Source organism: Streptopelia decaocto (assembly GCF_964273445.1).
Source record: "Streptopelia decaocto genome assembly, contig: HAP1_SCAFFOLD_743, whole genome shotgun sequence".
Taxonomy (NCBI): Eukaryota; Metazoa; Chordata; class Aves; order Columbiformes; family Columbidae; genus Streptopelia; species Streptopelia decaocto.
In genome coordinates, this window is record NW_028116615.1 from 1 (window position 1) to 58718 (window position 58718).

At 54.8% G+C, this 58718-nt stretch overlaps 2 protein-coding genes across 3 annotated transcripts; one reads left to right on the plus strand and one right to left on the minus strand.

Moving 5' to 3' along the window:
- The first annotated feature begins 16911 nt into the window (after positions 1 to 16911).
- CALU (calumenin) lies at positions 16912 to 37123 on the plus strand. Of its 2 annotated transcripts, none has more exons than XM_082076805.1 (7): positions 16912 to 16990; positions 22530 to 22755; positions 30707 to 30900; positions 34141 to 34307; positions 34384 to 34444; positions 36463 to 36662; positions 36889 to 37123. In XM_082076805.1, exons 2-7 carry the CDS (start codon positions 22535 to 22537, stop codon positions 36991 to 36993), a joined length of 948 nt encoding a protein of 315 aa, XP_081932931.1. In that variant the 5' UTR covers positions 16912 to 16990; positions 22530 to 22534; the 3' UTR covers positions 36994 to 37123. The 2 variants fall into 2 exon arrangements, with proteins under 2 accessions (XP_081932931.1, XP_081932932.1); XM_082076806.1 differs by having other exon boundaries at positions 16924 to 16984.
- A 2879-nt stretch (positions 37124 to 40002) lies between these two features.
- On the minus strand, positions 40003 to 48231 carry OPN1SW (opsin 1, short wave sensitive; the record flags this gene model as incomplete). The annotated part of the gene is made up of 5 exons (XM_082076807.1): positions 40003 to 40125; positions 41745 to 41984; positions 43808 to 43973; positions 44861 to 45029; positions 47886 to 48231. The coding sequence occupies 5 exons, from the start codon at positions 48229 to 48231 to the stop codon at positions 40003 to 40005; spliced, it is 1044 nt and encodes a 347-aa protein (XP_081932933.1).
- Between the last annotated feature and the right edge of the window lie 10487 nt (positions 48232 to 58718).

Sequence of the window (58718 nt, forward strand, 5' to 3'; positions counted from 1 at the left end):
ATCCCATGTCCCCATCACCCCCACCTCATGCCCCGATGTCCCCCATCCCATGTCCCCATCACCCTCATCCCGTGTCCCCATGTCTCCCCCATCCCATGTCCCCATCACCCCCACCTCATGCCCCCATGTCCCCCCATCCCATGTCCCCATCACCCCCACCTCATGCCCCATGTCCCCCATCCATGTCCCCATCACCCTCATCCCATGTCCCCATGTCTCCCCCATCCCATGTCCCCATCACCCCCATCTCGTGCCCCCGTGTCCCCCATCCCATGTCCCCATCACCCCACCCCGTGTCCCCGTGTCCCCCCATCCCATGTCCCCATCACCCTCATCTCACCTCCCCATGTCCCCCCATCCCATGTCCCCATCACCCTCATCCCGTGTCCCCGTGTCCCCCCATCCCGTGTCCCCGTGTCCCCCATCCCATGTCCCCATCACCCCCACCCCGTGTCCCCGTGTCCCCCCATCCCGTGTCCCCCATCCCATGTCCCCATCACCCCCACCCCGTGTCCCCATGTCCCCCCATCCCGTGTCCCGTGTCCCGGTCACCTTGAAGATGGTGTCGTGCTCGGGGGGCCCGTGGGGGTGGCGCGTGGCGTGGCGCCAGGGGATGGCGAAGCGGCGCCGCTCGGGGTCCAGCCAGCGCAGCCCCGGGTAGCGCTGGCTGCTCACCTGGGCCACCAGCCACGGCCGCAGCCGCACGCGCCGCGGGGGGTCCATGGCTGGGGACATGGGACACGGCGTGGGGACATGGGACACGGCGTGGGGACATAGGGACATGGGGATATTGGGACATGGGGACACGGCGTGGGGACATGGGGACATAGGGACATCGGGACATGGGGATATTGGGACATGGGGACACGGCGTCGGGACATGGGGACATCGGGACATGGGGACATCGGGACATGGGGATATCGGGACATGGGGACACGGCGTCAGGACATGGGGACATCGGGACATGGGGACATGGGGACACGGCGTGGGGACATGGGACACGGCGTCGGGACATGGGGACACGGCGTGGGGACATGGGACACGGTATCGGGACATGGGGACATTGGGACATGGGGACACGGCGTGGGGACATGGGGACATCGGGACATGGGACACAGGATGGGGACACTGGAGGACACGGGATGGGGACATGGGATGGGGACACCGGGGACATTGGGATGGGGCCATAGGGACACGAGATGGGGACACCAGGGGACATGGGATGGGGACACCAGGGGACATGGCATGGGGACACAGGATGGGGACACCGGGGGACATGGGATGGGGACATGAGATGGGGACACTGGAGGACACGGGATGGGGACACCAGTGACATGGGATGGGAACACCAGGGACATTGGGATGGGGACACGGGATGGGGACACTGGGGGACATGGGATGGGGACACGGGGACACGGGATGGAGACACCAGGGGACATGGGATGGGGACACTGGGGACATGGGGTGGGGACACAGGATGGGAACACTGGGATGTGGACACTGGGGACACCGGGATGGGGACATGGGATGGGGACACCAGGGAACACTGGGATGGGGACACCAGGGGACACGGGATGGGGACACCAGGGAACACTGGGATGGGGACACCAGGGGACACGGGATGGGGACACTGGGGTCACTGGGATGGGGACACTAGGGGATATGAGATGGGGACACTGGGGACACTGGGATGGGGACATGAGATGGGGACACTGGGGGACACGGGATGGGGACACTGGGGACATCGGGATGCGGACATGGGGACATGAGATGGGGACACCAGGGGACATGGGATGGGGACACCGGGGACTCTGGGATGGGGACACGGGATGGGGACACTGGAGGACATGAGATGGAGACACCAGGGACATGGGATGGGGACATGGGGACATGAGATGGGGACACGATGATGGGGACACCAGGGGACATGGGATGGGGACACGGAGACATGGGGCTGGGGACATGGCATGGGGCCTTCGGGGACATCGGGATGGGGACACTGGGGACATCGGGATGGGGACATGAGGATATGAGATGGGGACACCAGGGGACATGGGATGGCGTCACTGGGGACATGGAATGGGGACACAGGGCTGGGGACATGGGGCTGGGGACATGGCATGGGGACACTGGGAGACACAGGCTGGGGACACGGGGATGGGGACATGGGCTGGGGACACCGGGGACATCGGGATGGGGATATGGGGGACACAGGACTGGGGATACAGGGCTGGGAACACTGGGGGACACGGGGCTGGGGGACACCAGGGGACACGGGGATGGGGACACGGGGCTTGGGATACAAGGCTGGGAACACTGTGAGATGTGGGGCTGGGGGACACGGAGCTGTGAACACTGGGGGACATAGGGCTGGGGATACGGGGTTGGGGGACACAGGGCTGGGGACACCAGGGGACTGGGGATGTGGGGCTGTGAACACCGGGGGACATGGGGCTGGGGGACACCAGGGGATACGGGCTGGGGACATCGGGGGACATGGGGCTGGGGGACACCAGGGGATACGGGCTGGGGACATTGGGGGACATGGGGCTGGGGGACACCAGGGGATACGGGCTGGGGACATCGGGGGACATGGGCTGGGGGACACTGGGGCAGCCACTGGTCCTAGGTGGGGATGAGACCTGGCCAGCTCGTGACACGTGTGACAGGCTGAGCCCCGACCAGCTCGTGACACGTGTGACAAGGGCTGAGACCCATCCAGCTCTCGTGACACGTGTGACAAGTACTGAGGCCTGTGCAGCTCGTGACATGTGTGACAAGGTTGAGACCCATCCAGCTCGTGACACGTGTGACAGGGATGAGTCCCATCCAGCTCTGGTGACATGTGTGACAAGGCTGAGTCCTGGTCAGCTCTCATGACACAGGTGACAGGCTGAGTCCTGCCCAGCTCTGGTGACACGGGTGACAGGCTGAGCCCTCCCCAGCTCTCTTGACACAGGTGACAAGGCTGAGACCCATCCAGCTCTCTTGACACGTGTGACAGGCTGAGCCCCGCCCAGTTCTCACGACATGGGTGACAGGCTGAGCTCCATCCAGCTCTCGTGACACATGTGAGTGACAAGGGCTGAGACCTGGCCAGCTCGCGACACATGTGTGACAGTCTGAGGCCCGGCCAGCTCTGGTGACACTTGTGACAGGCTGAGACCCATCCAGCTCTGGTGACACGGGTGACAGGGCTGAGCCTTGCCCAGCTCTGGTGACACGGGTGACAGGCTGAGACCCATCCAGCTCTCGTGACACGGGTGACAGGGCTGAGCCCTGCCCAGCTCTGGTGACACGGGTGACATGGCTGAGACCCATCCAGCTCTCGTGACACGGGTGACATGGCTGAGACCTGGCCAGCTCTCGTGACATGTGTGACAGGGATGAGACCCATCCAGCTCGTGACACGTGTGAGTGACAAGGACTGAGGCCTGGCCAGCTCGCGACACATGTGTGACAGTCTGAGACCCATCCAGCCCTGGTGACACGTGTGACAGGCTGAGCTCCATCCAGCTCTCGTGACACGTGTGACAGGGCTGAGTCCTGCCCAGCTCTGGTGACACGGGTGACAGGCTGAGTCCTGCCCAGCTCTGGTGACATGTGTGACAGGGATGAGACCCATCCAGCTCGTGACACGTGTGAGTGACAAGGACTGAGGCCTGGCCAGCTCGCGACACATGTGTGACAGTCTGAGACCCATCCAGCCCTGGTGACACGTGTGACAGGCTGAGACCCATCCAGCTCTCGTGACACGTGTGACAGGGCTGAGCCCTGCCCAGCTCTGGTGACACGGGTGACAGGCTGAGACCCATCCAGCTCATGACACGTGTGACAGGCTGAGACCCATCGAGCTCTCATGACACTTGTGAGTGACAAGGGCTGAGCCCTGGTCAGCTCTTGTGACACAGGTGACAGGCTGAGACCCATCCAGCTCTGGTGACACGGGTGACAGGGCTGAGTCCTGCCCAGCTCTGGTGACACGGGTGACAGGCTGAGTCCTGCCCAGCTCTCACGACACGAGTGTCCAGCTGTGACCCCCTGGCTGCCGCCTCAGCCCCGAAACAGGAACCGCGTGTCCCCAGGGTCCCCGCCCTCCCCGGGTGGCCGTGGGGGGGTCACCAGCCCCGTCCCACCCCCCGCGGGGTGCGGGGGCGTCACCCGCCCCGAAAGCAGAAGCTGCGGCGGCTTCGGGGAAATAAAACTGAAAAGAGTGGCGGGGGGGACACGGGGGACATGGGGGGCAGACACGGGGACAGGGGGACAGGGGTCACGGGGGGGCATGGGGGACACGAGGGGGACACGGGGACACGGGGGATATGGGACATGGGGGACACGGGGCAAATGGGGACATGGGGGGCTAAGGGGGGGCGACGTGGGACAACACGCAGGATAAGGGGGGGACATGAGAGGGAGACGGAGGGGCGGGACATGAGGCACAGGGAGGGACACGGGACACGCGGGGGATACGGGGTGGACACAGAGAGGTCAGGGAACACGGGGGACGCGTGGGGGCGACACAGTGCACGGAGGATACGGGGGGACACGGGGGGACAAACGGGGGGACAGAGGCCCCCACCCCACGGTCACCCATCCCCGGGGAACCCACTTTCCCCGGGTATCCCCCCCCACGGACACCCGGGACCCACCTGCGCTCCGGGGCCACCGCGCGGCGCTTCCGCACGTGGGAGGGACCGGCCCCGCCCCCCGGCCCTGGGCCCGCCCCCCGCCCCCGCCCGTGTCCCTCGTGTTCCCCCGTGTCCCACTCCACTGTCCCCCCCCGTGTTCCCCTTCCCGTGTCCCCCCTCCTGTGTCCCCCTCGTGTCCCACTCCCGTGTCCCCCATCCTGTGTCCACCCGTGTCCTCTCCCGTGTGTCCTCCCCAGGTCCCCCCGTGTCCCCCATCCCGTGTCCCACTCCAGTGTCCCCCCCCCGCCCCGTGCTTCCCTTCCCGTGTCCCCTCTCCTGGGTCCCCCTCGTGTCCCACTCCCGTGTCCCCTCCCGTGTGTCCTCCCCAAGTCCCCCCGTGTCCCCCATCCCGTGTCCGCCCGTGTCCCACCCCAGTGTCCCTCCCCACCCCGTGCTCCCCTTCCCTTGTCCCCCATCCTGTGTCCCCCCCTTCCGTGTCCCCCGCCCCCCGTGTCACAATTTCCGTGTCCCCCTCATCTCCCCCCAAAGGTGTCCCCCGTGTTCCTTCCCCCCCCCCCCCCCCCCCCTTATGAGCCCCCCTCCCGGTCACCCCGCAGACACCTCATTAACACACACTTTTACATACATTTGCATAACCCCGCCCACCCCACGTGAGAGCGCGGGGGGCTCCCCGGAGTGGGCGGGCACCCCCTTGGCACGCCCCGCCCACCGGGCTGTGATTGACTCATCTCCTTGTCACTCACCACGCTCGCCCCGCCCCGCCCCTCCTGGGGCTGTTGCCCGGCAACGGGGGGCGGAGCGAAGGGGGTGAGGGGGCGTGGCCTGGGGCGGGGCCCGATCCCCAGCTTTGGGGCGGAATCGCGTTTCTGAACGGCCAAATTTGGGGGGTTTGTCGGGAAGGCCGGTCCCGGAGCTGCCCGAGTCAGGCCCGGGTCTATGGTTTTGGGGTTTTCGCCCCAGTTTTCAGCCCGGGTTCGCCCCACAGATCCCGGGGATCCACGTTCCTGCTCCCGGATCGGGCCCGGCCCTGCCGCTTCCCAAAAACACACCCAAATCTGCCCATTTATGGGGTATTTCCTCAAGAATCGCGTTCAGTTCCCGCTCCAGCCCTGCGGGGGGATTCCTGCAGAAATCGGGGTGATTTGGGGCGGATTTCGAGCATTTCTGTCCCCACCAGGGGGATTTGGGGCAGATTTGGGTGGTTCTGTCCTCAAGGGGGGGATTTGGGGCAGATTCGGGGGAAAAGGGACGCTCGGGGATTTCCCTCCGTTCACATCTCCCTCCTGCTCCGGGAACCTCAGCGAACCGCTTTCGTCTTTTATTTGCATTTTTAATTTTCATCTTTTATTTTCGTGGGGGTTTTTTTAATTTAATTTTTTATTTTATTTTTATTTTAACTTTTATTTTAATTTTAATTTTTAATTTTAATTTTAATTTTAATTTTTTATTTTCATTTTTATGTTATATTTTTATTTTATTTTTATGTTAATTTTTTATTTTATTTATTTTTATTTTTATTTCATTTTTATTTCAATTTTAAAAAATTTATTTTTATTTTAATTTTTTATTTTCATCTTTAATTTTATTTTTTATTTTATTTTTATTTTATTTTTATTTTGATTTTTTATTTTAAATTTTTATTTAATTTTTTATTTTCATTTTTAATTTTCATTTTTAATTTTATTTTAATTTTATATTTAATTTTATGTTTAATTTTATTTTTTATTTTGATTTTTTATTTTAATTTTTCATTTTCATTTTTCATTTTCATTTCTTATTTTAATTTTATATTTTATTTTAGTTTTTTATTTTTTATTTTGATTTTTTTAATTTTCATTTTTTATTTTCATTTTTTATTTTAATTTTTCATTCTCATTCCCCCCCCCGATTTGCCGCCCAGCCCCGGGCTCCCTCCCCCCGCGACACTTGTCCCCGTGTCCCCGTGTCCCCAGCTCCACTCCCCAGTCCAGCACAGGCTGATCCCCCGTCATTTCGGGGTTACCACAACCCAAATCGCAGAGCTGGGGACGTTCCCTTTCCCTTCTTCACCGAAACCATAAACCATTTCCAGCCCAGCGCCGGGTGCGACAACTCGGGGACACACCCACGCGTGTCCCGCGGCCGCTGTCCCACCGATGGCCCCTCCGGGTGCCCCTCGCCCCTTCATTTTCCCCATTTCTGGTTCGAGTGGCCGCTGCCGTGAGGGGGCGCCCGTGGCTCGGCCCACGCGGGTCGGGACGGGATTCCCGGAGCCTCGGTCACCGCGGTGGTTTTGGGCTCATTCCGCCGGGTTTTGGCCAAAAAACCGGCCCGAAACCACCGCGGGGAGCGATCCCGCTGCCCAATCTGCCTCAAATCACGTTGATTTACTCATTAGTTAATTAGCGTCGGGCGGCAAGACACCCCTTTTGCTCTTTTTCTTCCATAGTTTTGTGGTCTCCTCCTCCCGGGAAATGGGGGAAAAACCCCGATTCTGCCCCATTTTTCCCATTTTCCCACCGCCGAACCCAACTCCCGATGTCCACAAGCTCCGAAATTATTCGCCCTGTGGGTTTTTAATCCCATTTCGACGTCTCCTTTTCTTTCCGTGGCGGCTTCTTTGCCCCAAAGCGCTCGGGTTTGGTAAAGCTCAGTCCTATCTCAGCGCTGGACGTGGCTGTGGGGACAACGGGCTTATTCTCCAAAATAAAACAACCCCCCGATATTTGGGACGGTGGAGGTTGGGTGGGATGAAAAATGGGATCATTTGATACTTTGTTCTCCAAAAAATGGTGGTTACACCCCAAATAAACCACCAACAACCTTCCTGGCGCCTGTTCTGGGGTCAAGGCAACAGGAATTATCGGAGACGATGTGACACATTGACAATGCAGAGTATAAACCCCATCCTTGGGGTAGTTTCACCTCAAAATACCACAGTTTTGGGAGGAGAAACTCCACGTTCTCCGTTATCCCCATCGCCTCCTCCCATAGTGACATTTTTGCGCATCAGCCACATTTTTGGTGTTTTTAAGAAGAATTGGGAGTTCCTTGTGAGTTACTTGCTCCCCACAGGGTGCCTCGTGCTGGCAAATATTCATTGAAAACTAGTATTTTGACCCAAATTGGCCTTCCCCTCCAGGTGCTGGGAGATCCTCTTGCCGTGGGCCCCCAGGGTTCTGATTTTGGGGTGATTTGGTGTCAGGAGCCCCATTTCCTTGACCCTCCGTGTGCCCCGTGGCGCGGGATAAGCCTGGAATTTGGGGACAATCTGAAAAATAAGCGAATGCCACCAGTTCTGGGATTAAAGCTGGGATTAAAGTTGGATTTTGGGGCCCAGGGCTGGGACTAAAGACGGGTTTTGGAGGTGGGATTAAAGCTGGGTTTTGGAGCTCAGGGCTGGGATTAAAGATGGGGTTTGGAGCTCAGGGCTGGAACTAAAGCTGGGTTTCGGGGCTTGGGGCTGGGATTAAAGCTGGGTTTTGGGGTTCAGGGTTGGGATTAAAGCTGAGTTTTGGGGCTTGGGGCTGGAACTATTGTCGGATTTGGGGGCTCAGGGCTGGGATTAAAGCCAGGTTTCGGGGCCCGGGGCTGGGATTAAAGATGGGTTTTGGGGCCCAAGGCTGGGACTAAAGCTGGGTTTTGGGGCTTGGGGCTGGGGTTAAACCTGTTTTTTGGGGCTCAGGGCTGGGACTAAAGCCAGGTTTTGGGGCTCAGGGCTGGGATTAAAGCTGGGTTCTGGGGCTCGGGGCTGGAACTAATGTCAGATGTGGGGGCTCAGGGCTGGAATTAAAGCTGGGTTTTGGGGCTCGGGGCTGGGATTAAAGCTGGGTTCTGGGGCTCAGAGCTGGGACTAAAACCAGGTTTTGGGGCTCACGGCAGGGACTAAAGTTGGGTTCTGGGGCTCAGGGCTGGAACTAAAGCTGGGTTTTGGGGCTCAGGGCTGGGATTAAAGCTGGGTTCTGGGGCTCAAAGCTGGGACTAAAGCCAGGTTTTGGGGCTCAGGGCTGGGATTAAAGGTGGGTTTTGGGGTTCAGAGCTGGGACTAAAACCAGGTTTTGGGGCTCAGGGCTGGGATTAAAGGTGGGTTCTGGGGCTCAGAGCTGGGACTAAAACCAGGTTTTGGGGCTCACAGCTGGAACTGAAGCTGGGTTCTGGGTCTTGGGGCTGGGACTAAAACCAGGTTTTGGGGCTCACAGCTGGAACTGAAGCTGGGTTCTGGGTCTTGGGGCTGGGGTTAAAGCCGGGTTTTGAGGTTCAGGGCTGGGACTAAAGCCGGGTTTGGGGTCTCAGGGCTCGGCTTAAAGCCGGGTTTTGGGGCTCCGGCCTGTGCCCCAGGTACCACCCCCCTCCCAGGGCCGCCGAGATCCCTCCGGTCGGGCCGATTGCACCGTTGCTTTTTATGGGCAAGAGAACGGGCTTGTTTGGAGCTTCCCGGCCTGTAAGATCATCCGGGCGGGCTGAGCCGGCGCTTTAAGGACGCGGCGCTGCGAGGGGTCCCCGGGCGCGTCCGCTCGTCACCCCCACCCGCCGTTGCTATTTGGGGGCCGCTGAGTCGCCGGCGAAGCGGTGACGGGATGTTCTGCGCGCGGTGGCACAAAGGGACGCGCCGCGTGTCACCGGCGCTCGCCGGGCTCGGGTGACAAAGGGACGCGACAGGCGGAACCCCATTTGGGTTTTGTCCCCGCACGCAGGACCCGGTGCCCCGGTTTGGTGCCGGAACATCAACGGGGTCACACGCGGGGTCTCAGAGTCCCCAGGGGACACTTTGGGGACACACGCTTGTCCCCGGGGGGGCTCCAGATCCCTCATTGGGGCTCCCCGATAACATTTCCACGGGGGAATAATTCAAACAAGCACGGCTGAGAGGATGGAATTAATTCCTCGCTTTGTTGATTCAACTCAGGATCCGCTTTAACGCTTTAAACCCGCCCTAATTAAACCAACGTGCTGCGGGAACGGGACTTCCCTGCCTTCCTTTTGGTGTCGTTTCTTGTAGTTCGGTCCATTTGGGTTCGTTTTGTTGCGGTTCGCTCGCCGGGTTTGTTTTTTGGCTCAATCTCCCCGAACCAGCAGAAATCGGGCGGCGGAGCTGGGAAAACACAGCGCCCGGGGGGGCGGGGGGGACACAACGCGCAGCTCCAGCGGCGTTAACAGCCGGTCGGGGTTCGTCTCGCTAATTAGACACGATCACGTCCTGGCCGCGGTGCAGAAAGTCCCTGATTCTTCCCAAGTTTCGTGGCCTGAAGGGAGAGCACAAAACTCCCTTTTTTCTGCTCAAAAAGCCAAGCGAACGAAGCGCAAATCCGAACTAACGGTGCTGACGGCACCGAAGTTCAAACAGCGCAAAGGGAAAAAGCTTCTCAATGCTTGTTCCATTTCCTTTGTGCTTGCAAAAAACGCAGTTACACCCACCTCCAGATGAGATTAAATTGATCTTAAGACTTACTACCCGCCTTTCTAGGTGAGGTCTTACGCTCTTCCCGTAAGGTTTGATATTCTTACCGAATTACTCCAATAATCAAAAAACTTCATCATTACCCTTCCCCCGTTTTATGGAAAACTATTGTATTTCTCGCCTATCCAGCTTCTTTCTGTAGTTCCTGAATATCTTCCGCTGGCACGGGTGGGGGGTTTCAGACCACTAAAAACCCATTTTCACGTTTAAAGTGTGCATAGCACATCATTGCTGCAAAACGCTTGGAGATAGGTGAACTGATTGCGCTTCGCCCCGCTTGGCCAAGGTGTTGAAGGCACGGGGGGCTCGCCGGGTGACACCGCGGCGCAGGGGACAAGGACACGTCTCCTCGTCCCGCCTTGGCCGGTGGCAGCGAGCGCTCCCGGGGTTGACGGCGCGGTTGGCAGCGCCCCCGCATCGCTGCGCCCTGAGGTCACCGGCCCGCGGCGCCGCGGCACGGGCGGCCGGGGGAGCGGCCAAGACGCTCCCCTTGGCCCCGACCCAAAGCTTTCCCAGCCCTCCGGACCCCAGAGCAGGTGCTGGAGGGGCGGGGGGGGCGCGCGGTTCTTTGTGCTGTGTTGCCGAGGGGGGGTTCAATCCGGCGGGGTGGGTGCGGGGCCGGGAGCGCGGCCAGCGGGAGGTGGAGGGATGGTGGAGGGATGCCAGGACGCTGAGCGCAAGGGCCGCCTTGGGCTCTGCGCGCAAAGCGCTGCCCTAAAATAGCCGTGGTCGGGGCGGGGGGATTAGCCGGGGGCATTCCTGCGCCCCCGGCCGCCGACCCGCCGCGCCGAGCTAAATTAAATCCTGAGCGCAGCCACAAATCCTTCGGCCCCGGGGCCGCGGCTCCTCCCGCCGCCAAATTTGCGGCCGCTGAGTTTTTGGCTCGTTAAGCTCAGTTTTTGCGGGGGGGGGGGGTGGTTGCTCGGCGCTTTCGGTGCCTCCCGAGGGTATTTAGAGGTGCCAAACCGCCGCCCGGCGCTCGGTGTGTGGTTAAACCCGCGGTTGAGGTTTGGGTCTGGCGGGTGTCGCGGGGTCCGTCCCGTCCGGCGCTGGGGGGACCCACCAGGTTCTGCCCCAAAAAGGCACAGAAGGGTTGAAATAAATCAAGAAGGAGATGTCGGTGAAGGGTTTGGTGTTTGGGCTTCTTGGCACCATCTTCCCACAGGCAGAGGTAAACTGAGGCAGGGTGTCCGACGGTCTTTCCCACACCTGTCCTCCCAATGGTCACCTTAGGGCTGGTCATGTTGCCCATGAAAATCAGAGTCGTGTTCTTGCTGCTCGTCCTCGGGCTCCTCCGACGTCCCACATTGTGGCTCCTTGTCCCCACAGCTCTGTGTCCTCCACCCTTGGGCATGTCGGTGGGGACGAGGCCCAACCTCAAAGGGCCCCCCGGTTCCACCCACGGGACGTCTTGTTCTGCTGAGGGACCTCAGCCCACCTCGTGGTCCTTCAACAGAGTGGGGTCACCACCAACATTGTGCCTGGGAGAGGTTTCTGTGGCCTGGTTCTCCATCCTAGTTCTCTACCCTTAGTTCTTCATCCTGATTCTCTACCCTTGGTTCTTCATCTCTGGTTCTCCACCCCTGGTTCTCCATCCTGGTTCTCCATCCTGGTTCTCCATCCTGGTTCTCTATCTCTGGTTCTTCATCCTGGTTCTTCATCCCTAGCTGACCATCCTGGTTCTCCATCCTGGTTCTCCACCCCTGGTTCTCCATCCTGGATCTCTACGCCTGGTTCTCCACCCTGGTTCTCCACCCCTGGTTCTCCATCCTGGTTCTCCATCCTGGTTCTCCATCCCTAGTTCTCCATCCCTGGTTCTCCATCTCTAGTTCTCCATCCCTGGTTCTCCATCCTGGTTCTTCATCCTGGTTCTCTATCTTTGGTTCTTCATCCTGGTTCTTCATCCCTAGTTGACCATCCTGGTTCTCCATCCCTGGTTCTCCATCCTGGATCTCCATGCTTGGTTCTCCATCCTCGTTCTTCATCCTGGTTCTCCATCCCTCCTGTCCAAATCATAGAATCACAGAATCACGGAATTGTTGGAAAAGCCTCTCAAGATCATGGAGTCCAAGCGTTAACCCACCCTGTCCCTGCCCCATGTCCTGAGAACCTCCTGTCCGTCTGTCCAGCCCTCCAGGGATGGTGACTCCAGCACTGCCCTGGGCAGCCTGTTCCAATGCCCCACAGCCCTTTGGGGAAGAAATTGTTCCCACATCCAACCTCAACCCCCCCTGGCGCAACTTGAGGCCGTTTCCTCTGCTCCTGGCGCTTGTTCCTGGGGAGCAGAGCCCGACCCCCCTGGCTCCAAGCTCCTTTCAGGCAGTTCAGAGATCAGAAGGTCTCCCCCCAGCTGCAGCTGAACCCCCGGCCGTGCCCCGGGCCAGGACGCCATGACCGCATCCCTCCAAAAATAACCCGTAGCGGCGCAGGGACCCGACACCGCTCAGCCGCCAGCCGCTTTCGTAAACCCACATCAATCCGGGCTCACGACCCTGCGTGGCGTTTTAACGACTTACGCTCAAAATCGCCGCCTCGTAGCGCGATGTGATCCCATCGGCAGGGAATGTCCATCCCGCCCCTAACCCCCCGTTTCGCTGGGTCCCCCCGCCGCGGCATCACGTTGCTATTCAACCCCCGCGCGGTGACGCGGCCGCGGTGTCACCGCTCCGCTCGGGCCCCGCGTCACCCCACATCTGCGGCCCCGGCTCCCCCGCACGCTTGGAAAGAAACCGGCGCTTTCCAGCCCGTGATTCATCCCGTCCTAAAGCAAATGCCTAAATTAGGTCAGATGTGTCGGACCCGAGGAGCGATTCTCTCCCTGGCAGATGTTCCCATCAGATATTTACAGTGCGCTGAGATAATCCCCCCCGCCACGGCTCCGCGTTTCCAAGAGCCGCTTCGGCCAACTGACATTTTAAAGCTCGGCCCAAACGTTAAGTCACAGGCTTAAAAAACTTAACGCGAAAGTTCCTTGTATATATATATCTATATATATGTATAAAATAACGCTTCATCATTCCTTTTTTATCTCTGATGTTGGAAGATCCGGGGAAAATAATCACGGGTGAGACCACGTCCCCATTTAACACGGATCCGCACGTAGTCCAGATTCAGAGAACCATTTCAGTTGGGAAAGACCCTTGAGGACGCCAAGAATCGTATCAGAACATTGCAAATAGACTTGGCAAAATTATATATATATATATATATTTAATAATAATCTATGGCTTGGGGGAAGTCGTTATTGTGGTTTTTAAACTTTAGCATTTCTGTTTTCAGTCTTCCCTTCGCACTCGGGAGGAGTGTAAAGCGGAGTCTTTTATAAACTCCGCTCGCTCCCGAGTATTTTATATAAAGTAAAATTAAACCCTCTCAAGATCCTCATTTTCCTCAATCCCACTGTTTTGTTTTTCCCAGAACTGCAGATTTTTAGTGGCTTTGTCCACTTAGCGCTAACAGACGATATTTCCTGAGCTAAGAACGGCCACAACCACCAATCACAGCATGGACCGGGTTGGAAAAGCCCTCAGAGATCATCCAGTCCAACCCTTGATCCAACTCCAGCCCACTGACTAGATCAGGGCACTAAGTGCCATGTCCAATCTCAGTTTAAAAACCTCCGGGATGGTGAGATTGTCTATAAAATTGTCTATATGATTGTCTATAAAATCAGATTTTCGCAGTTCCCGTTTCGCGCGGCGGTGAATAAACGTCCTGGTTTGTGAAAGCGCTGGGTATTCATTAATTCTACATGCAAACTCTTCAAAAAGCGGAGAATTAGGAGAACGTGTTACTTATTAACCAGCAGTTCGGGTCTGGCCTTGTTTACCTCTCGGTCACGCGTCCAGGGAACGGTGACCTCGGGTTTTGGGCGAGGAAGAGGGGATTTTGTTGGTCTGTTGGCGGTTGGGTCATCCCGCCCATGGTTGTGGCCGCTGCCAAGTCACGGACGCTGTCGCTGGTTTGAGCTTCAAGCCTTTGTGAGTCCCTGGAGAAACGGCCCTGGGAGAAGAACCAGTGATGTGGAGGAGCTGGAGAACCACCAGCGCCAAGATGGTGTTGAGGACAACCAACGCCAAGGAGATGGAGAAGAACCAACGTTGCGAAGGAGCTGGAGGACAACCAACACCAAGGAGATGGAGAACAACCAACACTGTGAAGGAGCTGGAGGACAACCAATACAATAAAGGAGCTGGAGAACAACCAATACAATAAAGGAGCTGGAGGACAACCAATGCTGTGAAGGAGACGGAGAACCACCAAGACTGTGATGATCTGGAGGACAACCAATACAATAAAGGAGCTGGAGGACAACCAATGCTGTGAAGGAGACGGAGAACCACCAAGACTGTGATGATCTGGAGGACAACCAATACAATAAATGAGCTGGAGGACAACCAATGCTGTGAAGGTGATGGAGAACCACCAAGACTGTGATGATCTGGAGGACAACCAATGCCAAGAAGGAGCTGGAAAGCAACCAACATCACAAAGGACCTGGAGAACAACCAGCACCGTGAAGGAGCAGGAGAGCAACCAACACCATGAAGGAGGACATGGGGCAGGGACAAGGGTGGGTTATGGTTGGACTCCATGATCTTGAGGGGCTTTTCCAACCAAAACGATTCTGTGATTGTGTGATTTGAACAGGAAGGATGGAGAACCAGGATGGAGAACCAGGCCAGAAGATCCAGGATGGGGAACAAGGATGAAGAACCAGGATGAAGAACCAGGTGTAGAGATCCAGGATGGAGAACCAGGATGGAGACCCAGGATGAAGAACCGGGATGGAGAACCAGGAGGAAGAACCAGGTGTAGAGATCTAGGGTGGAGAACCAGGATGGAGACCCAGGATGAAGAACCAGGAGGAAGAACCAGGTGTAGAGATCCAGGATGGAGAACCAGGATGGAGATGAGGTTCTCAGGGACATGGGGTATTGCCAAGGCTGGGTTATGGTTGGATTCCATGATCTTAAGTGTCATTCCCAACCAAAATGATTATTTTATTTAGATCCATGGGCACCAAACCCATCAGCCCTCAGCACCATGTTAGAACCACAGAATGTCCTGAGCTGGAAGAACCCACAACGACCATCGAGTCCAACTCCTGTCCTGCACAGGACACCCCACAGTTCATAACACCGAGCAGCCCTGTCCAAACGATTCCATGATTTTATAAAATCACGGGATGGTTTGGGTTGGAAGAAACCTTAAAGTTCACCTATTTTCTCATCTTTGTACTTAGTAATCAAACCGTGTTCTTAAAATTGACTTCGATTTATGATATATTCTTTTAAAACAGGTAACTGAGAAGTAACTGAGAATCACGCGAATGTTACTTATCATTGCTTAAACAATAGGTTGTTTTAGAATGGGCGTGGAATATCACAGTATCACAGAATCCCAGAGTGTGAGGGGTTGAAGGGCCCTGGAAAGCTCATCCAGTGCAATCCCCCCATGGAGCAGGAACACCCAGCTGAGGTTCCACAGGAAGGTGTCCAGGGGGTTGGAATGTCTGCACAGAAGGAGACTCCACAACCCCCTGGGCAGCCTGGGCCAGGCTCTGCCACCCTCACCCCAACAAGTTGCTTCTCCTCTTTCAGTGGAACCTCCTGTGTTCCAGTTTGCACCCATTGCCCCTTGTCCTGTCCCTGGTTGTCACCAGAAGAGCCTGGCTCCATCCTCCTGACACTGCCCCTTTCCATATTGATCCCCAGGAATGAGTCCCCCCTCAGTGTCCTCTTGTCCAGCTCCAGAGCCCCAGCTCCCTCAGCCTTTCCTCACACGGGAGATGCTCCACTCCCTCCAGCATCTTGGTGGCTGCGCTGGACTCTCTCCAGCAGTTCCCTGTCCTGCTGGAACTGAGGGGCCACAGCTGGACACAAGATTCCAGGTGTGGTCTCCCCAGGGCAGAGCAGAGGGGCAGGAGAACCTCTCTGACCTACTGACCACCCCCTTCTAACCCACCCCAGGTCCCATTGGCTTCCTGGCCACAAGGGCCCAGTGCTGGCTCATGGTCACCCTGCTGTCCCCAGGACCCCCAGCTCCCTTTCCCCTACGCTGCTCTCTAATAGGTCATTCCCCACCTTACACTGGAACCTGGGGTTGTTCCTGCCCAGATCCAAGACTCTACACTTGCCCTCGTTCTATTTCATTAAATTTCTCCCTTCTGTCAATATAAGCCATGTGTGAGGGGTGGCAGGACACCCCCAGCGCTGAACAAGAAATGCTGCTTTGAAAACCTCACAATGGCTTTAAGAGTTTATTAATTTGATGGTTTTATGGTCTTAGAGACACCACGGTGACCCCACTGCCGAAAAAGGGGCAGGTCTGGGAATGGCGGGAAGGGCTGGGATGGCGGGGTGGGCGCTGGGCAGCCCCAATCAATCCCCCTCAAAACGGCGCCTCGTCCTCCCCCATTGCCGCCTTTTTCGCGCCTTTTTCGCGCCTTTTTTCGCGCCCTTTTCCCGCCCTTTCTATCCGCCGCCCGCGCACACGTGCGCACCCCTCCCTCCCCCGCGCATGCGCACCGAGGAGCGGGGCGGAGGGGACCGGGGAGCCCCGGTGGGCGGGGCCGCCGGCCGGCGCGCGCGCTGAGGACGTGGCGCTTTCCAGCCAATGAGCGCCGCGCGTCCCCCGGGGGAGGCGGGGCTGCGGCGGCGGGGAGGGCGGCATCGAAGGGGCGGGGAGGTGGGAGGAGGGCAGCGCGGGGGCGGGCGAGAGGGCGGACGGGCGGCGGGATTGACCAATCAGCGCGCCTCTCGTCGCGGGCGGGGAGGCGGAGCGGCGCTCCGATTGGCCGGCGGGGAGTGAGCGCGGGGGGCCGTGCGGCGTGGCGAGGCGCCGACTTCCGGTTGGCGGAACGGCTGAGGCGAGCGGGCGGCGGCGGCGGCTCCCGGTAACGGTGAGGGACGGGACGCGACGGGACGGGCTTCCCGGGCTCTACCGGCGGCGGGGGCGGCTCTGGGGAGCGGGCAGCGGCCGGTCCCGCTCTGCCCGCCCGGTATGAGCGGTATGAACCGGTATGAACGTGGCACCCGGTGCGCCTGGCGACCCCCGGGCCTGGTCGTCATGGGAACCGGGAGGGGCCGCATCGCTGTGTCCCCCGGGGAGGGGCCGGGGGGCGACCGGTTCCTCTCGCTTCCCGCCCCCGCGCAGGCCGGGGGTCCCGGGGATGGACCCTCGTGGGACCCCAATTACCGTTAATTAACCGTTAACCGACCCCCGCGCCTTTGGGTTCCTCACACGTTGGTTTTGGGGCAGAAATCGCTGTTTTCTCACCCGTTATTTGTTTTTTTCCCTCCCGGTAACGTCCCGCAGGTGACGCGGCCTCGCTCGCCGCCGCTAATTACGCTAATTGGCGGCTTCTCGTCGGTGAGGACACGTTAATGAAGCCCAACCCGTTTGTTCTCGTGACGTTTGTCAGCGTTGTGAAGTATCTGGGTAGACCTGTCAGCCCGAGCCCGCTGGGGTGGGCATTAATCCCTTTAAAACCCAAACTAGAGACAAATTCCCAAATTTAATGCAAGTAATTTGTCCGTAGGCTTTTTTCTGTGGGATTAACCTGACCCCAAAGTGGGAAAAATGCTTCCAAATGGCATTTTAGTTGTTTTTCTACCATAAATCCAAGCCCAGCGCAGAATCCCCATTGACATCTCCGCAAAACCACCCGGAATCGCCAGCTGGAGGTTCCGGGAGACCCGATTTTGAGGGAAAACCTCCCGATTCCCGCTGCTAATTGTCGATGGTGCCTCCATTGTGGTTCACCGCTCAGACCCCTTTATGTTTCCTAAAACACAGAATTGGTGGCGTCCCTTCCCGCCGTGGTTTGTGGTTTGTTTGACTTGCTCGGAACGCGCGAAACCAAACTCGAAACCTCGTGTTTCCCAAAACTCTGCGCTCTGAGGGAAAATTTGGCGCTCGGACCTCTTGGTAGAACAGCAGATGTTAATTATTTGTGAATAAGAGTTGATTTTTGGTTATTTTTGGTCCCCCCGCACGCTCGAGCGGCATCTTTACCCTCAAAGGGAAACCTCATCGCCTCCCCAGCACCCGGCGCAACGCCAAAAATTCACATTTAAGGTCAGATTGTCCCTTTTTAATCACCTCCAAATGCCTCCCCGGCCTCTTTGTGGCGCCGCCGTAGATAGAAATCAGAGTATTTACCCAAATTCCAGGTCACTCTGTGCTTGAGCCCAAGTCGGGAGGTTGGGCAGGTGCTCAAAACCAGGGAGAATTGTGTAAAAATATATAGATTTTTAGCTATCGGGAGGGTTGCTGAGGTCATGGCCACACTGGATTGCATCAGAGGTGCCTGGGGGTTGGGGATTTTATACTTAAATTGCGAAAAATTGGTTAAAAAGAGGCAAAATTTGCTTTGGCGGCCGCAGTTTTATCGGTGGCGCGAAGCCGGTTCCACGTGGTCGGAGCTTTGGGCGGCGATTTAAACCCTTGTGCTGGGGTTTGGGAGGCGAAACGGGAGGAAATCGGGCAAAAATTCAATGATTCTGGGTGTTGATGGTGTCTTAAACGCCGCTAATTGCAATTAAAATTAATAAGGTGTCGGGAGGAGGAAAGCGGGTGTTTTAATTAAAAATGGGGATGTTTTCGTCGCCACGAGGGATCTCGCCTCAAAAACGGCGTTTTGGAGCTCGAATCCTCCAAATTGGTGTTTTTATACTTTAATTCTTATACTTATTTATGTTATTTAAAATTTTTTCTTGTGTTTATTGATATTATATTTATGTTTAAACTTACACTATAATTTCTGCCCAAATTAGCTATAAATGGAGGAAAATCACTGTTCTTCCAGCTTTGCCGCCCGCGCGTCTCTTCCCTTTAATTCCGCCCAAATTTCCCTTTAATTTGCGCTAATTAGCGGCCGATCGCTTGAGGCGTCGAAATTCACCCCCTCAGCCCTCAATTTATTGAAAATTCAATGAATTTTTGCCTTTTTCCCCCCAATCCCACCCCTGCGCTCCATCATCTTCCTCCTCTTGGCCAAAATAGGTTGATTTTCAATTAAAAACTTCCCTTTTATCTATTAAGTCATCATTTTGTCCATATAACCTGCATCAATTTGTTATTTTCCCTGGGTAACCTGTATTAACGCGGCATTTTTGCCCACATAATCTGTATTAATACAGCATTTCACCCAGATAATCTGTAGTAATTAATCATTTGCCCAGATAATCTGCATTTAATCTCCATTGCCACCTGGATACTGTCCATTAATCCACATTTTTCCCCCAAATGTTCGCTATTAAACCCCCATTTCCCCCTGATAATCCCTATTTAACCCTATTTTTGCCCCAGATAATCTCAGTTTTCTCCCAGATAATCTGTGTTGATTCATCATTTCACCCAGATAATCTGTAGTAATTAATCATTTGCCCAGACAATCCACATTCTCATTTTGACCGCGTTATCTCCATTAATTCATCATTTCACCCATATAATCTGTAATGTACAATGTATAATCTGTAATATAATCTGTAGCAATTCATATTTTTCCCCAGATAATCAATATTCAACCCTATTTTTCCCCAGATAATCTACATTTAATCTCAGTTTTCTCCCAGATAACCTGTGTTGGTTCATCGTTTTACCCAGATAATCTGTATCAATTAATCATTTGCCCAGATAATCTGCATTGATACATCACTTTGACTGCATTATCTCCATTCATTCATCATTTCACCCATATAATCTGTCATGTAATATAATCTGTATCAATTCTTATTTTTTCCCCAGATAATTTTTATTTAACATCCATTTCCACCACGATACTGCCCATTAATCCACATTTTTCCCCCCAATATTCCCTATTAAACCCCTGTTTCCCCGCAGATAATCCATGTTTAATCCTATTTTCCCCCAGATAATCTGCATTTAATCTCAGTTTTCTCCCAGATAATCTGTGTTGATTCACCATTTCACCCAGATAATCTGTATTTAATCATCATGTTGCCCAGATAACCTTTATCAATTCGTCATTTTACCCACTTAATCTGCATTAATTCATCATTTCACCCATATAATCTGTATAATATCTTATTAATTCATCACTTTTGCAGAGATAAGCTGCATGAATTCATCATTTTTCCCATATAACATGGATGTGAGCATCATTTTTGCCCAGATAAACTGTATTTAATAATCTGGTTTGCCCAGATAATCTGTATCAGTTCACCATTTCACCCAGATAATCTGTAGCAATTAATCATGTTATCCAGATAATCTGCATTAATCCATCACTTTGACTGCATTGTCTCCATTCATTCATCATTTCACCTGTATAATCTGTAATGTAATCGTATCTGTATCAATTCATATTTTTCCCCAGATAATCTGCATTTAATCTCAGTTTTCTTCCAGATAATTTCTGTTGATTGATCATTTTACCCAGATAATCTGTATTTAATCATCATGTTGCCCAGATAATCTGCATTAATACATCACTTTGACTGTGTTATCTCCATTCATTCATCATCTCACCCAGATAATCTGTAATATAATCTAATCTGTATCAAATCATATTTTTCCCCAGATAATCTGTATTTAACCTTCATTTCCACCTGGATATTGTCCATTAATCCCCATTTTTCCCCCAAATGTTCCCTATTAAACCCCCATTTCCCCTAGATAATCCATATTTAATCCTATGATTTCCCCCAGATAATCCATATTTAATCCTATGATTTCCCCCAGATAATCCATATTTAACCTTATTTTTCCCCAGATAATCTGCATTTAATCTCAGTTTTGTCCCAGATAATCTCTGTTGATTCATCATTTTACCCAGATAATCTGTATTTAATCATCATGTTGCCCAGATAATCTGCATTAATACATCACTTTCACCGCATTATCTCCATTCATTCATCATTTCACCCATATAATCTGTAATATAATCTGTATCAATTCCTATTTCTTCCCCAGATAATCTGTATTTAACCTCCATTTCCACCTGGATATTGTCCATTAATCCCCATTTTCCCCCAAATGTTCCCTATTAAACGCCTGTTTCCCCCAGATAATCCATATTTAATCCTATGTTTTCCCCCAGATAATCCATATTTAACCCTATTTTCCCCCAGATAATCTGCATTTAATCTCAGTTTTCTCCCAGATAATCTGTGTTGATTCATCATTTTACCCAGATAATCTGTATTTAGTCATCATGATGCCCAGATAATCTGCATTAATACATCACTTTGACCGCATTATCTCCATTCACTCATCATTTCACCCATATAATCTGTAATGTAATCTAGTCTGTATCAAATCATATTTTTCCCCAGATAATCTGTATTTAACCTTCATTTCCACCTGGATATTGTCCATTTATCCCCATTTTTCCCCAATGTTCCCTATTAAACCCCCGTTTCCCCCAGATAATCCATATTTAATCCTATGATTTCCCCCAGATAATCCATATTTAACCCTATTTTTTCCCCAGATAATCTGGATTAATACATCACTTTGACTGCATTATCTCCATTCAGTCATCATTTCACCCATATAATCTGTCATGTAATATAATATAATCTGTATCAATTCATATTTTTCCCCAGATAATCTGCATTTAATCTTAGTTTTCTCCTAGATAATCATCATTTTACCCAGATAATCTGTATTTAGTCATCATGTTGCCCAGATAATCTGCATTAATACATCACTTTGACTGTGTTATCTCCATTCATTCATCATCTCACACAGATAATCTGTAATATAATCTAATCTTTATTCCTATTTTTTCCACAGATAATCTGTATTTAACCTCCATTTCCACATGGATACTGTCCATTAATCCCCATTTTTCCCCAAATGTTCCCTATTAAACCCCCATTTCCCCCAGATAATCCATATTTAACCCTATGATTTCCCCCAGATAATCCATATTTAACCCTATTTTTCCCCAGATAATCTGCATTTAATCTCAGTTTTCTCCCAGATAATCTGTTTTGATTCATCATTTCACCCAGATAATCTGTAGCAATTAACCATTTGCCCAGATAATCTGCATTAATACATCACTTTGACCGCATTATCTCCATTCAGTCATCATTTCACCCATATAATCTGTCATGTAATAAAATAATCTGTATCAATTCATATTTTTCCCCAGATAATCTGTATTTAATCTCAGTTTTCTCCCAGATAATCTGTGTTGATTCATCATGTTGCCCAGATAATTTGCATTAATACATCACTTTGACTGTGTTATCTCCATTCATTCATCATCTCACCCATATAATCTGTAATATAATCTAATCTGTATCAATTCCTATGTTTTCCCCAGATAATCTGTCTTTAACCTCCATTTCCACCCGGATACTGTCCGTTAATCCCCATTTTCCCCCCAATACTCCCCATTAACCCCCCGTTTCCCGCTCCTTTCCCCGGCTAATCCGGATTAAGGCCCGACGGTTGTCTCGCAGGCCCCATGATGGCGGCGCGGGTGCTGGTGCTGCTGTGGCTGTCGGTGCTGTGCATCTCCAGCAAGCCCACGGAGCGCAAGGAGCGCGTGCACGCGGAGCCGCCGCTCAGCGACAAACCCCACGAGGACGCGCGCAGCTTCGACTACGACCACGACGCCTTCCTGGGCGCCGACGAGGCCAAGACCTTCGACCAGCTCACACCCGAGGAGAGCAAGGACCGCCTGGGGTAGGGGGCCTGCATTCCTTCGCTTTCCACCACATAATCTGCATTCATTTGTTGGGTTTGAGCAGATAATCTGCTTTAATTCATTGGTTTGACCAGATAATCTGCGTTAATTCATTTTCGACCAGATAATCTGCATTAATTTGTTTCTTTTGACCAGATAATCTGCATTAATTCATTTTCGACCAGATAATCTGCATTAATTTGTTGCTTTTGACCAGATAATTTGCATTAATTTGTTGGGTTTGAGCAGATATTCTGCTTTAATTAATTGGTTTGACCAGGTAATCTGCTTTAATTTGTTGCTTTTGACCAGATAATCTGCTTTAATTTGTTGGGTTTGAGCAGTTAATCTGCTTTAATTCATTGGTTTTGAGCAGATAATCTGCTTTAATTCATTGGTTTTGACTGGATAATCTGCGTTAATTCATTGGTTTTGAGCAGATAATCTGCTTTAATTCATTGGTTTGAACACATAATCTTCTTTAATTTGTTGCTTTTGAGCAGATAATCTGCATTAATTTGTTGGGTTTGAGCAGATATTCTGCTTTAATTCATTGGTTTGACCGGATAATCTGCGTTAATTCATTGGTTTGACCAGATAATCTGCGTTAATTCATTGGTTTTGACCGGATAATCTGCATTTATTCCTCAGTTTTGACCGGATAATCTGCATTAATTCCTCAGTTTTGACCAGATAATCTACATTAATTAGTCGGTTTTGAGCAGATAATCTTCTTTAATTCATTTGTTTGACCAGATAATCTGCATTAATTCATTTTCGACCAGATAATCTGCATTAATTAGTTGGGTTTGACCGGATAATGTGCATTAATTCATTGGTTTGAGCAGATAATCTGCATTAATTTGTTGGGTTTGAACAGATAATCTGCATTAATTCATTGGTTTGACCGGATGAACTGTATTAATTCATTGGTTTGACCAGCTAATCTGCATTAATTCGTCGGTTTTGACCAGATAACTTATGAATTAAAGCAGATTATCTGGTCAAACGTCAAATTAATGCAGATTATCTGGTCAAAACGTAGGAATTAAAGCAGATTTTGACCAGATAATCTGCATTAATTTGTCATTTTGACCAGAAAATCTGCATTAATTTGTCAGGTTTGACCAAATAATCTGCATTAACTTGTTGGTTTTGACCAGATATCCCACATTAATTCATCATCTTTTGATCAGATAATCTGCATTAATTCATTGGTTTTGACCAGATAATCTGCTTTAATTTGGCGGTTTTGACCTGATAATCTGCATTAATTCATTTTTTACCAGATAATCTGCATTAATTTGTCATTTTGACCAGATAATCTGCTTTAATTCATCGGTTTTGACCAGATAATCTGCTTTAATTCATCGGTTTTGACCAGATAATCTGCTTTAATTCATTGGTTTGACCAGATAATCTGCATTAATTTGTCAGGTTTGACCAAATAATCTGCATTAACTTATTCGTTTGACCAAATTTCCCACATTAATTAATTGTTTTTGACCAGATAATCTGCATGAATTCGTTGGTTTTGACCAGACATCCTGCAAAAAGATCAATTAAAGCAAATTATCTCATCAAAACCTTATGAATTAATGTGGGGTATTTGGTCAAACCCGATGAATTAACGCAGATTATCTGGTCCAAAATGAATTAAATCCATCATTTTTTGACCAGATAATCTGCATTAATACATCATTTTGGACCAGATGATCTGCATTAATACATCATTTCATCCACATCAACTCTACCAACTCATATTTTTGCCTTGATAATCGGCATTTAATCCCATTTTTGCCCAGATATCCTGTATTAACCATCATTTTTGCCCGCGTGCTCTCAATTCCCACCTCAAATGGAGGAAATAACCTCAATTAAACCCTTAAAAACACCCTTTTGAAGCAAAAATCAACGCGGGTGTTTCTCGAGTGGCTCCCACCACCCTCATCTTCCCCAAACCACCAAATCACCCCCAAAACCCCCCAAAAATCCATCCAAATCACTCTTTTTCTCTTTCCGGCCTGCACAGCAACATCCCCCTCCCCTCAATTTTGCGGCTTTTGGGGCAATTTTCACCTTTTCCCCCCATTTTTTTTCCTTGTTTTACAACCAACCGTCGCCGCGCAAAGCCCCAAATGACCAAAAACGCCAAATTGCTTCTAAATCCTCTCATTTTTGGCCCATTTTCCCCCCGCGGAGGCGGGAAAGGGTTATTTTGTGGCCTCTCTTGCGCGGCGGCAGCAGCTGCGCCCGCAGTTGTTCCCTTGGCGCTTCAAACTGGCTTAAAAAGGCTTAAACCGGGGGCATTTTGGGGAGGTTTCTGAGGGCGGCTGGGCCGCTCCTCCTTGAGAACCCATTCCTAACAATCCACATTCTCCATAAATTGTGTCCGTTATTCTATTTGATTCGTTTTACACCAAACGCTGCTTGAGAAGCGGAATTTTGACTTCTTGAAGGCGGCAATTTTGCACTTTTAATCCTCCCGGGGACTCTTTAAACTGAACTTAAACACTTTAGACCCGCTCAGCAAGGCCCCCGTCCATCCCCACGCTGCAAAACACACCTGGGTTGGGTGTATTTTATAGTTTTAAAGCGAAAATCACTTGTTTTTTCGCAAGCTTGGGGGGGTTTAGAGCCAGAAACACTCATCACACTTTCCCCAGCACCAGTCGCCTCCATTAACCTGATACTAAAGCATTAGGGGGGGTTATAATTGTGATGATAATTCCTATATAATTGTATTTAGAATTGTATCTATTCATAATTTCACTTGTAATTTATTTATAATTCCATTTATTTATCATTTTATCTATTCATCAGTTCACCTATAATTCCATTTATCATTTTATCTATTCATAATTTTGCCTATAATTCCATTTATTTATCATTTTATCTATTCATCGTTTCACCTCTAATTCCATTTATTTATCATTTTATCTATTCATAATTTCACCTATAATTCCCTTTATTTATTGTTTTGTCTATTCATTATTTCGTCTATAATTCCCTTTATCGTTTTATCTATTCATCAATTCACCTCTAATTCCCTTTATTGATCATTTTATCTATTCATCATTTCACCTATAATTCCATTTATTTATCATTTTATCTATTCATCGTTTCACCTCTAATTCCATTTATTGATCATTTTATCTATTCATCATTTCACCCATAATTCCATTTATTTATAACTTTATTTCTTCGCAATTTCACCCATAATTTCATGTCTACTTTCTTATTCACAATTTTATCCATAATTTTCTTTATTTCTATTTTCATCTCTTCATAATTTGATTTATAATTTCATTTATTTACTAATAATTCTATTTCATCATCATTTTATTTATGGCTTCATTTATTCATAAGTCGATTCCTCTATACGTTGATTTATCATTGAATGGTTTGATAATTTCATTTAGAATTTATTGATAAGTTTATTTACAATTATATTCACTTATAGTTTCATTCATTTATCATTTTATTTATCCATAATTTCACTTATAATTTCATTTATTTATAATTTTACTTATTCGTAATTTCACCTATAATTTTATTAATTAATACTTTTATTTATTAATAATTTCATCGATAATTTGATGTCTACGTTTCAATTCAATATTCCATCTATAATTTTATCTATTTATAATTTGATTTCCTCAAAATTCGATTGAAAATTTCATTTATTTATTTGCTTATCATTCTATTAATAAGTTGATTTCCAGTTTCATTTATTCATAAGTTGATTCCTTTATACATCGATTTATAATTGAATGGTTTGATAGTTTCATTTGTTGTTTATTGATAAGTTTATTTAAAATTGTATTAATTTATAGTTTCATTCATTTATCATTTTATTTAGCATTTCATTTTCTCATAAATACATTCATTACTTATTTATAAATTGATTTATAATTTCATTTATCATTTCATTTATTCATAAATATTTGTTACTTATTTATAAACTGATTTACCATTTTATTGGTTTATAATTTCACTTATCATTTCATTCACTTAGAAATTGTTTTGCTTCTAATTTTATTAATTCCTAATTTTATCCCTAATTTTACTTGTACTTTTATTTCTTTCTAATTTTATGCTGAGCTGTGATTTTTAGTGGCTCTTTTGCTGCTGCCCGGACCCATTTTTGGGTGACAAAGCCGCGACTGGTTCCCCTGCGGCTCCTCCCCCATCCCCATTCCTTGATACAAACCCGCTGGTTTTGGGCACGGCCCAGGATCCCGGGCGGGAAAGCGGATCCGCTCCAGCTGCCGCCCAACATCTGCTGCCCCTCCCCCCCTGCCCAGCACAGACCCGGGGCCGTTTTGTTAAACCTCCTCAATTCGGTGGCTCAGACCCAGGGAAAGCAGCCGGGGAGCGGCCGGGTTGGCCCTGTGCTGCTGGGCCAGCTGGAAGCTGAGCTTTAGGCTCAGCCTAAGTGTCTCCTGAGCATTTGCTTGCCCTTAATGCCTTTAAACCTGAAGGTAGAGCTTTAGGCTCGGCCTAAGTGTCCTCTGGACTTTCGCTCTCCTTTAACGCCTTTAAACCTAAAGGCAGAGCTTTAGGCTTGGCCTAAACGTCCTCTGGCCTTTCGCACGCCCTTAACACCATTAAACCTGTAGGCAGAGCTTTAGGCTCGGCCTAAGTGTCCCCTGAGCATTCGCTTGCCCTTAACGCCATTAAACCTGAAGGCAAAGCTTTAGGCTCAGCCTAAGTGTCCCCTGGACTTTTGCTCCCCCTTAACGCCATTAAACCTGTAGACAGAGCTTTAGGCTTGGCCAAAGTGTCGCCAGGGCATTCACTTGCCCTTAATGCCTTTAAACCTGAAGGCAGAGCTTTAGGCTCAGACCAAGTATCCCCTGGGCTTTCACTTACCATTAAGGCCATTAAACCTGAAGGCAGAGCTTTAGGCTCAGACTAAGTGTCCCCTGAGCATTTGCTTGCCCTTAATACCTTTAAACCTGAAGGCAGAGCTTTACGTTCGGACTAAGTGTCCCCCCAGCATTCGCTTGCCCTTAATGCCATTAAACCTGAAGGCAGAGCTTTAGGCTCAGCCTAAGTGTCCTCTGGCCTTTCACACGCCCTTAACACCATTAAACCTGAAGGCAGAGCTTTAGGCTCGGCCTAGGTGTCCCCTGAGCATTCGCTTGCCCTTAATGCCATTAAACCTGAAGGCAGAGCTTTAGGCTCAGCCTAAGTGTCCCCTGGACTTTTGCTCCCCCTTAACGCCATTAAAGCTGTAGGCAGAGCTTTAGGCTCAGACTAAGTATCCCCAGGGCATTCAGTTACCCTTAAGGCCATTAAACCTGAAGGCAGAGCTTTAGGCTCAGACTAAGTATCCCCAGGGCATTCAGGTACCCTTAAGGCCATTAAACCTGAAGGCAGAGCTTTAGGCTCAGACTAAGTGTCCCCTGAGCATTCACTTGCCCTTAAGGCCATTAAACCTGAAGGCAGAGCTTTAGGCTCAGCCAAAGTGTGCCCCAGCCTTTTGCTCGCCCTTAACACCATTAAAGCTGTAGGCAGAGCTTTAGGCTCAGACTAAGTATCCCCAGGGCATTCACTTACCCTTAATGCCATTAAACCTGTAGGCAGAGCTTTAGGCTCAGACTAAGTGTCCCCTGGGCTTTCGCTAGCCCTTAACACCATTAAACCTGTAGGCAGAGCTTTACACTCGGCCCAAGTGGCCCCTGGGCATTCACTTGCCCTTAACGCCATTAAACCTGAAGGCAGAGTTTTAGGCCTGGCCTAAGTGGCCCCTGGGCTTTGGCTCGCCCTTAACGCCCTTAAACCTGTAGGCAGAGCTTTAGGGTCAGCCTCAGTGTTCCCTGGGCATTCACTTGCCCTTAGCGCCATTAAACCTGAAGACAGAGTTTTAGGCTCAGCCTAAGTATCCCCTGGGCTTTCGCTCACCCTTAATGTCATTAAACGGGAATGCCGGGCTTGAGTTAAACCTCCTCATTTCTACCCCACCTGAAAAACTTCCAGAAAGCAAATATTTTTACCCGTTTTGTCCCAGATATTCAGCTTTTCTTCTTTAGGAACAGCCTTGGTGCCAGAGTCCAAATCCTGGCTTTACTTTTAGGTTCTTTTTTAGACTTGGATTTTTAGATCTTAATATTTTAAGACTTAGATTTGTAGATGTTAATATTATTTAGATTTTCAGCTGTTAATAATTTTTAGGCTTAGATTTTTAGATTTCTTAGACTTCCATTATTACATTTTAAAATGTAGATTTACATATTTCGATTTTGCAATTGTTTAGATACAGATTTTTTATCTTAAAAGCAATTCCGCACCAACCAAACCTCAGGGCGGCTCCGGCCTCTGGTTTCGCTTGTTCACTTTGCGCCAATATTCTGGCTTAATCTGAAAATCAAGAGTCTTGCGGTGATCTAAAAGACCCTTTAAAATAATCCCTCAATTTATTGCGTTTGAATTAAGCTTCGGTGAATTTACCAGAAGCCAATCTTCGAGCTAAAAGGTAAAATAGTAACTCTGATTAACTAAAGGAAGCGTTTTGGGCTGTTAGTCCTGGTTTTAACCGCCGGGCGCTGGCGCGGAGAGCGAAAAATTGCAATTTGAAGAACTGAAATAGAAAATTTCTGTGCAGAACAACCAACCCACGTACTCCGAGGAGTAAAAGCCGAGTAGGAGCGACAAGGACGCAGCCGCTTCCCCTCCCGCCCGCGGGTCCCACATTCCTGCAGCTGCTGCTAAAAATAAAGCGCAAACACGCGGCCCCGGCTCTGGGCACCGAAATCGCGGCCGGGTCCTCGACCGCGGCCGCCCAGGGGGGTTCGGTGCCTTTTGGTGCCTCGTTAGGCTGGGACGTGCAAATAAAGCCAAGTTTGGGTCTTTACATCCGGTCGCCGAGGGGAGTTTTCCCAATTTTAAGCACCGTTGAGGTGGGAAAATGCATCAAGAAATATTGCCCAAGATTGAAAAGCAAAATGTTTTCCCCTAAGATACGTAATTCCCAAAAAACATCAACCCGAGTAACCCGAAAATGAGCAAAACCGGTGATTTGGTGTCTAAACCACTTGTTAGGCTTGGACGTGCAAATAAAGCCAAGTTTGGGTCTTTGTATCCGGTTGCCGAGGGGAGTTTTCCCATTTCTAAGCATTGTTGAGGTGGGAAAATGCACCGAGAAATGTTTCCCAAGATTGAAAAGCAAAATGTTTTATCCTAAGAAACCTAATTCCTGAAAAATTAACCCTAAGAGACATAATTCCTAAAAAATACCCAACCTGAGTAAGCCAAGAATGATCAAAACTGGTGATTTGGTGTCTAAACCACTTGTTAGGCTTGGATGTGCAAATAAAGCCAAGTTTGGGTCTTTATATCCCGTTGCCAAGGCAGATATTCCGAATTTTAAGCACTGTTGAGGTGGGAAAATGCAGCGATAAGTATTTCCCAAGATTGAAAAGCAAAATGTTTTCTCCTAAGATACATAATTCCTGAAAAATTAACCCTAAGAGACATAATTCCTAAAAAATACCCAACCTGAGTAAGCCAAGAATGAGCAAAACTGGTGATTTGGTGTCTAAACCGCTCCTTAAGCTTGGACGTTCAAATAAAGCCAAGTTTGGGTCTTTATATCTGGTTGCTGAGGTGAATTTTCCTAATTTTAAGCACCGTTGAGGTCAAAAATACACAAGTGGATGTTTCCCAAGATCCAAAAGCAAAATATTTTCCCCTACGATACATAATTCCTGAAAAATTTACCAAAAAAAGATGTAATTCCTAAAAAATTACCCCGAAGAGACCGAATTCCTGCAAAACACCCAACCGGAGCGTGCGCAAAACCGGCGCCTAAACCTCACGTCGGTTTTAAGGACAAACTGCTCGATTTCCCAGCATTTGGCGCTCAAATCTGTTGATTTACCGGGGATAACGCACCGTTGGTTCCAAACCTCTTATTTTTCCCCGTTTCCCGGCGTTTTCCCGCAGGAAGATCGTGGTGAAGATCGACGAGGACAAGGACGGTTTTGTGACGGTGGAAGAGCTGCGCGACTGGATCAAATTTGCCCAAAAGCGCTGGATTTTCGAGGACGTGGAGCGGCAGTGGAAGGGCCACGACCTCAACGAGGACGGGCTCATCTCCTGGGACGAGTACAAAAACGCCACCTACGGCTACATCCTGGGTACGAGTTGACATTCGCCACCAATTTTGGCTAATTGGGGCGCTGTAATTGGCTATTTTGCCTTTGTGGAGGGGTTGTAGGTAAGTTAGGCGCACCTAAAGCTGGGTTTGGGGCGGGCGAGCTCAAAGCCTGGCTTAAGAAAGGACAGAAGAAAAAATAACGCTAATATATGAATAGGGTGGAGGGGAGCGCTCAGTTCAGCCCTAAAACCTCAAAATTAATAAAGAATTGACATTTTCCTCTAAATTTACATTCTGGGCAATTAAAGGCAAAACCCAAGGGGTTAAACCCCCTTGTAAGTCTACGCTTAGTTGTGAAAATCTGCTCCAAATTCAGTCCTGTGATGAAAAGCACGGGGGGTGGGAGGGAATTTATTATTTTGCTTTTGATTTAAATTTCGCGCATTTTGCGCCATTTGGCCCAATTTTGGGGTGTGTGCGCCGTCCAAAATCCATCGAAATCGTTAGCGAATGTCCTGGTTTATTGCCATCTTGCCTTAAACCGCAACAGCAAAGTGCTTTTTAAGAGCAAGTTTGAGCTCAAAGGGGAAATAAACCCCCTCAGGCTTTACTAAGCTTGCTCAGGGTTAGACCGGGTCTTAACTAAACTCAGTTTTTCCATGAATAATGTGATTTTTGAGAGAAACACAAGGCTGAGCCTGCTCAACCCCAGCCTAGGAAGGGGTTTTAGCACCTTTTTTTGTTCAGCAAAAATGCAATTATTTCACCTTCAATTATATCACCTTTTTTTGCTGAAATTGGCTGGAATTGTCTCTTCTCAGCCCGTTCTGGCCGCTGGAAACGCCTTGCGGGAGGTTTTGGGGTGCGGCCAAGATTTGGGCGACTCCCGAATCCAACGGCCCCGGCCCCGCTTGACCCAGCATTGAAAAAATGTTGCGTTTTGTCATCAAAATAAAATGCTTTTTGTCATATTTTTGAGCTTTGGGTGCCGGATTAGTCACCGGGCTGGAACCGAGCAGCTCCAGACTTTGCTTTTATAGGGGAAAAAATAAGAGTATGAATGGGAAAGATCCAAGAGCTGGGCTTAAATGAAAACTCCCTTTAAAACCTCCTTAAAAATGAGAAGATAATCATAGATATTTGTGGTGTTTTGGCCCCACGGGTGGGTTGTGAAGCCAGAAACGCTCGTTTGTATTCTCGTATCGCTCAGGAACAATTAAAACAGTTGAGGTTGTGGCTTCGCTGCCACTCCCAAGCTTAATAAATTGTTCTGCTTTGCTACCAAGGTGGGGACTAAAACACAAAGTGGTTTTTGGGTGGGTTTAACTCTTATTAAACACTCTGCTTGCTCAGCTCTCTGCCTTTTGCAGCTTAACTAAACCTGATTAAAGCCGCCGAGATGAATTACAGAATTACCTGTGTTAAAATAAATGGGGTTTGACTTTGCCTCATGTGAGATTTGGTTTAACTTTGCTCAAGCTCAGGCTGAGCCTGAGGCTTTGCTTTAAGCTCTAGTGAAAACTCAAGGCTAGAATCAGAAGCTTTAGGCTTAATTATGCCCTAATTCTGACTTTAAATAAATTCTTCTTTAATTTAACAGCACAGCAGCGACTTAATCCTGGCCTTTTGTCCTGGATGTCAACAGAGACGGGGAAAGAGCCTTTTTTTAGACCGGGCCTGGCTCTGGTTTAACTAAACCCCCTCCCCCGTGGGTGTTTTTCTATAGGGTGACCCACGTGGCCGTTATCTATATCTGGTGGCCATATGTGCCCAGATGTCCCCTCGGCGGCGGCGCTGGGCGAGGTCTCGGCGGCTTTGAAGCCGCTCCGGGATCCTCTTACACATTCTCCTCCCAAAATAGCTCGGCTGAAAAAAAACAAACCCTGGAGCTTTGTGTTCTGGAGGCATCTGCCCCGGGAAGGGTGGTCGGACACGGCTCCTCCTCCTCCTCCTCCTCGGGGGGGCTTTAGGGGGGATGCAGCAGCCGGTGGTGTCGGGAATTCGGGTGGTTGCGGGGAAGCGTCGGGAGGCTGAGTTTGTAGAGTCATAGAAGGGTTTGGGTTGGATGGGACATTCAAGGGTCATCTGGTCCAGCCCAGCAAGGACATCATCAACTAGATCAGGTTGCGGAAGTTGAGGTTGGGTTGAGGTAGAGTCGAGGAGGTTGACTTGGGGAAATTGAGGTTGGATTTGTAGAATCACAGGATGGTTTGGGTTGAAGGGACCTTCCCAGCTCATCCTGTCCAACCCCTGCCATGAGCAGGGACATCTTCACCAGCTCAGGTTGAGGAGGTTGAGGTGGGTTGAAGTTGGGTCAAGGAGGTTGAAGAGGTTGAGGTTGAGTGCGGGAGGTTGAGTTGAAGAGGCTGAGGTTGGGTTTGTAGCATCTTGGAAGGGTTTGTGTTGAAGGGACCTTCCCAGTACCCCCAGTTACCCCCTCTGCCATGAGCAGGGACATCTTCACCAGCTCAGGTTGAGGATGCTGAGGTTGGGTTTGTAGAATCTTGGAAGGGTTTGGGTTGGTAGGGACCTTCAAAGGTCAACTAGTCAAACCCCACAAGGACATCATCAACTAGATCAGGTTGAGGAAGTTGAGGTGGAGTTGAGGAGGCTGAGGTTGGGTTTGTAGAATCACAGGATGGTTTGGGTTGAAGGGACCTTCCCAGCTCATCCTGTCCCACCCCTGCTATGAGCAGGGACATCTTCACCAGCTCAGGTTGAGGAGATTGAAACTGGGTTGAGGAGATTGAAACTGGGTTGAGGTTGGGTTGAGGAGATTGAAACTGGGTTGAGGTTGGGTTGAGGAAGTTGCTGGGTTGAGGTTGAGGTTGGGTTGTGGGAGGCTGAGGTTGGGTTGAGGTTGGGTTGAGTAGATTGAAGTTGGGTTGAGGAAATTCAGTTGAGGTTGGGCTGAGGAGATTGAGGTTGGATTGTGGAAACTGAGCTGAGGTTGAGGTTGGGTTGAAGAGGTTGAGTTGAGGTTGAGGAGGTTGGTTGGGTTGAAGAGGTTGAGTTGAGGTTGGGGAGGTTGGGTTGAAGAGATTCAGTTGGGGTTGAGTGGAGGTTGAGTTGGGGTTGAGGAGGTTGAGTTGGGGTTGAGGAGGTTGAGTTGGGGTTGAGGAGGTTGAGCTGGGGTTGAATTGAGGTTGAGCTGGGGTTGAATTGAGGTTGGGTGGAGGAAGTTGGGGCTGTGCTGAGTTTGAGTTGTGTTGGGTTAGCGCTGACCACGGGCCACCACTGCCCACACTGCCCCGTGTCACCTCCCTCCTCTCGTCCCCAGACGACCCCGACCCCGACGACGGTTTTAATTACAAACAAATGATGGTGCGTGACGAGCGGCGCTTCAAGATGGCCGACAAGGATGGTGACATGACGGCCACCAAGGAGGAGTTCACGGCCTTCCTGCACCCCGAGGAGTACGAGTACATGAAGGACATCGTGGTGCAGGTGGGGACGATGGGGACAGGGGGAATGGGGGCACCAGACGGGGCGGTTTGGGGTTTTTGACGGGATGTCCCCACAGGAGACCATGGAGGACATCGACAAGAACGGGGACGGCTTCATCGACCTGGAGGAGTACATTGGTGAGGGGCGTCCCCTCCTGTCCCCTCGTGTCCCTCTGTATCCCCTCTGTGTCCCCTACACATCCCTTTGCATCCATCCGTGTCCCCTCCATGTCCTTTCTGTGTCCCTCCACATCTCTCCATGTCCCTTCTGCATCCCTTTGTGTCCCACGTGTCCCCTCCGTGTCCCCTCTGTGTCCCCTTCATGTCCTTTCCATGTCCCCTCTGTGTCCCTTCTCTGTCTCCTCTTTGTCCCTCCGCATCCCCTCCATGTCCCCTTGTGTCCTGTCTGTGTCCCTCCACGTCTCCTCTGTGTCCCCCATGTCCTTCCGTGTCACCTCCATGTCCCCTCTGTGTCCATCCATGCTCCTGTGTCCCTCTTTGTTCCTTCCATGTCTCTTCATGTCCCCTCCATGTCCCCTTCTGTCCCTCTGTGTCCCCTCTGCGTCCCTCCATGTCCTTTCTGTGTCCCCTCCATGTCCCCTCTGTGTCTTCTCTTTGTCCCTTCATGTCCCCTCACGTCCCTTCTGTGTCTGCTTTGTGTCCGCTCACATTGCTCCGTGTCCCACCTTGTCCCTCCACATACCCTCTGTGTCCCCCATGTCCTTCCGTGTCCCTTCCATGTCCCCTTGTGTCCTCCTGCATCCTTCTTTGTCCTTTCCGCATCCCCTCCATGTCCCCTTGTGTCCCTCCACATCCCTCCGTGTTCCCTTTGTTCCCTCTGTGTCCCTTCCGTGTCCCCTCTACATCCTGTTACGGTCCCTCCATGTCCCTTCTATATCCCCTCCATGTCCTTTCTGTGTCCCCTCCATGTCCATTTCATGTCCCTACACATCGCTCCGTGTCCCCTCCATGTCTTTCCATGTCCCTGCATGTCCTCTTGTGTCCCTTTATGGTCCCTCTGTGTCCCTTCCCGTCCCCTCCACGTCCCCTCATGGTCCTTCCATGTCCCCTCTGTGTCCCGCCTTGTCCCCTCTGCATCCCCTCCATGTTCCCTTGTGTCCCTTCCTGTCCCTGCACATCCCCTTGTCCCTCCATGTCCCTCTGTCCCCTCTGTGTCCCCTCTGCATCCTCTTATGGTCCCTCCGTGTCCCCCCTTGTCCTTCCTTGGCCCTCCATGTCCCTCTGTCCCTTCCATGTCCCCTCTACGTCCTCTTATGGTCCCTCTGTGTCCCTTCATGTCACCTCCATGTCTCTCCATGTCCCTCCACATCCCCTCGTGTCCCCTCATTGTCCTTTCATGTCTCTGCTGTGTCCCCCCTTGTCCCCTCCATGTTCCCTTGTGTCCCTTCATGTCTCTCCATGTCCTCTCCTGTCCCCTCATGGTCCTTCCATGTCCCCTCTGTGTCCCTTCTTGTCCCCTCCATGTTCCCTTGTGTCCCTTCATGTCACCTCCATGTCCCTCCATGTCCCCTCATGGTCCTTTCATGTCATTGCTGTGTCCCTCTGTGTCCCCTCATGTCCCCTCCATGTCTCTCCATGTCCCTCCACATCCCCTCGTGTCCCCTCATGGTCCTTTCATGTCTCTGCTGTGTCCCCCCCTTGTCCCCTCCGTGTCCCCTCATGTCCCCTCCATGTCTCTCCATGTCCCTCCACATCCTCTCGAGTCCCCTCATGGTCCTTTCATGTCTCTGCTGTGTCCCCCTTTGTCCCCTCCATGTTCCCTTGTGTCCCTTCATGACACCTCCATGTCCCTCCACGTCCCCTTGTGTCCCCTCATGTCCTTCCATGTCCCCTCTGTGTCCCTCCTTGTCCCCTCCATGTTCCCTTGTGTCCCTTCATGTCACCTCCATGTCCCTCCATGTCCCCTCATGGTCCTTTCCTGTCACTGCTGTGTCCCCCCTTGTCCCCTCATGTCACCTCCATGTCTCTCCATGTCCCTCCACATCCCCTCGTGTCCCCTCATGCTCCTTCCACGTCCCCTCTTTGTCCCCTCCATGTTCCCCTGTGTCCCTCCCTGTCCCCGCACGTCCCCTCTTGTCCCTCCACGTCCCCCAGCCTCTCATTTTGGGGCTAAACCCCCAATTGTCCCCCTCCAGGTGACATGTACAGCCAGGACGGCGACGCCGACGAACCCGAGTGGGTGAAGACGGAACGCGAGCAATTCGTGGAGTTCCGCGACAAAAACCGCGACGGCAAGATGGACCAGGAGGAAACCAAGGCCTGGATCCTGCCCTCGGACTACGACCACGCCGAGGCCGAGGCGCGCCACCTGCTCTACGAGTCCGACCTCAACAAGGTGCCAAAAAACGCCTTTTTCACCCCAAAAACCCCCTGGCGGCTCCTTCCCACCGCGCCGCCCCAACCGCAACCCCCTCCGCTCCGCGCGCGCCTCCTTAAACCAATTCAAGACATTTTAGGCTCGTTCCCATCCCACCGCCCACCTAAGCGGGGTTTGAGCTTTTAGGAAAGCTAAAAAACGGGGTGAAAAATGACCAAATTGGTGTTTTCTCGCTCTTTTTCAGGACGGGAAGTTGAGCAAAGAGGAGATAGTGGAGAAGTACGACCTGTTCGTGGGCAGCCAGGCCACGGACTTCGGGGAGGCGCTGGTGCGGCACGACGAGTTCTGACGCCGCCCGCCCCGGCGTGTAATTTATTTTTGAACCGTTTCTGGGATTTAGCGGAAGAAACGTCTTTTTTTTTCACTAAAAAAACTGTGATTTCAGGCCACGACGTGAAAAAAAAATCACAAAATTTCAATTTTTGTAAAAAATGTTTCCCATCTTTTGCGAATTTTCCTCCTTCCCGAAGCGCCGGGGGCTCGTTTGGGAAACCACGACGCTCCCTGGGTTGGTTGGTTTATTTTTGGTAAGGTTTATGCCGTTTTTGCCCCGATTTTTAACGACTTCTTGGTTATTTTTGTATCTGTTTTGGTTCCACGTGAAGCGAAGAAGCTCGAGTCCCCCCCGCCCGCCCCTCGGGGGGTTTCTGAGCGCGCTCTCCATATTTTACATTAAAGAATTCAAGGGAAGAAACACACCCTAAAGCCAGAGAACAATAAGGAAAAGCAAGGCCCGAGGTGAGTCAGGCTTAGTTAGGCCGAGCTTTGCAAAGCCGGGCGCGGTTGGGCTCGGCTCCTCCCCGGGGTTCGCTTCCCTCCCGCCACTTTATCCGTGATTATTATTAATATTATATAGAGATATTTTTTTTAATCTGTGTGTTCACCGCTCGCACGGGGGCCGCTCGCTTCCTCCTTGTTTCCTCCTTGTTTCCTCCTCATTTCCTCCTTGTTTCCGCCTCCTTTCCGCTTCATTTCCTCCTTGTTTTCTCCTCCTTTCCTCTTCGTTTCCTTCTTGTTTTCTCCTGATTTCCTACTCACTTCCCCCTTGCTTCCTTCACACTCTCTCCTCACTTCCCACTCGCTTCCTCCTCATTTCCTCCTTGTTTCCTCCTCCTTTCCTCTTCGTTTCCCCCTTGTTTTCTCCTCCTTTCCTCCTTGTTTCATCCCTTTTTTCTCCTAATTTTCTGCTCACTTCCCCCTTACTTCCTTCGCACTCTCCTCACTTCCCACTTGCTTCCTCCTCATTTCCTCCTTGTTTCATCCTCATTCCCTCCTCGTTTCGTCCTTGTTTTCTCATTTCCTCCTCACTTCCTTGTTTAATCCTCATTTCCCTCTTGCTTCCCAATTCCTTCCTTCTCATTTCCTCCTCGCTTCCTCGTTTCCTCCTTGTTTCTTCATTTCCACCTTGTTTCCCCTGGTTTCCCACTTCCTCCTCACTCCTTGTTTCCTCCTTGTTTCCTCGTTGTCTCCTCCTCATTTCTGGCTCAGTCCCCTCTTGCTTCCCACTTACTTCCTCCTCATTTCCTCCTCACTTCTCCCTCACTTCCCACTTGTTTCCCACTCGCGTCCCTCTTGCTTCCTCCTCCCTCTCCGCTCACTTCCCGCTCTCTTCCTCCTCATTTCCTCCTTGTCTCCTCATTTCCTCCTCACTTCCCACTTGCTCCCTCCTCACTTCCTGCTCTCTTCCTCCTCATTTCCTCCTTGTCTCCTCATTTCCTCCTCACTTCCCACTTGCTCCCTCCTCACTTCCCGCTCTCTTCCTCCTCGTTTCCTCCTTGTCTCCTCATTTCCTCCTCACTTCCCACTTGCTCCCTCCTCACTTCCTGCTCTCTTCCTCCTCGTTTCCTCCTTGTCTCCTCATTTCCTCCTCACTTCCCACTTGCTCCCTCCTCACTTCCTGCTCTCTTCCTCCTCGTTTCCTCCTTGTCTCCTCATTTCCTCCTCACTTCCCACTTGCTCCCTCCTCACTTCCTGCTCTCTTCCTCCTCGTTTCCTCCTTGTCTCCTCATTTCCTCCTCACTTCCCACTTGCTCCCTTCTCCCCCTTTTGTTTCCCCCTTTTGTTTCCCCCTTTTGTTTCCCCCTTTGTTTCCCCCCAAACCACCCCTGGGGGTGACCCAAGTGCCACCAGCCCCACGCTGTCCCCCCCAGCCCCACGCTGTCCCCCCCAGGAAACCGATTTAGCCCGAAAGCGCCGTGTTTTTGGGCTGAATTCACGCGGAATCGGCCAATCCCGGCGCTGCCGCCGGATTCGGGCTGAAAAACGGCCGATTTGGCTCCTGCGCGTGCGGCAAAGCCCCTTGTCCCCCCCTCCCCCCCCAAGCGAGCGGTTCCGCGGCGTTAACGACCTCAGACACTAACGATGTCCCCCCGGGGTCCCCCCGCGTGTCCCCCTCGGGCCGGGCTCATTTTGGGTGCGTTTGGAGCGGTTTTGGTGTAACCGGGGCCTCAATAAACCCGTTTACAGTCACCCCGTGGGCCCGAATTTGGTTGGTTTTACCCCAAAAATGGGCTGGGTGGGAAGGGCTGGGGGTGACCCCCCCCAGTATTGGGGTCCTGCCCCAAAGCCATGGGGCTGAGCCCCTCACAGGACCCCCGTCCTGCCCCAAAGCCATGGGGCTGAGCCCCTCACAGGACCCCCGTCCTGCCCCATATCTGTGGGGCTGAGCCCCCCCTGGACCCCCATCCTGCCCCATATCCGTGGGGCTGAGCCCCCCCTGGACCCCCACCCTGCCCCATATCCGTGGGGCTGAGCCCCCCCTGGACCCCCATCCTGCCCCATATTCGTGGGCCTGTGTCCCCCCTCATATCCATGGGGCCAAGCCCCCCTATGAGACCCCCATCTCCCCCCATATCTGTGGGGCTGAGCCCCCCATGGGACCTCTATCCTACCCCATAGCCTTGGGGCTGAGCCCCCCACCGGGGCCCCCATCCTGCCCCATAGCCGTGGGGCTGAACCACCCATGAGACCCCGGTCCTCCCCATAGATGTGAGGCTGAGCCACCCCCATCCTGCCCTATATCTGTGGGGCTGAGCCCACCCCATGACTCTCATTCCCCCCTCCCGTATCCATGGGAGGGACCCCCATCCTGCCCCATAACCATGGTACCAAGCCCCCTCAGGACCCCCATCCCGCCCCATATCCCCCTATCCCGCCCCACATCTGTGGGTCACACAGCCTCTCACATTCCGAGCGTGTCGCTGGTTTATTGTCCCTACACCCCAGGGCTGCCCGAGGCGGGGACCCCAACCCCCAGGGCAGCCCCACAACTCGGGGGGCAGCCCCACATTGGGGTCCCTCAGCTGGGGCTGACCTGGCTGGAGGACACGGAGGAGACCTCGGTGCGCTGGGCCGAGCTGGACACGTCCGAGTCGTCCGTCATGGGCCGCCCGCACACCAGCTCCAGGATGCAGGCGCGGAACTGGGGACGGGGACACGGGGACAGCTCAGCTTGGGTGTCCCCAAGTGTCCCCAGGTGTCCCCCGTTCCCGCCATGGGAGGTGCAGCCCAGCCCTGGTGTCACATCAGCCACGTCTCGTGTCCTTGGGGATGCTGGAGGTGGGTCTGGGTGGGCACAGGTGTCCCCAAGTGTCCCTGGTGTCCCTCACTCTCTGTTATCATCCATCCCTTGGTGTCCCCGCTCCCAGGATGTCCCCAGTCTGTTGTCACCAAGTGTCCTCTGTCCCTAGACATCTGTGGTCCCCAGGTGTCCCTGGGCGTCCTTCACCCTCCATCATTTCCCATCCCCAACATTTCCTGGTGTCCCCACTCCCCGGATGTCCCCAGTCTGTTGTCACCAGGTGTCCTTGGTCCCTGGACATCCTTGGTCCCCAAGTGTCCCCAGGTGTCCCTGACCATCACCCCCCATCCCCTGGTGTCCCCGCTCCCAGGATGTCCCCAGTCTGTTGTCACCAAGTGTCCTCAGTCTCTGGACATCCATGGTCCCCAAGTGTCCCTCACTCTCTGTTGTCCTCACATCTCCCTGTGTCAGCGCTCCCAGGATGTCCCCAGTCTTGTCACCAGGTGTCCCTGCCCCATGGGCATCTCTGGTCCCTGGGTGTCCCTGGATGACCCTGGTCCCCAAGTGTCCCTGGACACCCTTGGTCCCCAGATGTCCTTAGGCATCCTTGGGATGTCCCCAGTGCCTGGATGTCCCTGGATGTCCCCAGTGCTTGGGTGTCTTCATCACCAAGGTGTCCCACGATCGCCCAGGTGTCCCTGGATGTCCCCAGGTGTCCCTATTGCCCAGGTGTCCCGAGGTGTCCCCATGGCCCAGGTATCCCCATACCCATGTGTAATCCCTGGATGTCCCCATTGCCTGGGTGTCCTGGAATGTCCCCATTTCCCTGGTGTCCCCAACGCCTGGGTGTCTTGGGCTGTCCCCATGGCTGTGTGTCCCTGACTGTCCCCATCACTTGTCTGTCCCCATTGCCTGGGTGTCCCAGGGTGTCCCCAGTGCCTAGATGTCCCTCAATGTCCTCAGTGTCCGGGTGTCCCTGGATGTCCCCATCACCCAGGTGTCCCTGGATGTCCTTGTTCCCTGTGTGTCCTGACGTGTCCCCATTACCCAGGTGTCCCAGGGTGTCCCTGTTGCCTACATGTCCCTGGTTGTCCCCATGGCCTGTGTGTCCCGGGGTGTCCCTGGATGTCCCTGTTGCCTACATGTCCCGGGGTGTCCCCATGGCCTGTGTGTCCCAGGGTGTCCACATCACACAGGTGTCCCTGGATGTCCCCATGGCCTATGTGTCCCTGGGTGTCCCTGTTGCCTACGTGTCCCAGGGTGTCCCCATGGCCTGTATGTCCCAGGGTGTCCCTGTTGCCTGGGTGTCCCTGGATGTCCCTGTTGCCTGTGTGTCCCGGAGTGTCCCCATCACCCAGGTGTCCCAGGGTGTCCCCATCACCCAGGTGTCCCTGGATGTCCCCATGGCCTGTGTGTCCCAGGGTGCCCTGTTGCCTACGTGTCCCAGGATGTCCCCATGGCCTCTGTGTCCCAGGGTGCCCCATCACCCGGGTGTCCCCGTGTCCCCGGCGCGGTGGCACCTGTTTGTTCATGAAGCAGTAGATGATGGGGTTGTAGACGCAGGAGCTCTTGGAGAAGAAGGCGGGGATGGTGACCAGGCGCAGGTCCAGGCCGTGGTTGCGGTTGTTGACCATGTACATGGCCAGGGCGGCGTAGGGGACGTAGCAGAGGCAGAAGGACCCCACCATCACCACCACCATGCGCGACACCTCCCGCTCCGCCTTCTGCGTGGTGGCCGACTCCTGCTGCTGCGCCGCCACCTGCGCCAGCGCCACGGGGACACCGGCTGGGACACCGGCACCGCCCCCAGGGCTCCTGGCCACCCAGCTGATCGCCCACATGGCCATCGGTCCAGCCATCTGTCTGTCCACCCACCCCGCTGTCCCTCTGTCCAGCCATCCGTCCCCTCATCCATCCATCCATCCATCCATCCATCCATCCATCCCTTCATCCATCTGTCCATCCATCCACCCAGCTGTCCCTCTGTCCAGTCATTCATCCCTTCATCCATCCATCCGTCCATTCATCCCTTCATCCATCTATCCATCCATCCATCTGTTCCTCCATCCATCCATCCGTCCATCCATCCCGTCATCCATCCATCCATCCATCCATCCCGTCATCCATCCATCCATCCATCCCGTCATCCATCCATCCATCCATCCCTTCATCCATCTGTCCATCCGTCCACCCAGCTGTCCCTCTGTCCAGCCATTCATCCCTTCATCCATCCATCCGTCCATTCATCCCTTCATCCATCTATCCATCCATCCATCCGTTCCTCCATCCATCTGTCCATCCATCCCGTCATCCATCCGTCCATCCATCCATCCATCCCTTCATCCATCTGTCCATCCATCCACCCAGCTGTCCCTCTGTCCAGCCCTTCATCCCTTCATCCCTTCATCCATCTGTCCATCCATCCACCCAGCTGTCCCTCTGTCCAGCCCTTCATCCCTTCATCCCTTCATCCATCTGTCCATCCATCCACCCAGCTGTCCCTCTGTCCAGCCATTCATCCCTTCATCCATCTATCCATCCGTCCATCCCTTCCTCCGTCCATCCATCCATTCCTTCATCCCTCCGTCCATCCATCCATCCCGTCATCCATCCCTCCATCCCTTCATCCATCCATCCCTTCATCCATCTGTTCATCCCTCCACCTATCCACCTGTCCATCCACCTGTCCTTCCATCCGTCCATCCGTTCATCCATCCATCCCCCATCCACCCATCCATCCCCCATCCACCCATCCATCCCTCCATCCATCTGTTCATCACCTGTCCACCCATCCCCCATCCATTCCTCTGTCCATCCGTCCCTCCATCCATCCATCTGTTCATCCCTCCACCCATCCATCCATCCATCCCCCATCCATCCATCTGTCCATCTCTCCAGCCCTTCCTCATGCGTCCCTCCATCTCACCGTCCCTCCATCCCTCCATCCCTCCATCCCTCCATCCCTCCATCCCTCCATCCCTCCATCCCTCCATCTCACCATCCCTCCATCCCTCCATCTCACCATCCCTCCATCTCACCATCCCTCCATCCCTCCATCTCACCATCCCTCCATCTCACCATCCCTCCATCCCTCCATCTCACCATCCCTCCATCTCTCCATCCCTCCATCTCTCCATCCCTCCATCTCACCATCCCTCCATCCCTCCATCTCACCATCCCTCCATCCCTCCATCCCTCCATCTCTCCATCCCTCCATCTCACCATCCCTCCATCCCTCCATCCCTCCATCTCTCCATCCCTCCATCTCTCCATCCCTCCATCCTCCATCCCTCCATCTCTCCATCCCTCCATCTCACCATCCCTCCATCCCTCCATCCCTCCATCTCTCCATCCCTCCATCTCTCCATCCCTCCATCCCTCCATCCCTCCATCTCTCCATCCCTCCATCCTCCATCCCTCCATCTCTCCATCCCTCCATCTCACCATCCCTCCATCCCTCCATCCCTCCATCTCACCATCCCTCCATCCTCCATCCCTCCATCTCACCATCCCTCCCACCATCTGACCATCTCCCCGCCATGTCCCTGTCCCTGTCCCTGCAGTTGTCCCCCCGGTGACTCACGGCCCGCAGGGCGCTGAGCAGCTGGGAGTAGGAGAAGATGATGAGGGAGAGGGGGACGATGAAGCAGAAGATGAAGAGGAACCAGGTGTAGTACTCGCTCTTGTACTTGGTGCCCACCGTGTACCAGTCGGGGCCGCAGGAGCACTGCAGCCCCTCGGGGACGTACCTGGGGACACGGCTGTCACCTCCTGCCTGGTGTCACCCTCATCACCCCTGTGTCACCCGTGTGTCACCACTATGGCACCCAATGGCACCCTGTGTCACCCCATTGCACTCCATGGCACCTTGTGTCACCCCGTATTCACCCCTGTGTCACCTCTGTGTCTCCCCATAGCACCCCCGTGTCACCCCATGCCACCCTGTATTACCCCATATCACCCCTGTGTCACCCCTATGGCACCCAATGTCATCCTGTGTCACCCCATTGCATCCTGTGTCACCCCATTGCACTCCATGGCACCTTGTGTCACCCCGTATTCAACCCTGTGTCACCTCTGTGTCACCCCATAGCACCCCTGTGTCACCCCATGCCACCCTGTATTACCCTGTATTCAACCCTGTGTCACCCCTGTGTCACCCCTATGGCACCCAATGTCACCCTGTGTCACCCCATTGCATCCTGTGTCACCCCATTGCACTCCATGGCACCTTGTGTCACCCCATATTCACCCCTGTGTCACCTCTATGTCACCTCATAGCACCCCCGTGTCACCCCACGCCACCCTGTATCACCCCATATCACCCCTGTGTCACCCCTATGGCACCCAGTGTCACCCTGTGTCACCCCATAGCACCCCTGTGTCACCCCATGTCACCCTGTATCACCCCATATCACCCCTGTGTCACCCATGGCACCCTCATGACCTCCCCACCACTCCTGGACACGTTCAGCCCCCTGTCCCTGCATCCCCCCTCATCTCCCTGTCCCCAATGTCCCCCCCGTCCCTGTGTCCCACCTTGTGTCCTCCATGTCCCCCCTGTTCCCGTGTCCCACCCTGTTCCCCTTTGTCCCCCCTGTCCTCCCCTGTTCCCCCGTGTCCCCTGTGTCCCCACCTGCTCCAGCCGAACCAGGGGGGGAGGGCGACGCCCAGGCCGATGACCCAGGTGGCCACCACGGCCATGAGGGCGTGTTTGGAGCTGAAGCGGAAGTTCCCGAAGGGTTTGCAGATGACGATGTAGCGCTCGAAGGCCAGGAAGGCCAAGGACCAACCTGTCACCAGCCCTGGGGACACCACACCATGGGGACATCAACCTGAGGTCCAGCCACCCCCACCACCACACCATGGTGGTCACCTCCACCTCCAGCCCCACCACAAGCCATGGTGGTCAACCCTATGTGCAGCCCCACAGACCACGATGGTCACCCCAGCTCCTCCAGCTCCACCAAACCATGGTGGTCACCCCAACACCTACAGCCCCATCAGGTCATAGTGGTCACCCCAACTTCTCCAGCCCCACCAAACCATGGTGGTCACCCCAACACCTACAGCCCCATCAGGTCATAGCGGTCACCCCAACATCTACAGCCCCATCAGGTCATAGTGGTCACCCCAACTTCTCCAGCCCCACCAAACCATGGTGGTCATCCCAACTCTGATCACCTCAACTCCTCCAACCCCGCCAAACCATGGTGGTCAACCCTACTTGTAGCCCCACAGACCATGATGGTCACCCCAACTCTGGCTGTGGTGGTCACCCCAGCTCCTCCAGCTCCACCAAACCGTGGTGGTCACCCCAACACCTACAGCCCCATCAGGTCATAGTGGTCAGCCCAACTCCCCCAGCCCCACCAAACCATGGTGGTCACCCCAAATCTGGCCATGGTGATCTCCTCAACTCCTCCACCCCCACCAAACCATGGTGGTCACCCCAGCTCCTCCAGCTTCACCAAACCATGGTGGTCACCCCAACACCTACAGCCCCATCAGGTCATAGTGGTCACCCCAACTCCTCCAACCCCACCAAACCATGGTGGTCACCCCAGTTCCTCCAGCCCCACCAAACTGCCATGGTCACCCTCACCTCTAGCCCCACCAGCCCATGATGGTCACCTCCACCTACAACCCCACAACAAACCATGATGGTCAACCCTATGTACAGCCCCACCAGATCACAATGGCCACCCCAGCTCCACCAGACCACAGCTGGTCACCCCAACAGCTGTAGCCCCCCAAACCATGGTGGTCACTCCTACCTCCAGCCCCACCAGACTGTGGTGGTCAACCCTATCTATAGCCCCATCAGGTCACATTGGTCACCCCAACTCCTAGAGCTTTGCTGGACCACTGTGGTCACCCCCACCTCCAGCTTCACCACACCATGATGGTCAACCCAACATGCAGCCCCACCAGACTACGGTGATCATCTCCATCCACAGCCCCACCAGACCGTGGTGGTCACCCCAAATCCAGCCACAGTTGGTCACCCCAACTCCTCCAGCCCCACCAGACCATGGTGGTGTTACCCCACCACAAACCATGGTGGTCAACCTTATGTACAGCCCCACCAGACCACATTAGTCAACCACCACTCCTCCAGCCCCACCAAACCATGGTCGTTGTCCAAATTCCAACTACTGTGGTCACCCCAACTCCTCCAACTCCATCAGGTCATAGTGGTCACCCCAACCCCACCAGATCACCATGGCAACCCCAGCTTCTCCAGCCCCACCAGACCACAGTGGTCACCTTCACCTACAACCCAACCACAAGCCATGATGGTCAACCCTATGGACAGCCTCACCAGACCATGGTGGTCACCCCAACTTCACCAGACCACAATGGTCATTCCAGCTCCTCCAGCTCCATCAGACCATGGTGGTTGCCCCTGATCCTCCAGCACCACCAAGCCATGATGGTCACCCCAGCTCCAGCCATGCTGATCACCCCAACTCCTCCAGCCCATGGTGGTCACCCCAGCCCCTTCAGCCCCACCATGATGGGAAGATCACCCCAACCCCTCCAGCCCCACCAAACCATGGTGGTCACTCCAACTCCTCCAGCCCATGCTGTTCATCCCAACTCATCCAGCTCCATCAAACCATGGTGGTCACCCCAGCTCCTCCAGCCCCCCCACATCCCCCAGCTCCACCCATGCTGATCACCCCATCTCCTCCAGCCCATGGTGGTCACCCCAGCTCCTCCAGCCCCACCATGATGGGGTGATCACCCCAACCCCTCCAGCCCCACGAAACCATGATGGTCACCCCAACTCCTCCAGCCCATGGTGGTCACCCCAACTCATCCAGCTCTGTCAGAGCATGGTGGTCGCCCCAGCTTCTCCACCCCACCACAATGTGGTGATCACCCCAACGCCTCCAGCCCCACCAGCCCATGGTGGTGTCACCCCACCACAAACCATGGTGGTCAACCCTCTGTACAGCCCCACTAGACCATGGTGGTCACCCCAGCTCCTCCAGCCCCACCATGATGGGGTGATCAACCCAACCTCTCCAGCCCCACCAAACCATAGTGGTCACCCCGACTCATCCAGCTCTGTCAGACCATGGTGGTCACCCCAGCTTCTCCAGCTTCACCATGGTCACCCCAGCTCCAGCCATGGTAATCACCCCAACTTCTCCAGCCCATGGTGGTCACCCCAGCTTCTCCAGCCCCACCACGATGTGGTGATCATCCCAACCCCTCCAGCCCCACCAGCTCATGGTGGTGTTACCCCACCACAAACCATGATGGTCAACCTTATGTACAGCCCCACCAGACCATACTGGTCACCCCAGCTCCTCCAGCCCCACCACGACGGGGTGATCACCCCAACCTCTCCAGCCCCACCAAACCATAGTGGTCACCCCAGCTCCAGCCATGCTGATCACCCCAACTCCTCCAGCCCCACCACAATGTGGTGATCACCCCAACGCCTCCAGCCCCACCAGCCCATGGTGGTCCCCCCAACTCCTCCAGCCCATGGTGGTGTCACCCCACCACAAACCATGATGCTCAACCTTATGTCCAGCCCCACCAGACCACGGTGGTCACCCCAACTCCTCCAGCCCCACCATGACGAGGTGATCACCCCAACCCCTCCAGCCCCACCAAACCATGATGACGCCCCCCCCCGCTACCTCCGGTGGCCCCCACGAAGGCCTCCAAGGCACACATGTCCTTGCCGAAGATGAAGTAACCCTGGGAGCTGGAGACGAAGACGGTGAAGACGCTGAAGATGCAGGAGATGAAGCCGCTGAAGGAGATGTTCACCAGGATGTAGTTGAGCGGTTGCCTCAGCTTCTTGTACTTGATGGTGACCACCAGGACGATGGCGTTGAAGGGGGTCCCCACCAGGAACACGAAGCCCATGAAGGCGGTTTGGAGGTAAAAGGCCCAAGCGGGGGCGATGTGATATTGGGGACCGTCCCAGGGTCCCACCGAGGACGCATTCTTGAAAAGGTAAAACTCCTCGTCACCCGACATGGTGGTGGCACCTCGGTGGGGGGGACGCACGGGGGGGACGCGGAGGTCCCTGCCCTCCCCCTCTGATATACCTTGCGCGCCCCAAAGCCGCTTAAAGGCTCTGGGGGGGATCAAGGCCTCATCCCGGGGCAAACACAGGGATTAAGGGGGGCTAAGCCGGGCTCAGGGCCTAAGCAGCCTCGCTAAGCCGGGCCGAGCCGATTGCCAGGATTTGGGGGGGGGCGAAGCCCCCCCACAGCCACCCAGAGCAGGTTTGGGGTCCCCATGGACACACGGGGACCCCCCAAGGTTGGTCTTGGTGATGTTGGGGTGTCCCAGACCTGGGTGGGGGGATTTGGGGTCTCCGAAGGGGGAGATTGGGGTCCCCAGGAAAAGGTTGGGGTCTCCAGGAGAGTCGGGTCCCCACTGGGGGTCTGGGGTCCCCAGGGACACACAGAGACCCCCCAAGATTGATCTTGGTGATGTTGGGCTGTCCCAGACCTGGGTGGGGGGATTTGGAGTCCCTGAAGGGGGATAATTTGGGTCCCCAAGCGGGGTTTGATGTCCCTAGAAGAGGGTTCGGGTCTCAAGGGGTGTTGGGTCCCAAGGGAGGGGGGTTGAGGTCCCCAGGGACACATGGGGACCCACCAAGGTTGGTCTTGGTGATGCTGGGGTGTCCCAGCCCTGGGTGACCCTGGGTAGGGGATTGGGGTCACCTAGGGGGACCCCTCAAGGTTGGTGTTGGTTATGTTGGGGTGTCCCAGATCTGAGTGCCCCAGGGGGGTGGTGAGGTCCCCAAGGAGGGTTTTGGGGTCCCGAAGGCAGGTTTGGTGTCCCCAGAAGAGGGTTGGGGTCTCGAGGAGGGTCAGGTCTCTGGGGGGGGGTTGGGGTCCCCATGGACACACAGGGAACCCCCCAAGGTTGGTCTTGGTGATGTTGGGTTGTCCCAGCGCTGGGTGACCCTGGGTGGGGGATTTGGGGTCCCCTAGGGGGTGTCTGGGGTCCCCAGGGACACATGGGGATGCCAAGGTTGGCTTTAGTGACATTGGGGTGTCCCAGACCTGGGTGACCTGGGGTGGTCTGGGGGGGTCCCAGGGGGTTTAGGGACCCGAAGGGGAAGTTTGGGGCCCATAGGAGGATGTTGGGGTCCCCCAATGAGGTCACACCCCCCCCTCGAGGACCCTCGGGTGCCCCCACAACCCCACGGGACACCCCGTGTCACCCACCATTTATTGTCCCCTGCTCTGTGCTGGGGTCCTGCCCGGGGGGGCCCCCGTGGGATGGGGGGAGCCTGGGGTGGCCGGGGGGTGTGTGGGGGGCACCTCGGGGGCAGTTTGGGGCTTGGGGGGGGGTCCTTTTGGGGTAACATGGTTGGGGGGGCACTGTAGAGGGGGATATTCCAAGGGGGGGTTGCAATTTCGGGAGGTGTAATTTTGGGGCGGGGGGAGCATTGCTGGAGGGCGATGTACATTATTGGGGTGCATTACCGGGGGGGTGCATTGCTGGGGAAAGGGGGGGGCGCATTTCGAGGGGTGCATTGTTGGGGGGTGTCTGGTTGGGGGGTACATGGATTAGGAAGGTGCACTTGGGGGGGGGGGGGAATGTGCGTTATTGGGGTGCATTACAGGGGGGTGCGCTTCCGGGGGGGTGCTCCCCATCCCCCTGACTCCCCCACATCCCCTGCACCCCTCAGCCGCCCCCCCGCACCCCGACACCCACACGTGACCCGCGGGGGGGCCGCTGTTCTCCCGCGGCTCGTTGGTCTAGGGGTATGATTCTCGCTTAGGGTGCGAGAGGTCCCGGGTTCAAATCCCGGACGAGCCCGATGTATCTTTTTTTCCCTTCCCGCCCCCCCGCCAAACCCACACCCCTTTTCCTGCCCCCCCGTGACCGTGGGGCCGCCCGTGGGGCAGGAAGGATGAGCACAAGCTGCTTAGGGGGGGATTAAGGGCGATCGGGGTGCCCGCCCCCCCTGCCTGGGGGTGCATATAAAGTCCGGAGGAGCGGAGGGACAGTGGGGTGGTGGCACCAGCACCGAGTGGGGTCCCCACGGGTGGGGGGGTGTGCCTGTTGCTGGGGGGATCCCCACCCGTGGGGGGGTCCCCCGGCTCCGGGGCAGGGACGGCTCGGGATGTACTGGGATGTACTGGGTCGGCCTGTACTGTACTGGGCTGCACTGGGTCATACTGGGCTGTACTGTAAGTGGACTGTACTGCACTGGGCTGTACTGGGCTATACTGGGCTGTACTGGGTTATACTGGGTCAGGTTAGGTCTGTTCATACTGTGTTGTACTGGGCTATACTGGGCAATACAGGACTGTGCTGTGATGGGCTGCACTGTACTGGGCTGTACTGGGTCCTAATGTACTGTACCGGGTCATACGGGGCTATGCTGGACTGTGTTGTACTGGACTGCACTGCACTGGGCTGTACTGGGCTATACTGGGATGTACTGGGTTATACTGGGTCAGGTTAGGTCTGTTCATACTGTGTTGTACTGGGCTGTACTGGGCTATACTGGGCTGTACTGGATTATACTGGGTCAGGTCCGGTTTGATCATACTGGACTGCAATGGGTTGTACTGGGTCAAGCAGGGTCAGCTCAGGTCACACTATGTGATGACGTCATGGCATCACCTATGATGTCATCGCTGTCCCTGAGTGCACAGCCCCCCCCCATGTCACCACATGACCCCCCTGACACCTCCCCTCATGCACTCCGAGCCCCCCACGAGCCCTCCATCCCATAATTTAGAGACTCTCCTTTGCCACTCCTCACCCCCCCCCAGCAGGGTCTGGGGGGCCACAACGAACCCAGGCATCCGGCTGTTCCCCCAGCCCCCGCCTCACTGCCCCCTCACGGGCCCCTCGTAGCCATCAGTAGGCTCCAGAGTGAACGCTCCCCCAACGATTCCTGAGGCCCCAGGGCGGGAGCAGGGGCACCGGTGGCACTGGTTGGGGGTACTGGTGTGGGACAGCGGCACTGGGGGTGCCCAGCGCTGCTCCCGCCGAGCCCCTCCCACCCCAGGGACCCAGGCGTCCGGGCAGGAAGCGGGGAGGCGGTTGCCTGGGCAACCAGAGATGCCACCGCTGCGGACGGTCACCCGGGGGACGGTGACAGGGCACGCGCTGCCCCGCCGGGGGCGGCAGGGCCATGGAGCTCAACGCCTGCCCCTCCGTGGGGGGTGAGTGGGGGGGCCGGGGACCCCCACCCCCCAAAACGGGCACCCCCAAAAACGGCCATCCCCGGGATGGGTTCCCCCAAAAGATGGGACCTCCCGTGAACGGGCACCCCCCGAGGACGGGCCCCCCAAAACCGGGCAGCCCCTGGAGACGTGTACCCCCAAAAATGGGTACCTCCAGGGGTGTGCCCCCCATGAACGGGCACCCCGTGGGGATTCCCCCCCCCCCCCATAAGCGGCTCCCCCCCAATAAATGGGCATCCCCAGCCATGGGCACCCCCAGGGATGGGCACCCTAAAGGGACAGGCACCTCAAGGGTGGTCAACCCAAGGGTGGGCACCCCAAGACTGGTTACTCCATGAATGGGCACCCCATAGGGGTAGGCACCCCAAAGATTGTCACCATAGGGATGGGCACCTCAAGGATGGTCACCCCATAAGGACAAGCATCTCAGGGATGGTCACCCCAAGGGTGGGCACCCCAGGGATGGTCACCCCATAGGAATGGGCACCCCAAGGACAGACACTCCAAGACTGGTCACTCCATGAATGAGCACCCCATAAGGATGGGCACCCCAAGGGTGGTCATCCCAAGGATAGGCACCCCAAGACTGGTGACTCCATGAATGGGCACCTCATAGGGCTTGTCATCCCAAGGGTGGGCATCACAGGGATGGTCCCCCCATAGCAAAGGGCACCTCAAGGATGGGCAACCCAAAGATTGTCACCCCAAGGGTGGGCACCCCAGCTATAGACACTCCATAGGGATGGGCACCCTGAGGACAGGCACCCCAAGACTGGGCACTCCATGAATGAGCACCCCAAGGATGGTCAAGCCAAGGGTGGGCACCCCAGGGATGGGCACCCCATAGGGATGGGCACTCCAGTGATGGTCAAGCCAAGGGTGGGCACCTCATAGGGATGGGCACCCCGTAGGGATGGGCACTCCAGTGATGGTCAAGCCAAGGGTGGGCACCTCATAGGGATGGGCACCCCATATGGATGGGCACTCCAGTGATGGTCAAGCCAAGGGTGGGCACCCCAGGGATGGGCACCCCATAGGGATGGGCACTCCAGTGATGGTCGGGCCAAGGGTGGGCACTCCAAGACTGTTCACTCCATGAATGAGCACCCCAAGGGTGGTCAAGCCAAGGGTGGGCACCCCAGGGATGGGCAACCCATAGGGATGGGCCCTCCAGTGATGGTCAAGCCAAGGGTGGGCACCCCAGGGATGGGCACCCCATAGGGATGGGCCCTCCAGTGATGGTCAAGCCAAAGATGGGCACCCCATAGGGATTGGCACTCCATAGGAATGGGCACTCCAATGATAGTCAAGCCAAGGGTGGGCACCCCATAGGGATGGGCACCCCATAGGAATGGGCACTCCAATGATAGTCAAGCCAAGGGTGGGCACCCCAGGGATGGGCACCCCATAGGAATGGGCACTCCAAGAATGGTCAAGCCAAGGGTGGGCACTCCAAGACTGGTCATTCCATGAATGAGCACCCCAAGGGTGGTCAAGCCAAGGGTGGGCACCCTAGGGATGGGCACCCCATAGGGATGAGCACTCCAGTGATGGTCAAGCCAAGGGTGGGCACCCCAGGGATGGGCACCCCACAGGGATGGGCACTCCAAGGATGGTCAAGCCAATGGTGGGCACCCCATAGGGATTGGCACCCCATAGGGATTGGCACCCCATAGGAATGGGCACTCCAATGATAGTCAAGCCAAGGGTGGGCACCCCAGGGATGGGCACTCCATAGGGATGGGCACTCCAAGGATGGTCAAGCCAAGGGTGGGCACTCCATGAATGAGCACCCCAAGGGTGGTCAAGCCAAGAGTGGGCACCCCAGGGATGGGCACTCCATAGGGATGGGCACTCCAGGGATGGTCAAGCCAAGGGTGGGCACCCCAGGGATGGCCCCCAGGGGTGAGGGGCACCCAAGGACGAGCACCCACGGCCGGTCCCGCACCGGGTGTCCCCGGCAGCGGAGCTGCGGTCGCTGCAGGCGGAGCTGGGCGCGCTGCAGGCCGGGCAGGCAGAGCAGCGCGAGCAGCTGGAGCGGGCGCTGGCGCAGGCGCGGGCAGAGGGGGCGGCGGCGGCCAGCGAGGCCACCAGCCTGCGGCAGGAGGTGGCCCAGCTGCGCGAGGGGCTGCAGCGGGCACAGCAGCTCTGCGAACAGTACCAGCAGGAGGCCACCAAGCTGGCCAACAGCGTCCCCCGGGGCGACCAGCCGCAGCAGGGGGACAGTGCAGAGGTGGCACGGCTGCAAGGTGGGGGATGGCCATGGTGTAATGGGGTGGTGGCCACGGGTTAGTGGTGGTCATGGGGTGGTGGCCATGGTGTCATGGGATGGTGGCCATGGGTTAGTGGTGGTCATGGGGTGGTAGGGTGGTGGCCATGGTGTCATGGGATGGTGACCATAGTGTGGTGGTGGCCATGGGGTGCTGGATTGGTGGCCATGGGGTGGTGGGTTGGTGGCCATAGTGTCATGGTAGGGTGGGCATGGCGTGGTGGTTCATGATGTGGTGGGGTGGTGGCCATGATGGGGTGAGATGGTGGCCATGGTGGGGTGGTGGTCATAGGATGGGTTGGTGGCCATGGTGTGGTGGACTGGTGGCCATAGATGTCCTAGGGTAGTGGTGATGGTGTGGTGGTGACCATGGTGTGGTAAGGTGGTGGCCATGGTGTGGTGGTGATCATGGTGGGATGGTGGCCATGACATAGTGGGTCGGCCATGACATGGTAGGGTGACATTGGGGCACAGTGGGTGGTGGCAATGGCAGGGGAAATGTGGGGTTGCTGTGGGGCAGGGGTGCCGTGGGGCTGAGTTATGTGTCCCGTGTGTCCCACAGCGGAGGTGGCCTGGCTGCGGGAGGAGCTGCAGCGGGCGCAGGAGCTCTGCGCCCAGTACCAGCAGGAGGCCACCAAACTGGGTGACGATGCCCGCTTGAGGGACCAGCAGCGGCAGGGGGACAGCGCCGAGGTGGCACGGCTGCGAGGTGGGCTGGTGGCCGTGAGATGGTGGGCTGGTGGTCGTGCGGTGGTGGGATGGTGGCCATGATGTGATGGTGGCCATGATGTGATGGTGGCCATAGGGTGGTGGGTTGGTGGCCATGGTGAGTTGGTGGCCATGGAGTGGTGGGTTAGAAGCCATGGTGGGTTGGTGGCCATGAAGTGGTGGGACGGTGGCCATGATGGGGTGGTGGCCATGGCTGTGGTGTCAGGGGATGGTGGCCATGGGGTGGTGGCAACCATGGTGTGGGATGGTGGTGGCCATGACATGATGTGGTGGTGTCCATGGGGTGGTGGCTATGGAGTGGTGGGACGGTGGCCATGATGGCGTGGTGGCCATGGCTGTGGTGTCAGGGGATGGTGGCCATGGTGGGTTGGTGGTCATGGTGGGTTGGTGGCCATGGTGGGTTGATGGCCATGACAGGTTGGTGGCCATGGAGTGGTGGGACAGTGGCCATGATGTGATAGTGGCCATAGGGTGGTGGGTTGGTGGCCATGGTGAGTTGGTGGCCATGCCACACCAGGGTGATGTTGCAGCACAGGGAGTGGTGGCCATGGCAGGGCCAATGACATGGTGCGGGTCACCTTCGGGCGGGGTCCCGTTGTTGCCATGGGGCTGAGCCGTGGGTTCCGTGTCCCCCGGGTCCAGGGGAGGTGGCCCAGCTGCGCGAGGAGCTGCAGCGGGCGCAGGAGCTCTGCGCCCAGTACCAGCAGGAGGCCACCGCACTGAGGGACCAGAAGCCACAGGGGGACAGCGCAGAGGTGGCCCGGCTGCAAGGTGGGGTGGTGGCCTTGGTGTGGTGGTCGGTGGCCACAGGGTGGTGGGATGTTGGCCATGGTGGGGCTGGTGGGGATGGGGTGGTGTGGTGGTGGCCCTTGTGGGGTAGTGGCCATGGTAGAGTGGGGTGGTAGCCATGGTGGGTTGGTGGCCATGAGATGGTGGGTTGGTGGCCCTGGCTGGATGGTGACCATGGTGGGTTGGTGGCTGTGGTGGGTTGGTTGCCATGGTGGGTTGGTTGCCATGGTGTCATGGGGTGGTGGCCATTGTGTCATGAGTTGGTGGTCATGGGGTGGTAGATTGGTGGCCCTGGCTGGGTGGTGGCCGTGGTGGGTTGGTGGCCATGGTGGGTTGGTGGCTGTGGTGGGTTGGTGGCTGTGGTGGGTTGGTTGCCATGGTGTCATGGGGTGGTGGCCATGGTGGGTTGGTGGCCATGGTGTCATGGGGTGGTGGCCATTGTGTCATGAGTTGGTGGCCATGGGGTGGTGGATTGGTGGCCCTGGCTGGATGGTGGCCGTGGTGGGTTGGTGGCCACGGTGGCTTGGTGGCCATGGCACATCAGGGCGACGTTGCAGCACGGGGGGCGGTGGCCACGGCAGGGGACAATGCTGTGGGGCAGGCGACCCTGGGGCGGGTCCCGCGGTTGCCGTGGGGCTGAGCCGTGGGTCCCGCAGCCGAGGTGGTGCAGCTGCGGGCGCAGCAGGAGGCGCTGAGCGACCAGCACCGGGCGCTGAGCGACCAGCACCGGGCGCTGCAGAACCAGCACCAGCGGCTCAAACAGCACCTGCGCAGCACCCGCCAGAACCGGTACCGGGGACACGGGGACACACAGGACATGGGGGACAAGGGGGACACATGAGACACGAGGGACACGAGGGACCTACCGCACCGAGGGGACACAGGGGATAGAGGGGACACTGGGGACACATGGGACACACAGAACCCAGGGGACAAGGGGAACAGAGGGGACACTGGGGACACACAGGACCCAGTGGACACACGGGACCCAGGGGACACGGGGGACAAACGGGACACTGGGGACACATGGAACCCAGGGGACATGGGGGACAGAGGGGACACTGGGGACACACAGGACCCAATGGACACAGGGGACCCAGGGGACATGGGGGACAGAGGGCACACTGGGGACACATAGGACCCAATGGACACAAGGGACCCAGGGGACACAGGGGACAAATGGGACACTGAGGACACATGGGACCCAGGGGGCACAGGGGACAGAGGGGACACTGAGGACACATGGAACCCAGGGGACATGGGGGACAGAGGGGACACTGGGGATACATGGGACACAGGAGACATGGGGGACCCGCTGCACCCAGGGGACATAATGGGACCCAGGGGACACAATGGGACCTGGGGGACACAGGGCACGTGGGACACACAGGACACAGGGGACAGAGGGGACCCACAGGACCTCCATGTCCCCACCCTTGTGCCCTCCTGGACGTGCCACGTACCTGTCCCCACTGCCCCCAAACCCATGTCCCCCTGTCGCCCGGAGTCAACCCCTGTGTCCCCTGGCCATGTCCTGCTTGTGCCCACAACCATGTCCCCTTTCCTCCCTGGCCGTGTCCCCTCTGCAATGTCCCTTTGTGCCCCCACAGCCCTGTTCCCTGCATCCCCTGGCCATGTCCCCTGTCCCCTGGCCATTACTCCCGTATCCCCCACCCTGTGTCCCCCTGTCTCCCGCCCTCTGGCCACGTCCCACTTTGTCCCCACAACCATGTCACCTGTGTCCCCTGTCCGCCCCCTGGCCATGTCTCCCATGTCCCCTGCCCTCTGTGCCATGTCCCCGATGTCCTCTGGCTTTGTCCCCACAACTGTGTCCCCTGTACCCCACAGCCATGTCCCCTGTTGTCCCTTGCACCATGTGCACCTTCCGCCTGTGCCATGTCCCCTGTGTCCCCTGGCCATGTCCCCCATGTCCCCTGCCCCGTGTCCCCCTGTCCCCTATATCCCCCGGCTATGTCCCCCTTGTCCCTGCAACCATGTCCCCACAACCATGTCCCCTCTGCCCCCCGACCATGTCCCACATGTCCCTTGACCTGTGTCCCCTGTCCCCTGCCCCATGTCCCCTAACCCATGTCCCCCGTGTCCCCCTGCCCCATGTTCCCCTGTCCCCTGTGCCATGTCCCCTGTGTCTCTTGGCCGTGTCCCCCTTGTCCCCCCAGTCATCATGTCCCCCTTGTCCCCCATGTCCCCTGACCCCTGTTCTGTCCCCACATCCCTCTTTTCCCCCCAACCATGGCCCCCTTGTCCCCCATGTCCCCTGATCCCTGTTCTGTCCCCACGTCCCCCCATGTCCCCTGATCCCTGTTCCATCCCCATGTCCCCCTTTTCCCCCCAACCATGTCCCCCATGTCCCCTGATCCCTGTTCTGTCCCCGTGTCCCCCCATGTCCCCTGATCCCTGTTCTGTCCCCACATCCTCCATGTCCCCTGATCCCTGTTCTATCCCCGTGTCCCGCCATGTCCCCCATGTCCCCTGATGCCTGTTCTGTCCCCATGTCCCCCCATGTCCCCCATGTCCCCTGATCCCTGTTCCGTCCCCACGTCCCCCCATGTCCCCATGTCCCTTGATCCCTGTTCTGTCCCCACGTCCCCCCATGTCCCCTGATCCCTGTTCTGTCCCCACATCCCCCATGTCCCCTGATCCCTGTTCTATCCCCGTGTCCCCCCACGTCCCCTATCCCTGTTCCGTCCCCACGTCCCCCGTCCCCCCATCGCAACGTCCCCCTCGTCCCGCAGGACCCCCAAGGAGCAGGGTGACACCACGGGTTCCTCCCCCGATGACCCCGAGGACCCCCCGACCCCGGACCTCAACCACAAGGTACGAGGTGGTGGGTGACGGGGGGACACGCGGGGTCGAGGTGTCACCGCAGTGGGGGTGACCGTGACCCCCGTGTCCCCCCCCAGGACAACGCGGGTGGGTTCAAGCCCTTCCTGTGCTTCGTCCTGGCCTCCGCCATCATCTTCCTCTACCCCCACCTGAAGAAGAACAACTGGGACCCCCGGTGCCTCCTCATCGCCCCCTGGGGCACCCTGACCCCCCCCTGGGGCGACCTCGCCTGGAGTGACCTGACCCCCCCCTGGCTCAGCTTCACCCTCCCATGGAGCAACCCCCAGCCCCCTAAAAAACCCTGACCCCCCCGCTCCCCGAATCAATACACGAGTTGCACCCCTGCATGGCTGTGTCGCTGTCCCCAAGGTGGGGGTGTCACCCATGGGTGCATCCCAGCGTGTCCCCCCCTCCCGGAGCGGGATGTGCCCCCCCCGCCCCCCCCCCCGCCCCCCCCCCCGAGATATTTTGGGTGCTGGTGCATGGCTCTGACTCGCCGGGTTATTTTTAGGTGCTGGCGCAGGCGCTCGGGCCATTGTCACCCCCCCACACACCCGCTGTCACCCTGGGGGGCACTCCCCCCCACACCCCTGGCACCCACCCAGGGAACTCCTCATCCTGCGGGGGGGGGAAACTGAGTCACGGTGCGGGGGGGGGGAGAGGAACCCAGG

What these genes read in the sequence shown, in the direction of transcription:
- CALU (XM_082076805.1), top strand. Translation starts at nt 22,535, where the DNA reads ATGATGGCGGCGCGGGTGCTGGTGCTGCTGTGGCTGTCGGTGCTGTGC. An exon ending in TGAAGGACATCGTGGTGCAG is followed by an intron (nt 34,308 to 34,383) that starts GTGGGGACGATG and finishes ATGTCCCCACAG; the next exon opens with GAGACCATGGAGGACATCGA. An exon ending in CGACCTGGAGGAGTACATTG is followed by an intron (nt 34,445 to 36,462) that starts GTGAGGGGCGTC and finishes GTCCCCCTCCAG; the next exon opens with GTGACATGTACAGCCAGGAC.